This window comes from Cannabis sativa, chromosome 1 (genome assembly GCF_029168945.1).
Source record: "Cannabis sativa cultivar Pink pepper isolate KNU-18-1 chromosome 1, ASM2916894v1, whole genome shotgun sequence".
Taxonomy (NCBI): domain Eukaryota; kingdom Viridiplantae; phylum Streptophyta; class Magnoliopsida; order Rosales; family Cannabaceae; genus Cannabis; species Cannabis sativa.
In genome coordinates this window covers 41,992,462-42,062,852 of record NC_083601.1, presented here as the reverse complement: position 1 = coordinate 42,062,852, position 70,391 = coordinate 41,992,462, and the positions used below count along the sequence as shown (strand labels likewise).

Below are 70,391 nucleotides of genomic sequence, written 5' to 3'. Positions count from 1 at the left end.
AAGCATAAAATGGATCATTATGATCATTTATAGGACTAAGTTTCATTGCATAAAAAGCTTTTCAATGCATTTTTCATTTATCTATTTGCTTATATTTAGCTGAGAAAGGGATTTAAAAAATGGCACTTGTTTGATTGAAGTGCTAATTTGGTGTTCAAGGGATTAATTGTAATGCAAATCATTATAATAAACTAATGTTGTTCTTATTGTTTAGAAAAGAAAAACTGCGAAAGTTTTCAATGGTTGCCATGCTCTTTATTTCTTTGTTACCTGCAATTTATAAAGCAATCTTAGTTGCCACTTGATGCTAGGCGAAGTGGTTGGGTAAGAATGTGAGGGATCATGGGTTCGATCCCCAGCTGGGATTGAGGGCGAACTCTTTTTTCTTCATCTCTTTGAAAGAAAAACGAGTTGCTTTTACAAAAGAATGTATTTTCTTTTTTGTCATCCAATGGCATAATTAATGTTGAAATGGCATTAGGTTCACAATTCCCAGGTTGTGGGGTTGGCTCCCGCCCGAGTGCCTTTGCCTCTTGATCTTACAGAGGATGAGCCGCCCATTTATGTCAATGCAAAACAATACCGTGCAATTTTAAGGAGGAGAAAGTTTCGAGCCAAGCTTGAAGCTCAGAACAAATTTCTCAAAGTTCGAAAGGTGTGTGCATACATTTGTTTTGCACCCTTTTAAGTGTTCTATCTTTTATGACATTACATTTTTTAAAAAAGGGAATTCTATGCACTTCCAAAGGGAATTCACACTATTTTTTTATTGTTTAAAACATATGCAGCCGTATCTTCACGAATCTAGGCACCTTCATGCACTGAAGAGAGCTAGAGGATCTGGCGGACGCTTTCTGAACTCAAAGGATGTCCAAGAATCAAATCATGCCACTACAGGACATGATCTTCATTCTTCCAGCTCTGCTCGAAGTCATATGAATAAAGAAATGATGGAATCCGAAGCTCAACAACTGGAGAACTACAAAGATGGTTCTTCTACCACCTCTTGCTCTGAAGTCACTAGTGCCTCTAACAGTGACGACATCTTTCAGCAGCAGGAGTTTCGGTTCTCTGGCTACCCTATGCATGGTCACGATGTTGATTCACGCAGGGGTGTGAACCAACATCACAACTCTACCTGTCGGTAAGAGATCTTGCCTTCAACCGTTAACATTAGCAATCCGTGTTTGGTGTTCGAATTGAATACAGGTGCTGGTGTTCCAATGGGAAGTCATCCTTGGCTCGTTACAGTTTGCTTAATTTAGCGTTTATTTCCATGTGATCTTAGCTTGTTGAACTCGAAAGACATTTTTTACGTTTCACTAATGTATCGCTTAAGACTTTCTATGACTTGGCGAAACGTACTCGCTTTGTTTGTGAAAACTATGGATTATGATCACCAGGAAAAAGAACTGCTGTGTGATAAAAAATAATGTTACTTGATGTGTTTTGGGTTGATTATGATCATCCTTAAAATAATTTATCAATCTAGCTAAATCTTTTTTAGAAAGGAAGATATACGGTCATTATTTACACCCACTGAGTTATTTTTCTTGCTCATAATCATTATCATTGATTAATTCAAATGATTCTCTTATATTCTTTTTATTGCATCAGTTGATAAGAAATAACAAACTCTATTACTTAATACTTTCTACAATTTAGTGTGATACATGTGTAAATCTTTGCAAATATTCTTATCCTGTTATAATGGTTCTTTGAAATTAGAATCTTTGTCGAGGAGAGTGATTATGATTTCTTTGAACAAATAAAAGCGATGTAAATGTTGTGTCATAATCACTTGCAACAAAGTTTTCACAAAAATACAGTATGTGAGTACTTACCACTGCTCAAGAAAAGAATGAATGACACTGAATAATAATGATTGATTTATATTTGTGATCACATTTTTTTTGTCGTATTATTTTATAATTTCAATAAAATGAAACTTTGTTTTTCTCAAAAAGATAAACTACAAAAAATAAATTTGGGTAAGTTTACATTACTCTAGATGTTTCAACTTATGTCTGTTTGGGTATCTTGAATAGTTGAAGAATTTTTTAGTTTAATTTTTTTTATAATTTTACATGTCCTATAACTTGCATATTTTTAAAAATATTTAGAAAAATAAATTTTTTATATTTTATTGTGAGTACAATTATTTTTTTCTGTATAAATTTTATTTTTGATATTATAAATTATTTAAAATTTTTTAAAAATTTATTAAAAATCTTTTTCTGGCTACGGAGATAGGTATGAAGTCTATCAATAAATTTTTATAATTCAATAAAATTTTGGTTTAAAATATATTTTTTTTTAATTTTTATTTTTTTTAATTTTAGGTTTATTTCATAGATAATTTTATTTGTTGAAAAAAAGTGTTATATAAGAATGTAAATGTTTTTTTTTTTTTTTTTAAAAAAAAAGCATAATGTAAATATTATGAATGATGTAAAAAAAATCAGAAGTTCAGAAATTCAAATACTATTTTCTAATGCTGAAAAAAGGAAAGGAAAAAACAAAGAAAAAGAAAAAAGAACTATTAACTGAAAAATTGATATATGTATACTTATGAAAGGATCTAAAAAAAAATTATATTCAAATACTGTGAAAATAACTGTAAACACAAATAAAATTAAATAAGATTAGGAACTCATTATTTTTATCTTTGAAAGAAAGTTAAGTAATTTATGTATATTTTTTAACAAAAACTTAATTTTAAATTCAATCCAAGAGTACATTTGTTCCTCATTAATTTTTCCATCTTCAATGAAAGTGATAAGCATTTATATTATATTTTCATTGATTTAATTTTTTACCCTAAAAAACTTGATTATATCCACAAACGATGCAAGTTAACGTTTTTATTTTTTTTTATTTTTTTCATTGGACTTGTGACGGTTTTATGAAGGGTTATTTGCGGTAAAACCCCCTAAAGTAGGGAGGTTTTTGCAACTAACCCCCAATTCTAAAATTTTTGCGGTAAAACTCTCTAAACTCAAGTTCTGTTAGCACTTACCCTTTCCGTCCAATTTTGACTGTTAACTGCCATGGTGGAATGTCCACGTGTACACAATGTACACGTGGCACAATTTTATTGGTCCACGTAAATAAATAATTAAAAAAATAAAAAAATTAATTATTTTAAAAATAAAAAATTAAAAATTAAAAAAATCCTAATTTCCTAATAAATAAACTAATTTACTAAAAATATATTTTTTTTTTTCTTCTTTTTCCTTCCTTCCTCGTTCTTTTTTTCTTTCTTTTGGAAACTCCAGTCTCCAACCTCCATTGTTGCTCTCTGCAACAAACAACAACAACAATGACAAACTTCACCAAACATGCCCTTAATCCCACCAAAACTCAACAAAAGCCTTCTCCACAAACACCTACTCTACGCCCCAACCCAATCTAACCTCTCTCTCCAAATCAAAGAAAAATTATTCTGTCTCGAAATCATGGGGCAGATCTGAAAAAAAAAAAAAAAAAAAAGAGCTTGGCAGAGATGGTTCGTGCGCAAGCAGGAGAACGAGTTTCCAAAAAAAAAAGAAAAAAAGAAAGAGGAAGGAAGGTGTTTCTTTTGTGGTTGTCTCGTTATATATGGTGGTTTGGGAGTTTCTGCACTTTGTCTTCGACATCAATGGCATCTCTCTCTGTTCTCATCAGCGTTGGAGCCTTGATCTCGCTGGCTTCGTGGGAAGAGTTTTGGTTCTAGATCTGGCTGCTTTGATTTGCACATGACATTTTCTAGCATGGGTATGGCGTCCACCGGTGTTGAGATTTTTGTTTGGGGTTGTTTCTCTGTTATGTGGGTTGGTCTGTCGTGGTTCAGGTTCAGATTTGTCAGGTTGAGATTGTGGTGGATGGTGATGGTGGCTTCAGGGAATTAGGGTGAGAGAGAGGACGAGAAGAAGAGAAAGAATGTTAAGGGAAATAGGATTTTTTTTTTAATTTTTATTTTTTTAAAATTGTTTTTTTAATTTAAAAAAAAAGAAAATTTTTAATTTTTTTATATTAAAATAATTAATTTATTTATTTTTTTAAATATTTATTTACGTGGACTAGTAAAATTGTGCCACGTGTATACTGTGTACAAGTAGACATTCCACCATGGCAATTAACGGCTTAAAATGGATGGAAATGTTAAACTGCTAACAGAACATGAGTTTAGGGAGTTTTACCGCTAAAATTTTAGAATTGGGGGTTAGTTGTAAAAACCTCCCTACTTTAAGGGGTTTTACCGCAAATAACCCTTTTATGAAATACAGTTAAACTAAACCCGTCCAGTCCCAGACTCCACCCACACCCAGATTCAGATCCGTTAACTCTTCTTCCTTCTTCTTAAAGTACGTGCACTAATTACCCAAAATACCCTCTCAAAACACCATAATAACATTTTAGTCCCCTCACTAAATGTAAAAAATTGCAAAGATTGGGGTTTCTCTGCAAATAGTATTAAATGTGTTACCAGCATGTAAAATTCCTTTCCTCTTCACTCTCCTTGCCATTCTAAATTTTTTGTATGCTTTTTGACTTTGTACTTGGTTTTCCCAGAGAGAGAGAGAGAATGGAGGGAGTTGGAGGAGGAGCGCACTACAATCCTCGCACAGTCGAAGAGGTTTTCAGGGATTTCAAAGGCCGTAGAGCTGGAATGATCAAAGCCCTCACCACAGGTTTTTTACTTTCGCTCTGTTTTTTTTTTTCTCCCTCTCTTTTTTTGCTGTGTTGTTTTGTTTCATAATTTGGTTTCTGAGAAAACCCAGCAAGGAAATTCTTTGAAGATTTTGAAGTTTTGCGGTTTGACTCGTTATGGGTCTCGAAAATATGGTCAAGTTCTTCTATGCTGGTGTTGCTTTATGTCGTTGCCTTGCCTGGTTCTCACCATACCACGGGTTTGAACTGGATGCTGTAATTTTTCTTTCTTTCTTTCTCTCGTTTCAATTATCGCTTTCTCACCGATTTTTAAGCGTTCAGATATGGTTTACTTGAAGGAAACCGTGAAGCGAAATGGGTATAAAGTTCGTGAAATTAAGAGTTTTCTGTTTTTGTTATGATTCGATACCAGTATTACATGTTTCCTCTCAAGTATAGGAATTTTGTTTTAGACGTTTGGTTCGCCTCGGTCAATTGGTTACCCTTGTTTACGGTGAAAGAAAATTAATGGCAGGAATGCAGTAAAAGATTCCTGAATTTGATTTGGTGTTTATTATAATTCTAAAAATGTTTTTGATTTGAACTTAAATATTTTATTTTGAAAATTATTTATGTTGTGCTTTACATCTTCCTGGTTCTGTTAATGCAGATGTTGAAGAATTCTATCAGCAATGCGACCCGGGTAACATTTTTTTCTTCTTCTTCTTATTGAAATGATATTACTGTACTTATATTACGTAATACGTATTACAAAATACAAAGTTTACTATAGTTTTAGACATGTGCATTAGTAAGATATTATATTTCATTATTTTACGTTCTCTTGGTTCTGTACATTTATTAATATTGGTTGGTAGCTTTTATTGCGGTGCAAATTTGTCAATTTGTTTGGAGGTAGTCTGCTAGAGTAGAGAGTTTTCTGTCCTTATTAGCTGATATTTGTTTTTTTTAATTTTTTCTTGGGATAGTTCACATGAGCCTTAGCAAGGGCATTAATTCACATTTTTATGTTTCTGGGACGAAATTGACTAAGCATACGAGTTATTTGCAGTTGTTTTGTTTTTTGTTTGTGCATTTACTTCTCACTGATTGATCACAGATTTTCTTTAGCAATCTCTTCCAGCTGGTAATTATGGGTAAGTTTGTGTTTGCAGAGAAGGAGAATTTGTGTCTCTATGGATTTCCGAGTGAGCAGTGGGAAGTTAACTTACCTGCTGAAGAGGTGCCACCGGAGCTACCAGAGCCTGCACTTGGTATCAACTTTGCAAGAGATGGCATGCAAGAAAAGGATTGGTTATCTTTAGTTGCTGTCCACAGTGATGCATGGCTACTTTCTGTCGCCTTTTATTTTGGCGCAAGATTTGGATTTGATAAAGCTGACAGGTGTTAGAACACTTATTTTACAGTTTTTTGTTTCTTCTTTGTTTCAAATTATTGGACTTGACAAACTCACCTGGGTGAAAGGAATGTGTATTTTTAATGCAGGAAGAAACTTCATAATATGATAAATGATCTTCCAACAATATATGAAGTTGTGACAGGTGCTGCAAAGAAACATTTAAAGGAAAAGCCATCAGGAAATCATGGCAGCAGCAACAGGTCCAAGTCAAACTCTAGGATGGTAAGTTTGTTTTTTCACCGTTTTCCTTTTGAGAATTTGTTAATTATTTTCATCTTTACTATCGTTTGTAACTTTTTCATTTTTTATAGAAGAAAAAAGAAAGAAAAGATTATTGCATATTGTATAATTTGTAAGGTACGTGTTAAGAACAATTTTACTAATGTTCCTGCATAACGATTGCTGTAGTTTCTGAGTCCCTACAAGGTGGGGAGCCTAAATCAGAGAAAGGAAAAAAAATTGTGACCGTATCTATATGGCTTTTAGCTTGTAAAATACTTGATTTCTTCAACTAGCCTTGTATATATTAGTACTCTTTTCAGATTATCTCAAATCTGATTCTCATTTCCTGGCTTAAATATAAGCAGCGGGGACCAGAAACTCAGGTAAAACAGCCAAAATCATTGGAGCCAAAAGATGAAGACGATGACTTAGATGAAGAAGATGAAGACGAGCACGGGGAAACATTATGTGGGGCATGTGGTGAAAACTATGCATCAGATGAATTTTGGATTTGTTGTGACATCTGCGAGAAGTGGTTCCATGGAAAGTGTGTGAAGATAACCCCGGCAAGAGCCGAACATATTAAGCAGTACAAATGCCCATCGTGCAGCAACAAGAGATCTCGCCCTTGAAATGCTCAATGAATCTGATGCAGACTTCTAGCTTTACGCTTGTTTGAATGAAATCTGCTAACTGCTTTGCATAGTAGTCGTTCTTTCTTAGTTCTAGAATTCGTGCAAACTTGTGAATCTGTGTACCTTGTTTCAGGGGGAATCTCAGTGTAAGTTTAGTACCATTAATGTTTGGATGCCCCGCTCATAATTAAGTACATTTTAATTTTAGTTTCTCTAATGGTTAAATAGATAGTCTTACAAAATTTTATGCTACAACATGTCAACGTGAACTGCCTTTGAATTTTTAGCTCACCTTGGACCATTTACTTTACATGGTATCCTTTATTCACAATAATGACTCAGAACTTTTAAAAATTTATATTTGTGGAATTTGGAAAAAGATTAGGAGATAGGACTGCCAAGGGACGTTTCTTTAAGGTCATATTCAACATGTCTTTTTCTGAATCAAGACTTGTAAATTTGGTCACTTTCGAAAAGAGTGTTATTTTCAGGACTTTTAGCACAATTAGTCCGTCCATTTCTTCTACGTCACCATTTTATTATTATTGCAATATTTTATTTCTTGGTGCTGTATGAATGTTTAAACCATATGATATAAATCCTGCATTTCAGCATTTCCTTTCTTTCTTTGGTGAATTGCAATAATATTATCTTTAAATTTTCTCTAGGACTTTGTACTTTTCATTGTTAAATGCATGCATGCATGGTAATTGGCCTTCGGTGTGTAACAGAGGGTAACGTGAACACACCTATCTTAAATGTATAGACTATAGAGCAAATTAAAAAAATTGATTTAACTTACAATACTGAAAAACAATATTATAGAATACCAAAAAAGGTTCTCATTGTTACTGTTTCTGATTGGGGAAGTTAGAAATAACAAGTTATAAATGACCCGAAAATTACCATAAACTAAGCTCTCAATCACTGAAAATGCAAGCCTTCATATTCTAGATTGGTTGAACTTGAGATGGTAAATCAAGGTCAAATTAAGCAATAATAATAATAAATTTTAAGAAACCGCTCTTTATATATGTGAAGGAGACCTACAATGGTTTGCATTGATCACCGGTGGAGACGGTCGACAAAAACAAAAGAAAGCCAAAGGGAGAAATATTTCAGAGAATATAACTCACAACAGGATTAATACAAAAGATAATACATATTAGGGGACAAGGAAAAGGAAAACACAAAACTCTGTTTTTCAATTCTTTTCACTGACCGGATTGTGAGTATTTACTTTGTTCAGAGTGTCAAAACCTCTTGAGTCTTAGTGGAAAGCCGTTTCAGAAACTCGTAAGTGGTGATCATTGTTGTTGCAGACATCGACATTGAAGCCCACCGAGGCCCCAAACCTCTGTAACAAGCCGTCCACCCACCTTCTTTTACCAAATTCCTGACTGTTTGTCCTACAGTTGTCGGCCCACGGCGACCATTTTCATCCCCATCCAAAACCTGCAGCCTCGTCTTAATGGTATCAAGAGGCATTGTTATCAAAGCTGAAACCCCACCAGCCATGGCTGCACTGACTCCTTGAACTGCCATTACTGTTTTTGAATTTGGTGTAAATGTGCTAACCCCATTTTTATTGTTAATCTGATCGTCTTTCTTGGTATTGTAACATCCAACTCCACCCCAAACCAGCCTTTGAGCAATCGAGTAAGAAGCCCACCAAACTGCATTAGACGGTGCATATGTCAAAATCGATATCCCAAAACCCCTATACAATCCTCTAGGACCATCAGTTCTGAGAATCTTCCTAAATGCATCGACCCCGTTAAGATATTTACACGCCGAAGCATTAGGAAGTTTCGAATTCCTACAACCTTGTACCATCAGTCTCTGACTCACAACATCAACTGGAGTCCACACAAGCTGGGCAGCCATGGCAGCACTTAACCCTGCAGCTGCATTAGCAAGGGTGGCCGCAGTTGCCTCCGAAAGTCCAAGCCTCACAGTGGCGGTTCCCACATTACTCTTGGTGACCTCAAGTGCTGTCATGTAAAGCGCCCGAGCAGGGATTGTACCCGTTAAAGAAGTTCCAAATCCTCTATAAAGAGCTCTAAAACCCTCATGCCTAACCATTGAAAACGCTGTCTTCATACAAGAAATCTGAGACTGAGCTACTTGTTGCCTGGTTTTCAACACCACAGCAGGGTAGAGACTCGCCGAAACACCCGAAAATAAGGCGGCGCCGAGGAAGAAAAACTTCGATTTATCAAGCATTTGCCAATCTATTTCTGCCGGTAAATGAATCTCTTGCGCCGACTCTTCCTCCGCCACACTCAAATTCATTTTCGCCACTTTTGCTAAAATACCCAGTTACTCTTTCAACTAACTTGATCCCAACCAAAACCAGAACCGGAACCTAAAATTCCTAGTTAAATTTCCCTATCAGTTATCACCAACCTTAATCCACCACTTCATAAACAGCCAAACTGTACAAAAAGTTCACCAACCGAACTAGAAACCCTAGATGTACGGACTATACAATTAATTAAAGAGAAAAATACAAAAGAAATAAGTAACATGTATAAATTTCACATAAACATAAGGATTATCCAACAAGAAATATATCCGATGGATTAACGCTTTTTCCTCCTGTGAAACCAGGATTTGGATCGAGGATGAGCTACGACGAACCAATCTAACATTTCTTTTTTTTTTTTTTGTAAGAATGCAGAACCAAATATGATCAACCTAAACTTTTCTTACCGGAAAAAAAGGAGCATGATCATTGTCTTCAGCCGGAGTATTCAGATTTTGCCGGAGAAAACTAAGATTACGATGTGTAACAAATTAAAGAAAAGAAAAACAACTATATATCTACTAACAGTAGAGAGGGAATTGAAAGCTTGAAAATAAAGTTAAAGGAAACAAAAAGATTGGTAAGAGAGAAAGAGAAGTGTATATATATGTATATGACCGGAGATGGGAGGTGTATTGTGAAGGCAAAAAAAGAGCTAACCTGAGGTAGGAGGTGGGGAACTGACACGTGTCAGTTATAGATTAGGGTGTTTTTCTTACAGTTTGTTGTCGTTGGTACAAATCCACAGTACGTGTGAGAATGTGACGTGTGAATCCTATCCATACGCGAGACTTACGGGCACCGCTTGTGATTGTCTACAGACGGTCTCACCTTTTTTGTTATATATCTCCCACTTGTACTAATTTCTGTCCTTTACCTTATTAAAAGAACTTCTCTTAATTAAATTAACTATATAATCTTTTGATTAAAAATTCATGAATATCTTAATTTCTTTATGTAGAAAATGAAGAAAATATAATATTGGTTGGTGAATTATTATTAGGTATTATTTAAGATTTTTACGATTTATATAATAATCCCTTAACTATTTATATTGTTATTAATTGACTCTTTTGTTAAATTTTTACACTGATAAATAAAATGAAAAAAATTCTACAGTGTATTTGTTAAAAGAGATATACTAAAATGAGAAAAATTTTACAGTGTATTTATTAAAAGAGATATACTGATACATCTTTATTTGCTTTAGTATTCGAAATAATTTTTTAATTAAATGTTTAAAATAAAAAAAGAGATGATTGAAATGAAGCAGAAGTACTAGTAGATTAATAGATTAGTAAATTTAATTGTTTGTATTTTGGGTATTGTGTTGATTAGGCAAAGTTTAATTAGAGAACAATTAAAAAAGGTATGTAGATAGCCTTGGATTGGATATTGGATGAGGTGGACCATCTTATTAGTACACGTCACACACTTGAGAGAGCGTCCGACCAAAGTCATGATCTAAACATACACGTTATCCCCAATTTATTATTATTAATTATATTTAATAAATATTTAAGGACTTTTCTTTCATCAAATATTTCTCTCCATTTCCATAAATATTTTATTATTTATATAGAGAGAATTATATATTTATCTGCAATTCAGTAATCTTACACACACAGTCAGTATGCATTTTTCATATATATTGAATTTTTATCATAAATAATAATTATGTATAAAAATAATATTATGGACTGAATGGATTATTAAATAATTAAAAGTTCGTTTCTGTCATTTCTCATGCATGCTTTGTTTGTGTACAGATCATGTTTCTTTTACCTCCAAACTATTACGTACATTACATATACATGTAAAATCTTTGTTCTCTAATAAATTTTTTCTTCAGGCAATACTGATTATTTGTCTCATAATTAGACACCATATTTTTGGGGAAAAACCATTATAAATAATAATTATATATAAAAAAACCTATTCAATCTTGGTACGTATATACATTTATACGTTTAAAATTAATTGGGAAAATAAAATGCCCAAGCGTAATTACATGTGAATAAGGACGTTTAAGTGTTATTTTCTTGCGTACTATAAGTTTAATTATTTGGCAACTTAATTATAGTATCTCGGAAAGGCTAAAGATTTTATGTGGAGGACGTTATCAAAGTGTCTTCCTTCACGTCAAAGTTTGACAAATAAACATGTGAATATGGAGCAAAATTGTGCCCTATGTGGAGCGCTTTTCATTGGTTTCATGCCTATATGCTTGGTATGGGAGTATTGCGAGTTTTCTGGTTTTGCAGCAGTAGGGCGTGATTTGGGCATTATTATGGACTAGTTTCAGAACGTTATGAGGAGGGTGGACGTCGCAGATGGTTTATATGTACTGGTGATTTGCTATGGAAAGCTCTAAGTATGGCATGAAGCCGGGGCTCACGGGCTAGCTCCGTACTTAGAGCCCACACTATTTTGGAGTCCAAAATAAAAAATTAAGAGTCCCATTAAACATTTAAGTAAAATTATGTTGAAATGCTAAAAATTAAGCACCTAGCACTTTCAGATGTGTCAATATCGCTATTGGACTAACTAAATATCGGGTCCCATATAATTTAATATAATAGTTTTTAGGAAGTATGACTAGCCAATTGTAACGCAACATGTCGAGAAGGTGCTAGGCTGGTGCCTAATAGCAATGTTCATATAGCAATAAAATGTGCAACTCGATTTGCAAAGGACTGAGTCTTCAACCACTGAGAAAACGCTGGACCTAACCTTCCAAGCATCCCAAACCACGAAACCAAACCATACTACCCTCACCTTCGAACAAGGCGCCTCTCTATAGACCACATCTCTTTGCCAGCACACATTGGCCTCAACAGAGGTATGTTATCTCTTCTTTAAGCTTTCAACCGTTAGTTAAGAATCTTCTCTGTAAAGGCCTAATGAGACGTTTAATTTTTTGTTTTGGGCTCCCAAATATCTATTGTTTACTATTGGTGATCAAGAGTCTTCTTGCAAACGTCTTATAACCAATCAAGTTGTCAATATTTATTGCTCACCAGTGTGCCCCTTCTCAATTTGTTGTTTTAATTTCAATATAGTTCCACTGATTTGGGTTTATAGTTCCAATTTAGATGTGGAGGTTGGTAGCAGTACTATCTATTTTGTAATAATATAGTGGTGTGATTCTTTGTCACAATTAATTCATTGACCCTTTCGGTATTAATTTGAAACATTTTACATCTGCAAATTAAACGACAACGTAATACTTACCATGCACGCGTACGTAATTAGTTCCTTAATTAACACTACAATTTATTCATTCTTTCAAATAGAAACAAAAATCAAGCTAACAAATATTCTCAATTATTTATGAGGCTCCCCACCGAATTATTTAATTCTGCCATTAATATTGCAGCAGCTGCGCTTGTGCAACCAATTTCGTAGCTTAATGACAAGGTAAGCAAGGTGCCAAGCCCCCATAACCACAAACATCCCCTCCCACACATAAATGGAGCATTTGTATACCGTATCAAGGCTTTCATAATAATCACCATGATCTGGAGTCACTAAGATATTGGCATGTAAGAAAGACTCACCCACGCAAAACAGAGTGACAAACAACACCAAATCAAATAGCCAAATCCAAAACTTATTGTTCATAGGTACTCCCCCAATAATCAAAATTATTATACTAAGAGAACCCAGAAAAGCAATGCTGTTGAACCAAACAAAGAAGGCATAATTGTCGTTGTCAATATGAGCCATGACCGAAGTTCCTGCAATACATGTTTGGTTGCTGCAATCAGAAATGTCGTTGCTTGCTTGGGTTGTGTTGTTTGTTTGTTGCCAGACACCGCCGGGAGGGTTAACTGCGGCCTGAAATGTGGTGGACACAATGAGAGTGGCCACCACCATGATTGATCCTTCTACGTTTTTCAACCATTGCCTCCTTTGTTTCCTTAGGTGTATACTAATCCATTGCTTGCTTAAAAGTGATTTATTATTATTATTATTATGACACGTAGTCGACATTGGCTGCTGTTTCATGTTCATCATCATCACACGTTGGAGTCTGAAGGTGTTGAAGTCTTGTGGTTGGTCGTTAAGGAGATCAGAGGCCTTATGATCTTTCCAGTTCAAGATGTCCTTGTCCATCTCTTTCATAGAAACCAAGTACTCTACAGTCTAAGTGGGTATATATAAAAGCAGTTAATTTAGGGAGTAGATTGTGTATGTCTTTATTATAATATTTCAAAAGATCACCAAAAAATATGTGTAGTTTTTCTTTTTGCAAAAAAAAAAAAAAAAAAAAAAAAGCCTAATATACATAATTTTTATAGCCAAATTATTACAATATAATATTATTCTTTACGTATTAGTTTGCATTGTATTGTATTATATTGAATTGGATTATATATCATATTTTTGTATAATACTATGTTAAACTTTAATTTATACTAAAATATTATATATTTAGGTGTACATAAAAGTTAATATCACATATAGTTTTACATAAAAATATTGCATAAAATACAATTCAATATAATACAATACAATACGACCTAATACGGCGTTCCAAACGAGCCCATATTTTTTAAAATAGTACTAAACTAATTTTTTTATTCAAAATAAAATTTAATAATAAGTCGATCTAAATATATTATTACAAAATTGGTTACGTTAATCCGTTCGTTTTAGAAATTATCTTTAAGTTGTTATTAAAAAAAATTAACTAAAATTGAGCTCATAGTGCTATTACCATTTATTAAATAAAATATATGGTTTATTTTATTATTTAACAAAACAACAAACTCAATCAAAATTACATAGTACAAAATAGTCCTAATATATTTTATTTTTTTTATCCAAATAGATTTGAAAAATTGTAGCAGCTAAGAAAAAAACTGCTTACCTCAACCTGCCTCTGGATGACTGCTAGATGCAAAATGGTGTTACCACTTTCAACCACTCTTGCATTGAGAACTTCTGTGCTATTATTAAGACTCAGTGACAATACTGCTGATTCTACCAACAATTTCAGAGCCTCTAAATGGTTATGTTGAACACAAAGATGTAGTGCTGTTTCCCCACTTGGAAGCTTTTGACAAACTGATTCCACTCCTGCGCTAATAAGGAGTAGATGAATCAAGTCGACACAACCATTCATGGCAGCATAGTGGAGAGGTATTCTCCCATCATTGTCTTCAACCATGCATACATCTTTATTTGTGTGTAACAAGGCTCGGGCTATCTCCACGTGTCCTTCTGAGGCAGCCAAGTGAAGAGGTGAGCGTTTGTGGTGGTCTAGCTTAGATGCCAGTTTTGGTTTGTGGTTAAGAAGTTGTTTAGTGAAATCAACATGGCCATGTAGTGATGAGATGTGTAAAGGTGTTTCAACAAAACGAGTGAGTGAAATCTTACTTAGAAGGAGTTTATCTTCTTCAAGCAATGAATTCAGTGTCTCTACACATCCTTTCACTGCAGCCTCATAAAGCTTGATCATCATAGTTGTATAATCATCATAGTGATCTCTCTGACTCCCAGTTTCGATTTCTGTTAATGTCGTCATGATGAACTTGAGAGGGCTCAGCAGCTGATGAACTTGATATTTTTTATTTCCTAGGGGTTTTCATCTTAGATAAGATATATATAATCAATTGGTGGTAGTAGTACTACTAGATACCATTAATACCTAATAACAGTGTTCTTTTATTTTGAGCGAGATAGAATGGCCAAAAGTAGGTGATAAGGGGAGAATAGAGTTCTGTCGAAGCTCTATGATGTATATTACTCTTTCATAGGTATAAAAGCTCCATTAGAGACGATTCTGGTTAAATGATACTGACAACTCACTTGGAAGAATTTTCTTTTTGAAGCAACTTGGAAGAATTACTTTAAATGTACACAGCTAACATGAAAGCACAAAACTTTAGCAATTAATATTCTCCACTCATAAATTTATTTCTATCCATAAAAATCAAAAGGTTATTTTTCATAAAGTGTCAAATTATTCGTTAGATGGATGTATATATGATAAATTTTGGGAAGAAAATAAATAAAATTGTATAATTTGGAGAAGTAAATGCTTTGGATCCTAATCTTAATTTTCACATCAATATATACTTAACGTAGAAATCCCAAGAAAATTGATACTTGGGTTATGGTCGGGGTGGGGAGTAGGGCTCAAGGTCTACTGGGGTCCGAGGTCTGGGGTTGGGGTCCTGACCAAATTCGAGTCTGAGGTCAAAGCCGGGGTCAAGACTGGAGTCCAAGCAAGGTTGAGTCCAGTGTCTCGGTCCACTGGCTAAGTTATTCAAGGTCGAGTCAAAATATATATAAAAATAAAAATACAAAATATCAGGTCAATACAAAATTTTGGTTATCTGATTCTCCTCAAAATTGAATAATAATTCAAGTGATCATCTCTAAACTTATTCAAGTGTGACATTAAAAATGAGTTTTCTTCTAAAACCCAAAGTGACTAAAAGTCTATAAACTAATTGCGCTGTGTTCAGTCAATTAATTTATACCCAAAATTTCCAAAATATTCAAATATATCTCATACAAGTGGCTTGACCATTATTAAGTTCACACTTCTAAAAAATTATCACAAATATTTAATATCACCATAAATTAAAATGAAAATATATTACTTTAATTAAACATAAGTATTGCATTTTATATATGTTTCACATAATTATTAATTTTAATATTCATAATGTAAATTTTTTTTGCTTTAACAGTTTTGAAAAGAAATTAAACGAAAAGAGAAATTTTTTAAGTAAAACATTTTATATATATTTATATATATATATATAAATTGTGGGGCATTAATATTTTAGGAGAATTTACATATACTATAAAATTGTGAAAAGTGAGGCACAATAGGAGAACGACTGTGAGGGAGAATGACTGTGGTGCCTTTTTAGCATTTCTAATTAGTTTATTATATAGTTGATGATTTTTTTTTCTTTTTTTCGGAAAAAGTCTCAACTGCACCATTTAATTATGAATACAATTTGGATAATTCCACCATCAAAAGAATTACTACAAGATGTAGTTGAAGTGTATTTAGTTAAGCTCTATGACTAGAACATTAAAATATTTTGAACAAATGCAAAAAACAAATATCTTTAAAATTATTATAAAGACTACCAATTTCATTTAATACAATACAAAAATGTTCACCTATGATTGAATTGTGTTAATTTACTCATTCCACGTACACATATATATTTTTATATGTATATATATATCACTTCATACGAAATTTAAAAATGACACTAATTTTTAGGTGATAATTAAAATAATATAACTTAATTTGATGAACACAACTAAACATGACTAATCTTTGTATTTATTTATTTTTGAAAAGGAATGAACATGCACTATACGATGAAGAGTGATAATTTTCTCTTTAAAAAGGTGATCATCAATTAGAAATGATCGTGGAAAAAGTCAGCATGCATGTATATAAGAAAGGAAAGTTAAATGCTAAAGGATTTTATAATTATATAAATAGATATCTAGGACATGTATATATATATATATATATATATATATATATATATATTATAGATTGCAGATACAATAGATTAATCACCCAGCCCCTTTATTATCAAGCAAACTTTTACATATATATATATAATAGGAAGGAAAACACGCTCAAAATATAACTGATTATTACACATGGTAAAGCATATATAACGTAGTACACACATATATTATATATTAGCTAGGTTGGGGTAGGTAGAACGTACGTACGAACTTAGTATTATTTTTGTTTATTAGGCCATTACTAAAGCAACCGAATCATTATCATCATTACGGCCAGAAGAAGTAGTGTCGTGATCATGTACTGAGGCAGTCCTCCGCAACTTAATATTATTGGAAGTTTCATAATTTGTATGATAGATGAAGAGAGAAATGAGAAAGATTATAGTATGGACCACACCGATGATAGCGAGCAACCCAATCCACATCTTAAACGACGTGTCGTAGATCCTATTTATGGTATGTGCAATATGATAAGGAGTCACTATGTACATACCCTTGAGAAAAGTAAGAGCCATAAACGTCAAAGTGGCACACATGGCCATAGTTAAGAGCCAAACGCAAGTCTTGCTCTTTAGAGGGAGTCCTCCAATTAACAAAAGTATAACGCTTAGCGAAGCTATAAAAGCCGAGCTGTTATATCTAATGAATTGGAGATAGTGAGATTCCCAGGCATGAGCCAGCACCGACGTTCCAGCTATACATATATTTACGTCGCAGTCAAAGTAAACATACCCATCGAACGCCACGTGGCTGTTTGAGGTCTCTTGCCAGACGCCACCTGGTGGGTTGGTGGCCGTTTGAAACGTCATCGTTGCTATAACGGTGGCCACCACCATGATTGATCCCCTCATCTCTTTTAGCCATTCTCCTTTGTAGTCGTCCAGGCGCTCAAGAATCCATCGATACGTAAATCGCTTACTTTTCGTAATACCCATTGCCTTTTCGATTTTCTTTCTATTCTCGGTCATTGGAAGGCGATTTACAAGATCCCACGCTCTCTCATTTTTGCGATTTAACGTACCTTTCTCTACTCCCCCAAGCGAAATTAAGTATTCTACTGTCTGCATACATGTGCATGAATAATTAATAATATATTAACTCATATTAATTATATTATTTGATGGCTAGCTCCGTTATCCTTTAATTTTTTTCTCTCTTGCAAAGTGATGTGGCCCGCCAAATTATGAAATTCTAATTCATTATGAATAATGATTAATATATGTCGTACTAATTAAATTGTGCACTAATGATATTAACTAATCTAAACTACATAATATTATAAGTAATTATGTGATCCTATATATTCATCTATAGTTATTAGGGGTGTTCATCCGATCCAATCCGCACTTTTTTTGTCAAACAACATCCAATCCGCACTAAGTGCGGATTTCATATTTTGGATCCAATCCGATCCGCATAAGAGTTTAAATCCAATCCAATCCAATCCGCAATAGTGCGGATTGGATCGGTTATTTTGGATCAGTTACTTTTTTAATAATAAATTATTTAATATTTCATAGAAAAAAAAATTAAAAAAAGACTATTGTTTCTTAATCTCCAATACTAATCTATTTCCATCTCTATTTATATACAAATTAAACCAATATACATATATATTAATATATATATATACTTATCTTAATCAAAAAAATATATATATATATATACTTATTTTTAGATTTACACTAAAATATATATGTATCTAATTATTAAAATAAATAAGCTAGTATATATATATTTAAACTTTATGTGTATGTGTCAATGCGGATAAGAATTATTTTTCTTGTGTTTTTTATTACAAAATAAATAAAATGCACCAACTCAATATATTACTAAAAAAATTAAGAAATTAGAAGTTTGTGTCTTTTTTTAATTAATATATATTACATATTATAATTTTTTAAAAATATATATAATTAAGTGCGGATTGGATTGGATCGGTTATTTTTTGAGGTCAAACAACATCCAATCCGCACAAGTGCGGATTTTAGATTTTTCAATCCAATCCAATCCGCACAAGTGCGGATATCCGCATTTTGCGGATTGGATTAGATTGGATCGTACGGATTGGATTGGATCGGATACTTTGTGAGCACCCCTAATAGTTATGCCCTTCCTCCCCTCTTCTCAGCATCACATTATTTAGAATTGTCAATAATACACCAAAAAGAGAAGATTGCCCTTCAGAGTACAAACCAAGTCTCAAGTATCCTATCTAAACCTCCTATTCGGCTCACCATATAAGCCTGTTAACCTCCATGTCACTAAACCTCCAAACCGAGATAGCCATATCATTAATGTGGTTTTTAGAAAAACCAAGTAACTTAGTTTCTTCAGTAACTTTCCAAAACATTTCAATGCGCCACTATGACCTTGTGTTTCAACAAAAAAATACCCTTCATAACCCATACGAACCTCTCCACAATTCCCTGACAACAAATAGTTTCACAATAAAAAAATTGAATTTCTTCTGGATAACAAGATCCATAAGGAATTGGACCGCTCGCGAGTTCTCAAGCCCATGAGAATTCTAAATTAACATATGTGTTTGGCGGGTCTGTTCTAAAAAGTATGTTAAATTTGATAAATACTAAAAAATATACTAAATTTGGCACATGCTAAAATTTATTATACCAAATTTAGCACAATTAATATCATTACTTTTTTTATTAATTATAATGTCATTAATATTATATTGATTTTTACTAAATTTTATATTATTTTTTTATTTACCATATTATTATTATTTAAATAATAAAAAAAATAATTTTATATATTTTTTCAATAAAATATTAACTAACTATTAATATAATAAGAATTGTAAATAATAGAGTAAATATAACACATACTTATTTTTTTAGGCCAAATTTAACATAAAATTTCATTTATCTGAATAAAAAGTCAACAAAGTAATTTAATTTATTTATTTTTAAAAGGACACAATCGGAAAAAGTCTTTCGGGATATATATCTTCCATGGGTGCTTAGGATTTTGGAAGACACAGTTTTTTTTTTTTTTTTTTTGGTTGTTGTGAAAAAGTCTATACATGATTATAATTAGTAATTAATTTACCGACAGTACTAGTGTCGACAAGTACGAGAATACCAAAATAATAAATTGGATATTATATTGGGGTAAGTTGAAAAATGCCTCTTTTATTCATCAATTAATCAAATTTACCTCTAATTTTATATTTATTTGAGATATACATCTTTTTTTATGTATTGTACCCAAAATACCCTTACATAAGAGAATTACATAGAGAGTATCTTGAAGTGACAGGGGCAAAATTGGTACAATATTTAAAAAAAAAGGTAAAAATAATAAATTTTAAAAAAGAAGGTAAAAATAAAAGAAGACAATATAGAAAAGGTATAGAGTGTAATTTCCTCTATTATATTTGGGTAAGATATATATATTTAGCAGGATGTGAAAGGCTAACTACTATTTGAAGTTTTCAATGATTCAGTCAATACTCGCTTAAGTTTTTTTCAAAAACAAGTTGCATACAACTCGATGTATTGATAAGTTGAAGTTTTCTTCACATCAATTTGCACATTTAATTATTTAATGAAGAGAAAATTAACTTTGGTTGTTGAGCTTGAGCAAAGTTTAATTTATTTACCCCCTTTTTTTTTTTTTTTTTTTCTTTTTGAAGAAAAATGGTAACTTTATTAATAAGAAGATTCAACCATTACAATAGAAAGAAAATCAGCAGGAACATTATCCTCGCTAAAAATACGATCTGAATACAAACAAGAGCTACGAGCAAGACAATGTGCAACTTTGTTTACAGAACGTTTAACAAAATTAATTGTGACTAACGGCAAATCGGCCATAAGAGAACGATAAACCGCCACTTGAAGACCAAAAGGAGAAGGAATGTTCATCATACTTTAGATTGCCTGAACAACAACCAAGGAATCGGTTTCAAGCACAACCGATCCCCATTGTTTCCTCTTTATCCAACTCAAAGCCTCCTTAACTCCTACCAATTCGGCCATAGCCGAATCCACACACCCCTCACGCAAAACCGTGAAGCCTTCAATGAATCGACCCTGATGATCCCGGGCCACCCCTGCCGCTCCAAATCGACTATCACTTGCAAAGATTGCACCATCGACATTAACCTTAATCTTTCCTATAACCGGTTTCACCCAATGCTCTAAGTCCATTCTTGAACCCGTAGGAACAAATAAAGACCCCATTCTCCTTTGTTGAGCACTTCTCCATTGATTAAGGACTACTCTTGCCAATAGAATAACCTCCGCTGACATTGATTTGTCCCTCCAAACCACCTATTTATTTACCCTCTTAATTATTACTATGTGGGTTGGGTTGGATGTTATAAGCCTCAAACCACATTATTACTTAATTTATAGGGAAATTTACATGGTATACTAATTTTTGTTATTTTTTTACAATACTGTCAGGTGGTATTTTTTATTTTTTTACTGTGTTTTTTTATAAGTTTCATACTGCAGTATACTGTATTAAGTTTTCACTAGTGTTCTACTGGTATTTTTTAGTTGTTCTACTGTTGTTTTGGGTTGTTCTGTTTAGTGTTTTACTAGTGTTTTATAAAAATACAGTATTTTTGAAAACTTTTCCGTATGACAATATTTTTATAAAAGTTAACCCAAAGAGAAATTTGATTTTTTATCCTTACATTAAGGGAATTTTTTTTCCTTAAACCTAAAATACCTTATATTAGTAAAATAGGACACTATTTATTTAATTCTCACATTACTCCCTCATTCAAATCTGACTCAACACTTGACTATGAACCCAGCCCCCCCCCCCCCCATCGGACCCAGCCCATCGGACACATTCCCCCCATCGGACCCAGCCCCATCGGACCCAGCACAGCCCCCATCGGACCAAACCCAGCCCTCATCGGACCCAGCCCAGCCCATCGGACACATCGGGTCTTCGTCTTCCCCAACCATTCACGCCTGAATCGGACCTGCGCGTGTGGGTTTTAGTTTTGGTCGGTTTTCGTGGTGGTCATGGTGTCCAGCAGTGCGGTGGTTGCGGCGGTCGAGCGGTGCGGTGGAGGAGGTGGATCGGCGTGGATTTTGTGCGGTGGAGGAGGTGGCTCGGCATGGAGGTGCGGTGGAGGAGGTGGCTCGGCATGGAGGTGCGTGGGTTTTGGGTTTGATTTGAGAGAGAAAGGAGGAAGAGAGAGAGAGGTTGAAAAATATGGGAGGGGTATTTTAGGGTTTAGGGAAAAGTATACCCATTTTTTCAATAGCTATAACTATTAGTTTGGGAAACAAATTTAGGTATAAAAAATGCATAGAAAATCAAATTTTCCAACCCAAATTCCAATATTTTTGTAATTTTTCCTAATTTATATTAGGAAAAAAAAAGAGGTTTTACATCAACCACCATTTGGTGGATCTAATTTTCAAAAATACCGTGACCCATTTGTGTTAGCCCGTTTTTTATTGTACCATAGCACATTTGCTTTTAGAGGATTTATATGAAGAGTAATTTGCGGCAAAAATACTTAAGTTTTCTCCTGAGTAGCAGATAAATACCTAAGTCGTATTTTTGGCGGTAAAAATACCTCCGTCACACTTCTTGAACTTCCGTAGGTACCTCTCCGTTATGTGCCAAGTTAGTATCCACGTGTCCCTCATTCATTGGTCCATGTCATTAACTTTTTTTATTTTTTATTTAAAAAATCTAAAAATTCATTTAAAATCTAATAAAATAAAAAAAAATATCTAGAAATTCATATTTTAACTAATTAAAATTAAAAATCATTAATTATATTTTTAAATTTCTAATTAACCCCTGATTAAACATATTAGATTAACAATGTCTATGAACAATGAACTGATTAAACATAAACGTACAATTAATAAAATCCCACAAAAATATGGGTATGAACAATGAACAAGAACATAGAACAAACCCATCAAAAAAATATGAATAACACAGATTAAAATTCATATTCATCTTCAAACTCTAACAATCACATACATAATTAATAGTTTATTTGTAGTTTTTCAAAAATCTCAAAAAATGATATATTTTCCCAGAAATCTCTCTCTCTCTCTCTCTCTCTCTCTCTCTCTCTCTCTCTCTCTCTCTCTCTCTCTCTCTCTCTCTCTCTCTCTCTTATCTGAATCTCAAGAACCCCAAAACAAGGCAGCAACAACAACAAAAACTTTTCAAAACCAAAAGAGAACCCAGAAAAAAACTAGGACATACAAATCTAGAAATCTCAAAAAATAATTTTTTTGCTTCTTCTTTTTCCTGCATTTTTCCAACACCCAAACATATTTACAAGATGAAAATAAATTGTTAGGAGAGATTTCTACTGGCCTCGATTTGCTTTCATCAGATCTCGTCCTCCGTCGTCGGTGCTCCGCCGATCTCTTGAAGTCCTCCATCTTCTTCAACCCTTCGACAGTGGCCAAACCTTGATCCCAACTCTTTCAAGTCTGTCGTTTATGGCTAGAACATGTCATCTTCCTCGCTGGATCAAATCTAAGGCCTCCTTCATCTTTCCCTTTCTTTCTTTTACTCGATCTCTCTCTCTCCTCTCAATCTCAGATCTGTTTCAATCTCTTACCCTCTCTCTCCTCTCAATCTCAGATCTGTTTTGATCTCTCTCTCTCTGTATTTTCTCGATCTCCCTCTCTCTCTCCTCTCAATCTCAGTCGTTCTTGGTTTGGTCACACACTCTCTCTCTTTTCTCGATCTCTCTCTCCTCTCAATCTCTCAATCGTATTCTTTTTATTTTTTAAAAAAACCAATCCTATATTCAATCGTATTCTTTTTAGTTTTTTAAAAAAATTTAATTTAATAAAAATACTTAAGTTTTATGTGTATTTTAATTTTGTAATTTTTTAATTTAAAAAATAAGTTTTATTTTTATTTTTTTAAAACATTTTAAATATATATTTTTTATTTTTAAATGATTTTTAAATAATTTTTAATAAATTTTAAAATGAAAAATAAAAATTAATGATGTGGACTAATGAAAGGATGACACGTGGACACTTACCTAAAAGAAAACGGAGAGGTACCTACGGAAGTTCCAGAAGTGTGACAGAAGGTATTTTTACCGCCAAAAATATGACTTAGGTATTTATCAGCTATTCGGGATAAAACTTAGGTATTTTTGCCGCAAATTACTCTTATATGAATAGGTTGAGAAGTTATTTTTTTTTTGATAAGACGTTAACTAAATATAATTGTGAAATAATTTTAATTAATAAATACTCTCTTTTATAATTAAAGTACTAAATATAACCTTACATAATTTATCAAAATTTATCATTAACGCACATAATGAGATATAACCTATAAAACTAGATATAAATTAAATAATAATAAAGAAAAATAAAAATTAAAATAAGAAATGAAAAGTAGGTATACATAAATTTACGATGTAAATATTTGTAATCAACGCAAGACTTTTTTTGAACTAGGATAGTTCATCGTCTAACCGAAAAATATGCTTTGTCAAATCATGGACTGCTAAATAGTTAATGTGAACCACATGGGAGAAAACTACTCCCGAAAATTTAGATAATATAGCTATAACGTCTTCAAATAACATACTCATCACACTGAAATACCCTTCCCTTTATTAATAGTTGCCGCCAAAGCTAGCAAAAATCTAAAAAAAAAATAAAACATCGCTATACCAAAACCAAAAAATAAAATCATATTAGAATGACAGTCTTCAAAATAAAATTAATATAGAAACTTAAAGTTTAACACACAATTCAAAATTATTACCATTTGGTTAGTAACAACTTATTAGCACCTCACTAATTCAAAACCTCAGAAAATCAATATCCAACAAACAATATTTAAAATTAAACTTATCAACAAAATCTGAGTAATCTGGTGGGGCAACACTTTGTGAGAAATACAAGCAAGAAAGGTCTTTTAAAAACCCTGAAATTCACCTCAACAATTAGCTTGGAAAGCTTCGATTTTGCAATAAAATTCATTTTTGACTTGAGTTTTAAAGTTGAGAAAAGTTGGTAAAAGTTCTAACTTACATTTTAGCAGAAAAACCCAAGTATGTTTAGAAAATGCATTTATAAAGTGCGTAGTATTTATAGCCACTGATGAGAGAGTAGGGGAAGGACCCCAAACATCGAAATGAATTAATTGAAGAGGCCTATCATATAAAGTGTGAGAAGTGGGAAAAGGAAATATATGAATTTTTTCTTGACAACATGCATTGCAGAAATCAAACATTGTTGTATTAGTAAATAGAATTTTACAATGAGAATATGCAGTATTAACAGTACCTGGAGTCTCATACAGCTCAATGAGAAATCGTCTCAGCGGCCAAATTGTGGAGGAGATGAAATTGGAGAGATCGTGACCTCGAATCGCAGTACACGCCAAAGTAAGAAGTTGTTGTGATCTAGTTAAATAGAAAGTTTGTGAGAAAAAACCACTAAATTTGGACAATGATCCACAATGAAAAGTCGAAATATTGAAACCTTCAAAGAATCAGGGAGAATGACAAAGATTCTTCAAAAAAAATTAAAAATAAACGAAATGCTCTGATACTATATTGAGAAACGATTTGAGTTAGAGAAAAAAATTATTCTCATTAATCAATTATTAGTTTACAATAGCTATATAGCTAAATTACAATGGTTAGTTAGAGTCCTAACTAACACTTAAAATAAAGTTAACTAACATATTAACACTAACCTAACTTGCATTAACACGTACACTAATACACTAATACCATTACACTACATTTTTTTTAATAAAAAATAAGCTAACAAAATATCAATTAATTATAAGGCACCTTAGACTATTGTCTCACCTGAAAGTAGGACCTATCCTAAACTATTTGGAGTTTAAGTCTAAATAAATTTTTTGAGTTGGTCATAATATTAAATAAGGTTGTTTGGTATAGTAGTAAATATTTTTTAAAAGTTTAAGGACATCACAAGTTTAATACTTCACTTTTACATTATTTTTTTAAAAAAGAACTAAAATATTATTCTTGAGATTTGAACCATCCTGCAACTATTTGTAAGGTAAAAATATAAAATACCATTACATAAAAGTTATTTTAACATAATAACTATGTGTTCTTTTACATTTTATTATATTTAATTCTAAAACTTTTTTATTAAGATTTTGAAATTCTTTTCTTAGTTCAATTTTATTTCTCTTGGTTGTGCTTGTGCTTGTGCTTGGGCAACCATTTTTGAAGCTTAATAACAAGGTAAGCAACATGCCAAGCTCCCATGAGCACAAACATCCCCTCCCACACATAAATGGAGCAATTGTACACCGTATTAAGGCTTTCATAATAATCACCATAATCGGGAGTCACTAAGATATTGGCATATAAGAAAGACTGACCCACGCAAAATAGAGTGGCAAACAATACCAAATCAAAGAGCCAAATGCAAAACTTATTGTTGATAGGTACTCCCCCAATAATCAAAATTATGATACTTAGAGAAGCCAAGAAAGCTATGCTGTTGAACCATACAAATAAGGCATAATGGTAGTCATCGATTTGAGCCATTATCGAAGTTCCTGCATAACATATCTTTCTTTCAGTGCAAGTACCATTTTTGTGTCCACATGTTTCGATGCTGCAATCAGTTGAGTCTTCAATTGCTTTGGTGGTGTTGTATGTTTGCTGCCAGACACCGCCGGGAGGGTTAACTGCCGCCTGAAATGTGGTGGCCACAATGAGAGTTGCCACCACCATGATTGATCCTTCTACATTTTTCAACCATTCCCTCCTATGTTTCCTTAGGTGCATACTAATCCATTGCTTTCTCAATAATGATTTATTGTTATTCTTACTATTTGTAATGTTATGACATGTAGACGTTGGTTGCTTCACATTCATCACACATTGGAGTTGGTAGGTGTTGAAGTCATTTGGTTGGTCGTCAAGGAGATCAGAGGCCTTATAACCTTTCCTATTCAAGATGTCCTTCTCCATCTCGGCAATAGAAAGTAAGTACTCTACAGTCTGGATATATATTTATATATGTATATGCAGTTAACAATCATGAGATTTTGTGCCTCTTAGAAAAAAAAAAATAATAAATAAAGCCCTTTATCAAAAGAAACATGTAGTATTTTTAAAATGGCTAAATTTAGGATTTACTCCACGAACTTAGACATGTACCAAATCATGTTTTTCGAACTTTTATAAAAGTTCTTCTTGAACTGTTAGGATTTGTGATAAAGTGAATGATATTGCATCTCAAAACCAATTGGCAATGGGAGGAGTAGCCCATTCATCTTATATATATTCTACTATCTTTCCACACATTAGCAATGTGAAACTCTCTAACATGAACTATTGAGATTGTTGAATCAAAAACTTTTGTTCAATTTTACTAACAGAAGTATAACATGGAAGAAAGCTTAGGAGGTTCACAATTTAATATATCAAAGTTCGGGAGCACGATTTAAAACAAGGACAATCATTACGTTAGTAAAATTGAATGAAATAAGATAGATTTGGATATCATTAAAATCAAATTATTTTATAAAAAAAAAATTAATAAAAATTGTAGAAGCTAATAAAAAAGCTGCTTACCTCAACCTGCCTCTGGATGACTGCTAGATGCAAAATGGTGTTACCACTTTCAACCACTTTTGCATTGAGTACTTCTGTGCTATTATTAAGACTCAGTGAGAGTACTGTTGATTCTACTAACAATTTCAGAGCCTCCAAATGGTTATGTTGAACACAAAGATGCAGTGCTGTTTCCCCACTTGGAAGCTTTTGACAAACTGATTCCACTCCTGCGCTAATAAGGAGTAGATGAATCAAGTCGACACAACCATTCATGGCAGCATAGTGGAGAGGTATTCTCCCATCATTGTCTTCAACCATGCATACATCTTTATTTGTGTGTAACAAGGCTCGGGCTATCTCCACGTGTCCTTCTGAGGCAGCCAAGTGAAGCGGTGAGCGTTTGTGGTGGTCTAGCTTAGATGCCAGTTTTGGTTTGTGGTTAAGAAGTTGTTTAGTGAAATCAACATGGCCATGTAGTGATGAGATGTGTAAAGGTGTTTCAACGAAACGAGTGAATGAAATCTTACTTAGAAGGAGTCTATCTTCTTCAAGCAATGAGTTCAGTGTCTCTACACATCCTTTCACTGCAGCCTCATAAAGCTTGATCATCATAGTTTTATAATCATCATAGTGATCTCTCTGACTCCCAGTTTCGATTTCTGTTAATGTCGTCATGATGAAACTGTTGTTGCAATAATTGAGAGATCTAATAGGAGAGAGGGCTCAGCTGATGAAATAGATATTTTTGTTTTCCTAGGGGTTTTCATCTTAGATAAGATATATATAATCAATTCGTGTTAGTACTACTAGATAGCAATAGCTAATAACAGTGTTCTTTTATTTTGAGCGAGATAGAATGGCCAAAAGTGGGTGATAAGGGGAGAATAGAGTTCTGTCGAAGCTCTATGATGTATATCACTTTTTCATAGGTAAAAGCTCCATTAGAGACGATTATGGTTAAATGATACTGACAACTCACTTGGAAGAATTTTCTTTTTTTAAAGCAACTTGGAAGAATTACTTTAAATGAACACAGCTACCATGAAAGAACAAAACTTTAGTAATTAATATTCTCCACTCATAAATTTATTTCTATCCATAATAATCAAAAGGTTATTTTTCATAAAGTGTCAAATTATTCGTTAGATGGGTATATATGATAAATTTTCCAAAAATAAAATAAAATTGTATAATCTGGAGAAGAAAATGCTTTGGATCCTAATCTTAATTTTCACATCAATACTTAACGTAAAAATCCCAAGAAAATAATACTCGGGTTAGGGTCGGGGTGTGGGGCTCAAGGTCTGGACTGAGGTCCGAGGTCTGGGGTTGGAGTCCAAACCAAGTTGGAGTCTGGGCCGGCCCAAGCATTTTGGGGGCCTTGTGCGAAATTTTAAAATTTTAAAATTAAACCCTTTAGAAAAAAAAAAAAAAAAAAAAAAAAAAAAAACCATGTACATTAAAACTACAATTCTATTAGTAGCTTTTTTTAAAAAAAAAAAAAAAATTACTTCATAAATTTTCAATTAAATTTTTTTTATTTATGTATAAATAATAGTAAAAAAAAATAGGCCTTTTTTTTTAAAAAAAAAAAAAAATTAAAAAAAAAAAATTGGCCTTAAAAAAATAGGGGCCTTGTGCAATGGCCCAAGCTGCCCAATGCTTGGGCCGGCCCTCTGAGGTCAAGGCCAAGGCTGGAGTCCAAGCAAGATCGAGTCCGTGTCTCGGTCAAGGATCCTGGCTGAGTCAAGGTTACATGTCTGATCTGGCTCCAATAAAGGTTCAAGTCCTAGGTCCAAATCTAAAATCATATTATTATTATTATTTTAGTTAAAGAAAAATCTAAAATCAGATTAAAAAACATTAGTCAAAGCGTCTTATATTTTGAGTCTATAAACTGAAAACAATGCCAAACACTCCACTCCCTACTTTTCTTTAATTTGAGAGGCATGACATCACCCTTCTATAAATTAGCCATACACAACATTAAAGAGTGTCGTCGTCCTCTTATAAATTAGCCATATATGACAAAATCATACAAAAATACAAAATGAGACGAATTCTATTTTTTCAGCAACTTTAACACACACAAAATATACATTACATGTTTACAAATTTAATAAAATTCAATAATTCAATAGTATAATTATATTTACTTACTTTAAATATAAACTGCGACTCTTTTTAATATAATTTTTCCTTGAAAAGAAATACCGACATGTGATGTTATTAATGAGATGATAGATTATCAAAAGGTGCATTTACTATATTTATATGTATCAAAATTCTGGACATGTTATCATGAGATTGCCAACGGGCCTCGAGAAATTAAATATGTAATATTTCAACAAAATTGGGTATGAGATATATACAATGAATAAATAATATACATGATAACTTGAAAAGAATGATAATAATCAGGCTAAGTCAAAAATGAAGAACCTACAGCATGTGTAGACAAGCTATCATGAGGCCGACTCTTACCAACATAGGGTAAGAGATGCAATCTCACCACGCACCAATTGAACATTTTTAGCCGAACTGAGTGAGTTTACTCCTTCGAATACTGCATTAACTCAAACCACTGCAACCATCGACCACAAAAACATTTCAGACTATATACCCCAAAAATTTGGAACAAAATCAAATGTAACTAAATTGAGAAATATATTACCTGTCTTAATAAGTCAGCAAGTGTTCTGGGGAGTGCCTCAATATTTCTTAGAACAATATAGTAAGGGAAAGGAAAAGAATCCATGTACTTGGGATAAGGCGGTCCATCTTTCCAAGATATTATTTCCTGAAATCCCAGAAAACAAACTTTAATAATAGAATCCCTTTTGCATTAATATAATTTTTTTTAAGAAAAAATAGGAAAATTCTTTAGAAATACATGTATATGAAGCACGTATCTTATTTAGTCTATTCATCACTAATATAATTCTCAAGTCTTTGACTAATGGTTAACTAGGAGCAAAGGTAATTACCGGGATATCCATAATAGAGTCTTGTGGACTATCGAGTATCAAAAATGCAACCATACGCTTCCTACTCAAAAAATGCCTGACCTGGCGCCGCAGTTTCTCCTACAGATATTAATTTGATAAACAATCAGACAAAGCAACAAACAAAAAGATTTGAACAGTTGGAGAAGGAAAGCATCAGTAAAGCAAAATACCTTCTCAGTTAACCGTCCATCTGCAATAATTAAAACAAGCTGCTGTAGTGGATTCTGACCAGATGGGAGTCTTGCTTTAACAACTGCTGAATCCAGTTTTTTATGTAAATACGTCAACAGATCAAGCACTGGCTGATCAGCAATTGTATTTTCTTGCTTGAATGTGAAATTGGAGACAATCTGAGATATACAACAAAGACGACGATAAAATAACATACACACCTTTGAAAACCAGAAAGCAGTAAAAATTGGTAAAAAGCAAATGGAAATTTTGAGTTTAAAGCAATTTATGCTCACCTTGACCCCAGCCTCTCCAGTAAAGGGCTGACCGAAATCATGAAGTAACCTGATATTACCCTTCTTTCCGAAACTTGCTACAGCTAGATCCCCCATTTCCAGTTGAGACATGGCACGGCATACTGCAACCAAAGCTTCAAGGGCAACATTCCCACAACAATTCTCAGACATGCTACGGGAATCATCTACTGCAATGACAACTTGATAGTCACGCTTGTTTGGCCGAGTCCTTCTGAGCCATATTTTATCCCTCCGAAAATGACTTGCTATATATGGAATAACCTGCTCATAAAAAAGCATTAAATATTTAATAACTAGGGCATAGCAAAAAAAAGGTACAAAAGTCTGTAAAGTTCAGTTTGTTTACCTTCTTCATGTTTATCCGTTTGCCAGTCTTGTAATCACCTTGGAGCTTACTAGCCAGTGTTGGCTCCATAACAAGTCGCAACTGCTCAGCTAGCTCCTGAGACAACCTTGTTGTGAGCAACTCATATCTTCTCCATAGAGCAGTAGAGTTAGCTACAGAATCAATAGAAGTATCCTCAGGATCTTGGGCTTTTCCCAACTCCTCATCATTTATTGAGAGCTTATTGAGCTGATCTACCCCGTCATTGAAGAAAGCCTTTCTGACAGACACCAAACCATCAGATAAGCCTGCTAAGGCATTATCATCATAAGCTTGAACTTCATCAGATTCTACCATAGGAGTCACCTCCATTTCTGAGGGAGTCATTTTATCCTCAATCTTACTTTTAGAAAAAGAAGAACCATTCTTCACAGGGTGAGGTTCAGAATTCTCCTCCTCAATTTCCATTTCTGTTGTGTCATCTTTATTTGCGGTTGGTTCATTTTCATTGGTTTTGTTGCTATTGACATTAGTGTCTATCTGCTCTGTTGTTGCAAGACCTAATGCTTGGGATGTTCCCATTTCAGACTCAGGGACATATCCAAACTCATCTGCATTATCATCGTGGATTTCATCCAGAGCTTCAGTTTCATCTGCCACGAGATCAACAAATACTTTCACTCTTTCTTTCCACTCCTTGTATGGATCACCACGACTGCGATTAGGATTTGGTTGGCTTTTCTGCACTGAGGACGTCTCATTGGAAGGTAATTGGGTCTGTGGTTGATCTCCAGTCTCTCGCTTACTGTTTGATAACTCAGAATCCATTTTATCCAGCTCAGAGGTATTGCTGGATGGTAAACCTCTGGAAGGAGCAAGTCCGCTATGAGTGTCATTGCTGTTTGACCAGTTTGATTCTGGTACCATATTATTTGAATCTGACTCTTGCAAATCCCCATTGGGTTGAGATTGTGATTCTGAGTTGGGGACATTGTTACCAAGATTGTCCGAAATCCCCAGTCCAGACATTTCACTCTTGGATCCAGATGTATTCGTCTCAGCATTCTGTTCCTGATCCTTATCTAGTTCCTCCATTTCAGAACTCATATCCAGGTCTCCCGTTTCTGCATCTTCCATTGCTTCATCATCTGGACAAGGATTCTCTTCCTCACAGTTTCCAGTATCAGTAAGTTCCTCCTGCTCTTCAGGACCTGCATCTTCTACAGAATCTACGACATCCTCTTTATCCAAGTCCATTTCTTCTTCCAAACTCTGCTCCAAGTCATCAGGCTTCAAACCTGTAGAATCTGCAAATGCTTCTTCTTTGTCCAAGTTGGCATCATCTATGTCATCCCCATCATCATCACAAAGATCGTCCTCTTTTCCAGTCTCACCATCTAGTTTATCAGCATCTTCAGGATTGAGCTCCCCATCTTCGTCCGCTGTCGGAGAAGAATCATCCTTGGCTCTAAGCTCACGGGAGCTTTTATCAGCATCTTTAACTGAAGGCCCTGATTCATATTTCTCAGTTGAATTATTTGGATTTTCATCCTCCTCCTTATTCCACAGTTTCTCATCAACTACTTCACTATCAACTCCAGTTTCTCCCATTGTAGATTCTAGTTGCTCCTCCTCTCCATCGTCATCCATATCTTCTTCAGAATCCTCACTGACATCAGATAATTTACCATCAAAATCTTGCTCCATTTCAATACCTTTATCATTCTTATTGGGGACTTCACCAGAAGCATCTTGTTCTTCATTTTGCTACAAAAACACAAAAGGAAAGTTGAAAAACATTTTAGCACCATGTTAGATAAATAATTAGAACATAAAAAATTTAGAGCATATATATTTTCCAACTTGATTATACCTTATCAGATGCCCCAAGAAGCTGATCTTCATCAGTTATCTGATCACTGACATCATTCTTCCCTTCACCCTCTCCCATTCCTGTTCCACTTGCATCTTGAAATGAATCACATGAAGCATCATCGACTTGATCTTCATTGCAGATGCCAAAGCCTTTTGAATACAAAGAAGCCAGAACATCTGCAAGCACACAAATCACAGCAGAAACCTACCACACAAGTACAAGATGATGTTAAAAACATGCAGCGAAGTACAAATTTCAATGGTCACATAAATAATGTTCAAGAGTGGGAGGTAGGAATAGACTAACTGTTTTATGCATGTCTAGCTGTTCTTGCAACAGACCATCACCGAAATTTGACATAAGATCCAAAAACAAGTGCAGGTGCTCAAGTTGAGCATAAACATTGTAACACTTATCCCCGAACTGATTCAGCAGTTTTTTCTGAGCAAAGAAGATCAGATCCATTATCAGGTATTTAGAAAGATAATTAGTGTATATATATATTTATTGCAGAGGACAAGCCAGTTAAACTTACAGCACAAGATATGACCCGTAGAAGCTGGCTACATAAATGTTCGAAGCTCAAATTCATAGCTAATGACTCGAATAGAAATCTCCAAGAGGTGATACTCCCAAGTGACTCATCTGCTACGCTATAATTTTCCATTGCCTCCTTAATATGCTCAAATGCACTTTTAATAGCAAGAAGAAATTCAGCTTCAAGTTCAGAAAAGATTCTGTCGGATGTGTACTCTTCGTGTATCTCACTTGAAGCATTTTCAATTTTCTCTTTTGTTGCCAATTTGAATTCCTCTTCCACTATTTTTCCCTACAAAATTTCATAATTCAAAAGTAAATTTAATCTCAATGGACCCCAAATCAAATCTGCAAGTTATTGTCAACTTTACACTGAAGCACTCAACAAAATCCAAGCGTAAGAAACATGCAAAATACCTTCTTTAGCACTTCCTGAAAATGCCCGAGCAAAGTTGTTTTAACAGAGCTTCTATTTGCATCCTCCCTATGCATGGCGAGATGATTTTCAAAATCCATAAGTAAACGAAAGTTATTCGCTACCACTTCTTCCGTATCTTTTGAAATAACTAAAAGATCAGGAGAAGCAGGCAGTTTAGTAATATCTCTATCTTGGCCAAGAAGAGTATTATCCAGCAATTCCTGTCCAAAAAATAAAATGAAATCAATAAAGAGCAAGGACTATGTGTATAAGTGATCTGAAATGATGGATGAGAAAAGTACACCTTTGAATTCTTAAAACGAGGAAAGAATTTCTCAACCAAAGCAAGCATTCCTTGTGACGCAGCTTTCACCGTGTCACATGTTTCCAAATGTGTGTTGTCAAATGTTCTCAGCAACAACAACTCATCATATGATATAGAACACAAACAATCAAATATTTTCTGCAATATTAAGAAAGTATTATTATCTTACAAAAGAAAAAAAGAACCAAAACATAAATCAATTGGATCAAGGTAGGAACATACTTTCTGCTGCCACATGCACCTGAAGATGACATCTTGGTTTTGGACAATACAAAACATGGTGCGAGTTCCACCATCAGTAGTGGTGCAGTTCGAAAACAAGTTTTTCAGAATAGAAATGCAATCTTTAAAACGCTTCAAATTCTTAGCGAAAACAACAGCAGCATTATGCTGCTTTTGTTGTATTTCAATAAGCTGGTGGAGAAAAGAGCCTGACCTATCAACCTATAATAAAAATTAAAACCTTAATACAACTTAGCTAATTTTTCCTTGAACGAAATATATACAGTATTTGCAATTACAATGGGGAACACACCTGGTCACGAGTGATATCTTTGTGGCAGTTGAGGCAAATCTGCTGTAGGAGCAGCACAGATGCTACACTCTTAAAGTAATTTTCAGTAGTTGCAGCCCATTCAGCAACAAACTTATTTTTAGCAGAAGCAGCATTAGAGGCTTCATGCGTCAGTCCATTTTGTCCCGGCAACAAATGCAAAAATTCATGCAAAGGCTCGAGGAACCACCAAGATTTAGCTTGATCCTACATAGATGCAAGCATGAGAGAGAGAGAGAGAGAGAGAGAGAGAGAGAGAGAGAGAGAGAGAGAGAGAGGGAGAGAGCAGTATCATGAACAGAAATAAGCAACTTATAAAAAGTACCCAAATCTTAGATTTACCTCTGTAAACACAGGTTTATGTCTAGACAGTCCAGTGCTTTCTAAAAGCTTCAGAAGTTCAGACAAAGCTCTTCTTTTCTGTTGACCCTTGTTTGCTTCGTTCCAGAGTTCATCACAATCAACAGCAATTCTAGAAATTCTGTTCAGCTTGCACAATACAGCACTCCAAGCATCCTTGTATGAAAGACTAGTGGCAAGGGAAGTCGAGCATCGTCTAATTATACCTGCAACCATTTCAATATAGTTTAGGCTATGCAAAAATTTATGATTACATCAGATAAAAAAAAATCTAACAGAAACAGTAAAGTCTGCTAGTAAAAAGAATTAGAAAAAGCCGTTACCTTTAAGTGGTAAATCAGTCTTCGGACTTTTTGAAGCACCATTTGATTTCTCACCTTCAGATAGTAACTCAAGCTTCAAACTTTTAGAAGCACCATCTGCTTTCTTTCTCCAATCATCATACCATATAAACCTTATAAAATAATCATCGTGTAAGAATTCTGATCCCAACTAAAAAGAATAGAACATAACAAACCAATAAAGCAGAAACACAAACCTGTCATCATCATCGGGCAGGATCGCATCAGAAGCACAACTACTGACCAACTTTTCACTATGTGCTGCTTGAAATTTTCCTTTTTTCTGCTCTGCATCCTTGTTAATAAAAAGCATCACAGGCTGTTGCAGAAAATCCTGCAATAACAAATTAAGGTCACAATTACAAACTCTACATATTTTAATTAAGCTGGTAATTACAGGTACCTGCACAATAATCTAAAACTAGTTTTTCATTTGGTTTCTTCAACAAAGAGTTCAGAGATTTCCGTTCATTTTATTCTAGCTAGGAGGGGCATCCCAGTCCTCAATCTATAGTTCTCTGTGTCGTTCTTAGTTTCTTATAAAATATATTTACAAATGTTAGGCAGCATCGTCATCTAGACCTTCATAGCTTAGAAAAATTAAGAATCTGATCCTTTGAGAATTTGCAATAAACTCTACCAAAATTTGAAATTGTATTACTCACATCATACTTCTGTATGAGCTTCTTAAATCTCTGCCTCGTCTTCTTTGAGTTATTAATGCCCCATGAACATAGTTTCGGAAGTTGCTTCAGCTCCTCCTTTATACCTTTTCTGGTATGTTCTATGTGCTCAGAAACTCTGAAGGGAAAAATAATATCACCAATTTATATATACTGTCATGGAGAAATATAAAGAACTATAAAGAAGAGACTCACCGTGGTAAAAATTGCACATAAAAGCCAAAAACGTTGTATAGAATCTTCAGATTTTCCATCACAAACGAGCTGCAAGATTTGTTAACAATTAATATAACTCTTCACGAAAATTCATCAGTCGAAATATTTAACAAATAAGCATAGCAAAGATGACTTTCAAATGATTATTTACTATACTTTGACGCAACAATAATTAGATAAAGCAGAGATCCCACCTTGAATAAAAGTTTACACATGAACCCATATGTGTCTGACCAAGGAAAGCAAAGAGAAGCTGAAGGCGTCTTCTAAATTCACCAATGCTGGATGTTTGGATTAAATCCTCCAAGCTGAACATTATGTAGTGGTCAACAGCAACTCAAGAAAGCGATTAAATAAAATCATTTGAAAGACAAACCTTACAATCACAGTCAAGTTCTGAACATACCTTAGGATATTATTATTCATACCAGAACTGCTCTGCTTCAAAAGAATTGGATAAAGAGGAAACCACAACTGAATTTAAGAGAGAAAAATTAGAAACCAGATTAATATAGTATAAATAAATAAAAATGTCACAGTATCTCTAGAATTTTCAGAGATCTAAAGTTAAAAAGTGAACATAAAGAAAAAGAAGGTCAACATAAGTGACTCATGATTCAGATAGTCTTATAGTAAGTTCGATCAATAACACAGTCGCCAAGCAGAGTACCAGGTATGAGAAAGACAATGAAAGTCCATATAAACTTCTAGTCCTTTCAAGAATAATCATTGCAGAAGTTTTAACCAAAAATTTGAATAAAAAATCCAAGGAAGAAAAAGATATACACACCAAATCTCAAATAGAGAATCACTGATAAACATCGTCAATATATGGCTTAAGGGGAAAGAAAATTAAAAAATAATAAATAAATAAATAAATAAACTAAGAGAATGAAGCCTTAATCAAACTGGCCCATTGATAAACGTCCCTAAATTCCTAACCATGACTTTCCTAAATCTACCTTAAACATTTTATTAGGAAAGTACACAATAGACTATGTTAACATAGCTACCATCCTCCCAAGAAAATCAAGCTTCTCAAATCAATGTTGTCTTCAAGCTTCTCAAATCAATGTTGTCTTCAAGCTCACAAAAATAAAACAGTGATTTACCTTTCCTGCGTTGAGATCATATTGATGCAACACCTCATCAAGCAAAACTGGCCACGACCCAAACTCCAACTTTTGCCATGACTCCACCAGAATACGAATATCCTCCAGTTGATCTAAAGGAACCAATAAATAAATAAATAAATAAATAAACAGGCACCAAATCCTACCACCTTCCCAATTAAGAACATCACGATTTATTTAGTTAGTCACACCATTCTTACCAAAGATTGGAAATTTTGAACCATTTTCTTGAAGTAACTGAAGACTATTAACTAGAAGCTGCAATCCTGTCAGCACCTTCACAAAAGAAAAAGAGAGAATCAATTTATTTTGATAAGCAAAAGCTCCAACATCAAGTATTCATATGGAACTGCTTCTGTAGTCTGACACAGATAGAAACATACTGTAAAAGCTTTTAAATTAGTACACTTCAATGTCCTAGCAAAAACTATAATTCCCAATACGCATTTAAATATATGTATATAAAAAAAAAAAAATACCTTAGCCAGTGGTGTGGTCACTGGAATATTCAAGAACTATGATTCCCAATATGCAGTAAAAATTTAAAAAATAAAAAAAATACCTTAGCCAGTGGTGTGGTCACTGGAATATTCAAGAGCGCCAAAATCACATTTAAGATCTTCCGAAGTTCATGATGATCTTCCCATTCTTTTAAAAGAGAATAAAGTCGCTCTTGTAAAAGCTGGAGTAATTTCACCATTTTCGACATCTCCAAAGCATTTGAATCCTACTCCCCAAAAAACGAAAAATTAAAGTTAACTCAAACAGAACAAATGTATTTCATAAACAATAAAAAATAAAAAACCAGCAGTTGCTAAACCTTATAGAAGTTATATCTGCAGGCAGCCTTGTGAGATGGAACAAACTTCTGCTTGTGCTCCAAACAAAGACGTAGTAAATGCTCTGGAGCTAAACGGGCATCCAAATTGCACAACAATGAACCTTCTAAGCCTGAAAATACAAAGTTGTGAGTAAACAGTAATAAGGACAAGAAAAAGAAAAAAATACATGGGATACATTAAAAAAAAATCACCTCTAACAATCCTTGTCCCAATGGTGTACGAGTCAATGAAAGAAAGAAATCGATCTTCGTCAGAGATTTGATAAGCACCCGACTGGAAAGAAGAAAAATATGTAAATAGCAAATAATCATCATGATCATCATAGACAAAATCAAACATCAATGAAATCTATGTATCCATATAATGGACATTGTACCATCAACATTATCATATTTCTACATATAATTAGATAAACAGAAATTTTGAACTAAAGAAATTGAAAATCCCACTTAAAATTTATCATAACAAGTTCAGTACATGAGCCTCATTTTTATAAGAGACATAGCAAATACAGTATAATAACAGGCATTAGACAAATGCTCATATTATCATCAAAATTTAAATACATATTCAGCTATATTTCCGAGAGCTCACATTTATGATAAGGCTATTTATCCCAAAAAGCTGGTTGTGAATATGGACTACATTGTTCAAAACGGATTCCTCCAAGGGATTACATTCTTCATCTGAATTATCTTGTTCATTAGAAGCATCCTCCTGCTAAATATAAGTTTATTTAGCATATAAGAGAAAATTCTCATGACTAAATAGATGAAAAAGAAAGAAAGATGTAAGCAGCAACTACATAAAAATTCTCATTACCTTTTCAACATGTTGATCATCAGACACAGATTCCTTCCATTCGGAAAAGAATTCCTTCATCTCGGAAGAACTCCCACCTTCAAAAGACTTCTCAAGATTCGATATATCAAGTTCGAAAATACTAGCAATCTTAAATGCACGAGTCCTGAACTTGTACTGCTGAGATTGTTCTTCTCTAGTTTTAGCTTGTTGAAATTTCATGGACGTCCAAAAATCTGTGAGCTTTCCAAAAGAACTATCCAAGATCTGATTTATAATGCAATCAAATTATCAACACAACTGAATTGTGAGATACCAGCCCAACAGTAATTTAAATGGTGAAGTAAAATATACCATAAAGGATGCAGAGTCAATCATCTGTGTACAAGATACAAAGTGTGCTGTCCGGAAAAGAATATTCTGATACAGAGAAGCCTCCAGGTGTGTACGAGAGATCTGTCACATGTATATAGGATTTAATCAATGAAACTTGTAATTAATGAGATTTGTACTTAGCTTAACTAAGTTATATAATAAAATAAAAATTACCGTTTCATTAGTAGTAACAGCATCACATGAAAAAGAAACTAGCTCTTTTAGTACGTCCATATCAGCAGCACAGAAATCTGCTGAGACTTCTACTTTGTAAGGTGGAAACTCAGGCAGCTCTCTATTCAGATTGATAGATACAGTTTGTGGAGAAGAAGCCAAAGGAAATCTCATAAATGTATAAATCGAATCCTGCCAGGTCCCCAAAGTCAGTTACTGAGATAACAAGAAAGAAGAAATTACTTTAGCAAAACAACAATATTCTGGTACATACCGTAACCACATTTATTTTGCATGGATTAACTCTACTTGAGCTACTTTTTTCTTTTATGGTAGTCAAAGCTTTTTTCTGCATGAGACTAGAAACAACTAAGGAGAAACCCAACTTCATTTCATATACTGCAACTTGGACAGGTTGTACAAAATCAATGTATTCTGGGTAGTCGTCTGATAACTTTTCAATGAAAGCAGTCGCTGTATTCTGGAAGATGGGATTAAAAAAATAAGATAAGATACATTAACGTACGGAATAAAGTACAAATATAAAAATATAAGCATCAGCCTAAGTTAATGAAGCTTAAATACTTCACAATATTCAATATACAGTTAATTAGAAAATCAAGGAAAATTACCTGCCAGTTATACCCTTTGTCAGGAATCTGCTCTAAGCTCATGGTGTCAATATCACTCCATAAAAACTCTGATGATTTGGATAAGGCATGCGCAAGAAACTCATTGCACCGATGTTTTAAGTTTTTAAACTTTCTATAGTCGGAGCGAAACACAATCTAAAGCCCAAATAAAAGCATAGTGGTCATTTATCATTAGATTAAAAAGATGAGACAAAAGACAAAATATGAGATTCATACAAATAGTCTATATTTTTTCAACATCTATCTTACATCAAATATGCAAGTGGAAATAATGCCATATAATATTAAGCCAATCAATATATTAAGGAAATCATTAAGGAGTTACTAGCATCTGTACCACGTGGACTAACTAACATATGATCGTCTCTGGTCATGCAGCATGCAAAAGAAGGAAAGCATGATTCTTACAGAAGCAATCATCTAATAACAAAAAAAAATTAGAACATTTTTATAGAACCTTTCTTTGCAGTCTTCTCTTTTCCTTTTCAAGGTTTCCCAAAGTTTGCACTTGTTTTTTATCAGCTTCTCTTGTTGAAAGCCATCCAGCTAAAGAGTTGCATTCCCGTCGCACCTGTTTTTGGAGAAAAAAGGAAGAGGAATCATTGAAACATCTTAACTCATACGAAGACTAGTTGGTGATGGCAAAGGGAAAGCTAAACTTTTAGTAACAGTTTGTGTAGGAAATGTTGGTAGATCCAATCAGATAATAACTAAGATTATCTTGGTGAATCTGGTCACTATGATCGAAATTTTTGAGACATTAGTTGTGTATGATGTACACTATTTAGTATCTATTGTGAAAATAATTGTTATTATAAGAAACTGAACTTGTATTATGGAGGTTATTACATGAGCAAAGTCAGATAAAGTACAATAAACCAGATGAAAACAGTAACTTGCATATATGTGTGTGTGTTAAAAAGAATTAGAAAAAAAAACCCAAGATTACAGGAGGAGAACAAAAGATACCTGAATTTCAAGATTACAGGAGGATATCTTGTCAGACAGCTGTGAATCCTTATAATGGTATTTCATAGCTGGATCCAAATCATCACAGCAAAGCAATAGATTCAAACGTAAAACCCCAAGGCGTAGCCAAGCAGGGCCAGCATTAGAGATGCAGTCTGTAAATGTAAGCACAATCAATATGAAGCATTAAAATAAGAGGAGAAATTGAAGATGAATCTTATCTAGAAAATATCCTAGGTTCAAAAGAAGATTCATGTCTATATGGAACTTGTAAGATCTTTTTTTAAAATAAAAAAGGATTAAGCACTCATTTTTCAACAAGGCAAATAGAAAATACTATGACAACCATAAAGCCACAATTTCAAACTGTAAAGATAATAAAAATATAATCACCAGTGGATAAGCAATCACGATATAGCTCCATGAGCAGTGGTGCAATAAACTTCTCCAATGACATTTTCAGCCCATTATGGCTTGAAGACAGAATAAGGGATCTGAGGGACTGGAGCTTTTCAAGCTTCAGACTTCCATTCTATCACACCAGAGAAAAGTACAGTGTATAGAAGTAAATAAGTAGACCAGATATCAATAAATCAAAAAGGCAATAAATTCTTCAGAGTACAATGAAATGCATATATCATTAACCAAGACATAAGTACTTTAGCAGCAACCCCTTAATATGTAAGGAAGAATAAGAAATAAATTAAGAGAGCAGGAGAATGATACTAGTTCCTGGTGGTGACTAATTTATTTAAGTAACTAAAGAATAATTAGAACCAAAATGACCAGCAAAGTGAAACATCAAAAGCTACTCTCACACCTACAACACTGAAAAGAAAGAAGTACAAAACTATGGACAGAAAATTACATCGGGGACTTCCAATATTCAAAAAAAGAAAAAAATAGAACGGAAAAATGCAGTGACAACATTAACAATCTTTAGCCAAAACACAGCCAACAACTTGATTATTTTCCACCCAAAACACAAAAACAAATAAAATGAAACAAATAATAAACATAAAAACTATAATTGGTCTATCTCTAGTTTAAAAAACTACTTTGCACGTTCAGTTTTAGATGATAAAAATAAATCTACTTGCGACCAGGTGTCAATAATGAAATGAACGCCACATCTCAAGGCATCAAACAACTCAATCTACTCCTCGTGGATAATTATTAGTATGACTTCACGCCCATTATTACTTATTTATACCCCTTTCAATCAAAGCAAAATTAGCTACCATGCCTAGATTACACTAGATTAAAAAGAATCAAAATAGCTTCCATTACACAACTTCAAACTGCATGGCATTATCCACAAGAATGAAATCCACATGTTTGAATCCTTACCTCAATCATACTTGTTCGGAGATCACAGAGATTAGACTTTATTTGTTCGAAAACAACAGCATCAAAAGCTTTCTGGTGTGCAACTATAATCTATACAAAAGAAAAAATAAATAAATAAATAACACACAACAAAACTTAAAAAAATAAGAGTAAGGAACAGTAAATCTATTTTAAACACAAAAGCATAACAACCTGCTCAAAAAGATCTCGAACAGCAGATAAAAGAAAAGTAGGCAAGTCCGATCCAGGTAAAAGGCTTCGCCAGAGATTACATGATGCAACTTTGAGCTTTAAAGAGCCCGAAAAATAATCTTTGATAGCCGTGGTACTTTGCCTGAACCAAAAGAGAATATCGAATAAAATATCAACATTTATATTTAAGAAACCAAATAAGAACATATATATAGTAACTAACAGCATAAAGTTCATACAGATGCTATACTTCTCACAAAAACATGACAGTGCTTGTAATGACATTGCATAGAGGTTCTTTTCTTCATCTTAACTTTTTATTGTTATTTTCTAAACTAGATCATTGCCTAACCCAACAATATATTTTCTTCATCCAACATCTAAACTTGACTAGAGAGCATTTTTACATTAAGAAAATATCTTACAATATTTGGAAAACTGTATTCATCATTACAGGCTGAAACAGCATCTCAGGCAACGAAATACATTTTTTCTGGGAAGCATCGGGTATTGGAATATCTTCTGTTTGGAAAGAATCGGGAACTGGAATTCCTTGAGATGAAAACTCCTGCATCACAACAACAAACCATAATACACAAATTATTAACTCATTCCCATCCCCTTAATGAGATAAGGAAAATAAAATTCCTATAGGAGACACAGAATACATCTAGCTACTCATACCTTGATAGAAATCGGGCAATAAATCCATAAAAACTGATGCCACCTAAACCACATCTCAAGCACAAAGGTCGCAACCTTTGCATTAACTGCAAATCAATTTCAGGTGTTAGAACATAAAGATGGATATAGGAAAACTTAGAATAGAAATGCATTGACCTGCATCAACTGAGGTCCATGTATCAAGTATTGATAACATTTTTTGATGTGGCAAAAACATTTGCGGGGGCCTTGATGAGAAGACTAACGAAAAGTTCAAGGTAGCCTTCAGGCGATTAGATACGCTAGTCCAATCCTGACAAAAAAAAACAACATTTAAAAAATGAAATACAAACACCATTGCTTAAAGAGCTGCTGCAGGTAACAATAAACTGAAATCAACATTACAAGAATTAACATTTTGAGCAACCTACTACAAGATTCAAAAATGGTAAAACATATTTCATCTTAAGATCAAATAGTACAATATGTTCTAGAGTTAACAGGGGGTGAATGCAAGCATAAAGCTCCTGCCCACCATCTTCCACTTAACACAACTACCACACTTGGGAACTATCTAATAACTGTTAGATTTATAAACTGACAGATGGCTAACACAGACTGAAAAGATAGCTAAAATGACAGATAAATTAGTTTATATCTTTCAGCAACATGCAGATAATTTTCCAACAGAATTGTAATGTACTCTATTCTGATACTAAGTCAGCGTGTCACTTGGAACTAAATCAAGTTGTGATGAAATGCATAAAATAGTTGGAAATACTCATAATACCACATATTATAAATGATAAATTTAACATGGAGAAATACGAGTACAAGAGACAATATTACTCAGTTAAAATTAGGAATAAATTTCACCAGGAAAAAATCATTATGAATCAACATGAAATGATAAAATATCAGAAAAAAATATCAAAGATGTCTCGTAGCTTTCAAATAATTAAGGATCACAAGAACCCATTACTCCACCTAGGTATAACTAATAAAATAATTTTTTTAATCAATACAGCAGGACTTGTATTATTAATAAGAGAAATAAAACAAAAGATATGGGAGTATGAGAAACTTACTACCCATATGATAAACAATGAAACAGAAAATAAAAAATAAACATTAAGTAGACCTTTACCAGCTGTAACTCCCTTGAATCAGCCAAATGGGCGGATGATAGCTCCTGAAGCAGCTCCATATCCAAGTAGAAGCTTGTAGTGTCAACAAAAGGAAGAGTGCACCGCCAGCTATCAAAACCGGATTTTTGACACAATATCTCATTGGAGAATGAACAAAAAGTAGATGAATTTGCTCCAGAAACATCAAGCTTGTTATGCTGCAAGTGCTTCTCTAAATTTGATTTTGCTTGTTCAAACCATTTCCCAAGCTTTTGCATAAACTAAGTATACATTGCACCTATATGTGTTAGTTAAAAGAAGAAAGAAACCCTTTTTTTTTCAAATGCGAAACTTGCAGCAAAAGAAGCTGCACAGCTTTTACTGCTACGAAATGAAGGGAACTCACCTCAGACATTTCATCCAGATGCATGACAACATGGAGCTCCTCCTCATAACAGTACAACATGGAAACACCTAGAAATTAAAATGTTACAAATAAAATAATAATAATTATTACAATGTGCTGTAAAAGATAAGAAACATTCACCCATAAAAAGATTGAGAACATTAAACACCAAACTAAAAGGCCAAAAAAAAAATTGGTAAAAAAAAAACAAAATCTACCTTCCATTACAAGGAAACGAAGTGTGGAATTCGATGATGCAACAGTTTCAATCCAACGATGATCCACTGAAAAATAACCATCAACCCAGAAAACTTTGAAGCATATTATTTATTTTAGATAGTAAGAAAAGTAAACATAACTTAAAATATAGCTTACCTGGTTTTAATGATCTTTCCCTTAACGACCTTGTCTCTGTTGGCCAGCATGACTCGCAAAATTTCAGAAGCTCTTGCTGCTTCGCAAATAAAAGAGCAGATGACGGCAAATTTGGATGACCACCATAAACCCACAATAAGGATTTCTCTGAATGAAATCGCCAAGAATAAACCTTTTCCAGCTTCTTACTCTCGTCCTACGGAAAAGAAAATAAACTGATCAAGCTCTCATTCCATTACAGGAAGAGAAAGAGAAGAAAAACACAACTTACCAGCAACCGATTAAATGCTTCTGAACAAATTCCTTTCAATTTTGCAGCATTTCTCAGCAACAAACGCCAAGAAATTAGCAGCTTTCCCATGTCTTCTTCAGTGTTCTTTGACCTTTCTCCATTACTTGAATATTTTTCAATATTATTCCAGAAATCTATGTGGTTCTCCAGAACATTAGAAAACATTTGAATAAGAATATCAAATGATGGAGACTCAACAAGCATGAAAGATGGATCAACAAGCTTCTTGAGGAAGTCCTCCTCAAAACTCCGCAGTAATTCCAGTAATGGCTTGAAGCCACGAATTACCTTGTTGTCAAAGTTTTTGCACTCATCACCTAGCTGTCTATAGGTAAGCTTCAAAGGACCCACACATTTAATAGCATTACACAGGAACTTTGTGTTTTCACTACTCGGCAAGACCTCATCAACCAACTCAGTTGATAGAATTGGTGTTGGAAACTTTTCAACATCATCTATTAGATATGGAGTACACTTAAGGTAGCAGTCGACCATATACTTCCAAATAGGATGCTTCATAACCCCTTCAACTAAATTAGAGAACTCAGATAAGACATGGCACCGAGAGCTAAACGTTCTAAACCATAGAAGATACAACCTTAGATCATCCTCATTGGACTGTTCTATTACCCATTCGGCAGCAAACAACAACTTTGATTTGGCCAATTCAACATCAGAACTGCTAGAGCTTGAAGTAGTCAAATTTGGATCACAAGGTAACATAATTTGATGTAGCTTCTTCACATCCATCAGGACAGGTTCTCCATAGTCACTAGCAGTTGAATCCTGGTACAAAGCACAGCCTTCCTCTCTTACTTTGCATGACAAATACTGAGCTGCCAAGAAGGAAAGATACATGCAATTTTGCTTTACGGTACTTTCTCTTGGGTACAAAACAAAATCTCTCAACTTCAGAGGCATTGGCCATCCTCCAGGCACACACAGAGGTGAATCCAACAAGGAAGAGTCGGAAAATCCAGTAATAGATAAGTAAGTATGTTTTGCATGACAAACAATATTGGCATTAGCCTCACCAAGTGATGATATATAAACATACTCCCAACTCAACTGAAGGCTCCAGATAGGCTGATTACCATCCATTAAAAGTTGCTGAAACAACTGGACCCAACGGGAAAGCTCAAGATATGTTATTGAAATATTGAAGCGTAAGCCTTCCTTTCTAGCATAAAGGTGTGATTTGGCCATTACTTGCACCAAACTTTCAGTGGGAATACCAGACAAGGAAAGGAATCTGTGTACATCTTTTAGTTCAAATTCATCACAACCAAAACCAATGGATTGATCAGGTAGCCAACAAGGCTGCATCAAAAATATTTCAATTCCTCTGTTTCGCATAGCTCGAGAAACTTCACCGTAAGTTGGATTAACCGTGAGGAACATACGAAAGTTAGGGTGGGGATGGAGAATAACTGGTTTGCCATCAACAATACCACACTCATTGATTGTAATCGATCCCAATGGCTCAACCAAGGAGTTTATCCTATCAAGAACCTATACAGAAAATTCCATGGAAAGAAAAAGATGACTTAGTAAGTTATTATAGTTATGTACAGAAAAACATTTCATAATGCAATATATATTACAGATGAATGTAAGAAAAAAGAAGTACCGTTGGATTACAACAATTCGCATTCTCAAGTACAATCCATTCTCCACGGTCTATCGCCTTCACTAGCTGCCCAGAAACCCATTCAAATTTTGCTGAAAACAACCTTTTCTGAAGACACTCTCGTAACTTGGAAACTATCCTTGTGGCTCTGTCAAGTTCTCTGCTAGACCAGGATAGTGATAGAGCGCTTTCTTCCATAACCAATTTGAGTTGTTCTATAATCTCATCCAGCAGAGTAAGAGAATTGACAAGCCTTTTCCTATCTTCCTCAATACTAGAAGTAAAGCATGACAAAACGTCATGATTTATACTGGCTAAGAAAAAAAACCATTTGGAGATAAACCCTCCTTCACTTATTAAAGTATTCTGCAAGTACTCCAAGCTTGAACCGCAATATTCATTCATATAGCACTCTACTAGACTAACAACAAAGCGAAAATTCCGGATGGCATTATATTGCTCAAAACATCCAAGTATTTCAGAGATATCCGTACCAGATGATAGATGTAATTCATTTAGTACATTGCCAGTGAGCTCTGCTAGTAACCTAATCAAGGAGGTCTTACCGGATGACGTTGGTCCAACTAAAATACACAGCCATTGATGCTTCATACATTGTGCCACAGCTTCCAAACTTTGACGAACTGCTGGCAAAACTTTTAGTGAATCACTAGAAACTTTAGATGACTGAACACCCTTCCTTTCAATGGAAGTATTGCCAACTATCAAGTATTGTGAATTGAGTTGGACTCGTGGCGAAGGATTTATATATGGCTTTACTTTGAAAATCTCCTCGTATAGATGTAGCACTTGTCTGCGGTCGTCTTCTGTGCGCATTCTTTGAAGGTAAACAGTGTTAAGGAAGCAATACTCTTTTGACTTGTCCGGTGCACCTAATTGGAAAAAGGAAAATGAGAATCAAGAATCTTAGAACAAAGATTATTGTCTAGAAACAAATAACTTATCCCAAAAAAAATAATAGGGGGAGGGCATTCAAACCATATATAATTTCACATGATCGGAACACATCTCGTAGATTGAACTCCCAAGGAGAACCTTCCTGAGCAAATTTATGATGCAACATGGTGTCCTCATACAACCGTTTATTAAATAAAATCAAATTTTTAAGCAGTGAACTAGGTATATTTGGAAAACGTAAACTACAGATTGAATCGTAGTCTTCTTCAACCAACTCATCAACATAAACCTGAAACAAGAGACAGATCATTTATAACCAGTGAATTGCTAAGCATGCGCTTAATGACAACTTAAATTCAACGCTAAGCTAATAAAAGGTACCTTAGTAAAACGGTTGAGAAAAGATTTAGGAAGGCCCTTTCTGCCACACCCTTGATAAGAAGGATTTTGACAAGCAAAGATTCTAAAGGATGATGGACACTTGAATGTAAGACCAAGCTCTGGGATAAACACCTCCGCTCGATGATCCAAAATAGCATTCAGACCCTGATAAAAATACACCTTGTAAATCCACAAAAAAAAAAACAGAAAAAAAAAACCTGGGGCAATGTTCTTACTAGAGAAAAATTCAGAAGGCTTCAGCCGTACCTCTAATACAGATTGCGGAGCAAGATTAAGCTCATCAAGCAATACCCAGCAACCTTCCTTTAAAGCCTGCAATATTAGCATGCAAGAAAGAAGACAATATTATATCATGCCCAGAGTAAACTAAGTCAATTGATCTTTCAAGAGATAAGGCCATTTTACTTGTAACAAGATTCCATCTGACCAAGCAAACTTCATTCCATCATCACTCTCAACAGGTAAGTCTGACCCCAACAAGTCCATTAAATCAGTCTACACATAAGCATAATAAACTGTATTAATTGCACAGATGAGGATTTAAAACAACCATAAAAAAGCATCAACACAGATTACTAAAAAATTAAAAAGACCATAGGATGATTGAAGATTACAGACCTGCTCAGAAAAGTTTATCCGTACAACTTTGTGCCCATGAAGTTTGCCCAAGGCAACAATTAAACTAGTCTTCCCAACACCTGGACTACCTTCCAGGAGAACTGGAGTGCATATGTCAAACAATATTGTTCTTTATTAATATTTTGTTTATTAATGCACCAAGACACAAAATAACAACTTAGATTAAAGCAACCATACGTAAGCACCAAAAATGAAGGAATACCAGGTTTTGAGAGCTGCATAGCACGCATTACACGCAACGCATTTCTGCAAGTGGTTGGTGCCGAAAACTTAAATTCATTATCTTCACAGCATTCAGAACCTATAGCCATAGCATTTCTGTCAGAGGATACCATAGCTAATTGACTATGCATAAGACTTGCAAAAATAGTATAAGATTCATCATAAGAAAGATGTGAAGTCTGTGTACTATAAACATCTAAATGAACACTTAATGGAAGAAAATGATTACACTAAAAACATGACAATATCATGGAGAGCAACAAATTACCTTCTTGAATATAAAAAGAATCAGCTCCAAACATATTGTCACATAGGGAAACATCACCAATTGTATTAAGTTCTCCCCAGCCATAATTTTGCATTCTTGAAAGTTTTGAGTACATTGAATTAGCCTTGTCCACCTATAAGCAACATCAAAAGAAAAAAGGTAGATCGCTTTAATGAATCCAGAGTTCATAATTGCAGAATGAGTGTAACCTATTGAGTATTATGCATGCCTATATATATTTCTTATATACTAGCAGTTCGAATTTCCTTCAAGTAGCATCCCAAAGATTCAAGAATGAAAAGACAAAAGAATATTTTTATAAAACATGGGAGAAAAAGGGCAAGGTGTTAGAAGTATAAATGGTCATGAATGTAGATACAACAGATACTACCATCGAGGAAAAGATATCACATTCAAATATTAATGATAAAAAAAAAACCTTCATTTGTTCCAAAAGGAAAGACAAACATTGCTTCCTCAACTCTCCAGCATCTGTTTTGGCTATTCCACTCCCTGCGCAAAATAAATAAATAAATTATCAAACAACAAAAAAATTATATTGAAAATAAAAAAGAGATATTAATTGCAACAATTACCAGGCCTTGAAATTATAACTTAACAGGACTTTTGTTTTTATTTAATGAATTAGCTTTAAAATTAAAATATACTAGGGCGGAGCACACCACGGACTAAGCACAATTATTTGACAAAAATATGGAATTGAGTGAAGCTAAACAAAGAAGGCACCTAAGCTTAATCCGTCAAGCAAAACAAGGAACACTCCATGAATGCATGCATACTCAGCTCCTAATCTGCTTCCTGTCACATTAACAAATTCAACCCAGGAAAGCAAATCTCTGATAGTGAGCATTCTCCCAATCTGTAAATGGCTGAACCACTGCAAACCAAAAAAATATAGCAAACCACAGGTCAACAAAATCAGTAGACTGGCAGACAATAATGCAATTAAAACATTGAATGTCAGAAAACACAGTAACTAGCAAAGACAAGCTTACATAGGAAGAACTGAAGAACATGATGTATGAACACACAAATACTCTAAAAGACTTTACCCACTTAAAAAAGTATATATTAAATTGGACGCAGAAAACAAATCTTCATCAGTTTTCAATATTTGTCAAAATGAAAATAGTATTTCAATGTACTTTTATTTCTATTTTATATAAGAAACTGAGAATATTATCATCCAAGATTACACCCACAACAAGATCTAGCTTCTAAGAAAATCAAAAAATTCACAATGAAATACTTGGTTCAAAAGATCAAAACAGCCACTGAAAATTTAATACTCTCCCAAAGATGGTCTTCAATTGACTTTTTATGACATTCATTAATACAAGTAAGACAAATATAAGAAAACAGAAAATAGCAGTAAAATTATGGCACCTTGGAGAAATAGACGTCATCAAAAAATTACTTCTCTAAACAGTTGAAAGCAAAAAGAAATATATTATATTAACTACATTCTACTTGCATAAGCTTTTAGACCAAAATTACTTGTCAAACAAATATGTGCAATATTGATAAAAATCACAAATCAATTTAAGAAAAAGAAAATGAGATCTCTACAATTAAAACTTGTGTATAAATGCACAGTACAAGTGATGATTTCGCACATATCATGTTCATGAGAAAACCTAGAAGGGAAAAAAAACACAGATTATCACTTCATCTAAGACTAAAAAAATAGTAATAATAAGAATAAATAAGCAAAACCAATGTAGACATAAATCAACAAAGTCTAATTAGCTGGTCGATAAAACTTCTGTGAAATTCAAAAACAAAGAAGCATAAATGAAGATTCAGAAGAAAACATACTTCCCAAAAGATCAACATGGGATCCACAATGCATGAGAAATTCGGTAACACCCTACAAGATCAAACCGATATTAAAAACAAAAAATAATATTCATTTGAAAAAATAAAAAAGCAACAAGCAACCTCAACATCTCAGAAAAATAACCTAGTATCGCATACCTTTGCAAAGCAATAGTTCTAAGCTCATTTATGTCATAAACAGGTGGAACCCATATCTCAGTAAAACGATTACGAAGAGCTGGAGACAGTTCCTTCTTGCCAAAATCACCACCAGGATTCATAGTTGCAAGTAGTAAGAATTTATCATCAGCAACAATCTTCTCCAGATCTGATCCCCCTTTTTCTGCCAAAGACTGCAAATAGCAGTAAAATGATAAAAATTCAGAGAGAATGCTAACAGTTCACAAACATATGAAAGTATTACATGTCAGCAAATACAAAATTGTTACACAAAACTAAAAAATGCATAAGAGAGTAACTGAGTGTGTGCCACTAATTTGATAAGTCCCTTTAATTGTTTGAATAAATAAATTCCAGTTTTGTAACATATACCAGAAATAGAATATAAAAAAAACTCACCAATGTTCTTTCTGGCTCCAAGACACTATTTAATCTTTCAAGTACACTATCATCAGCCAAGCAAATCTCATCTACTAGAAATAGATCACCCCCTTTCATTGCATGAACAAGAGGCCCATCTTGCCACATGAAAATTGTTTGCCACTTCTGATGCAGCTCAGAGAGTTCTATCAACATTACTTCCAGAGTCTCCATCATATGTTGATCAGTGACACTGGGACATGAAATTGAACCTTGTTTGTACTTTTCTATCATCGCTTGCAACAGGGACAGAGTTGCAGAGGCCTCACTTATGTCTGAAGAAATAATCTATTGCAAAAAAGAGACAAAAGAATAAATCATTTGATTAATATATAATGAAAGAAGAAATTGTTCAAGAGAATGGGAAGAAGGAAAAAATAACATACAGGAACTTGGTCGCAACAGCTAAAAGCATCAGGTATGACCAATTCTTCAACTATCTTCTTATATTCAGACATCAATTTTGATCTCTCTCGAATAGGGTAAAACCCCTGAAAAAGTGTATAAATTAAAATTCCAAATAACAGATAATAACAGAAAGAAAAAAAATTGAAAATACAACAAAACCAACCCCAAGAAAATCAGAGGTTTCTGTATACTGATGGCAGTTCAATATATGCAATTTTAATCCCAAACGATTACTCAGCAATTGACAGACAGTTGTCTTCCCTCCCCCAGTTTCGCCAATGAGAAGTACAGGCTCCTTCATTTTGTAGCAACGCTCCACAAGAAAGTACAGTCTCTCCATACTTTTACTCCAACTAACACTGGATTGAATAGGATCAGAATGGTGAAGAACAAATTAGAAAAACAAATAGCAACCAGAATAAAAGATTATTTCTGAAGCAATAATTATTAAACCCATACCATTGAACATTGTTCACGACTCCAACTCCATTAGAAACACCAGGAACCTGAATTGGAAATTTTATACAAGTTATTTGTGATCCAACATATTACTTCAATGCATTTATTATCAGTCTTTAGTGAAAATATACAAAAACAGCAAGTTTTATTTTGTTATTAAGTCCATAACAAACTTCAACATAGAATAAGAAAAAAGATACACACTCAAAACAAACTCAACAAAAAGTCAACAGCATTCCAGTGTCGCACTCAATGTAACTCAAGTTCTACTATTAAATGAAAGGTCAAAAAGAATTCTCAGTCATGGAGAGGAGAAACTAAAGAGTTATTCTATAATTCAAAACTTATTATTATTCAGCAGACGAAATTACAAAGGCAAGAAATCTTAAGCTCCTTTCTTTACTTTTTTACTTTTTGGCGGTGTGATTAGGGCAATGATAGCTGCAATGAAAGCCAAGGGAGATAATAACAACCAATAGAGTACCTTATACAAGTCGATTTCAACTAGTTTAACACGTAGATGTTTCTCCAAAACTTCACGGATAACAGATTTCTCTCCTTCTTCACGTAGCCTCTCTGCCAAAAGATAATAGCCATCTCTTGCCAGATCATCATAAGAACAACCCTGACCTATTCTAAAACGATCAGCCCAGCGAAACAAGTCACGTGGAGTTATGTAACCATGTTTTCCAGCAAACACCTTGCTTCTCTGCCTATTCAATTGCAACTCCTTCATGACATCAACCATTTTCTTAGCATAACTTTCTGGAATCTTACACCTTCCTGTTATTATGGTGCTTAACTCATTTTCTGGAATTTCATCCACATGGATCTCCACAAAACGATTCCTAAATGCTCGGGAAAGCATTTTTCGGCCACCATAGACAGTAGGTGGATTCTGAGTAGCAAAAAGCATAAAATCTGGATGTGCTCTAATAGTTTCTTGCAATTCAGGCACAAAAAGTTCTCTGTTGTCATCTAACAATCGATTCAATGCCTCAAGCACATCAGATGGAGCCAAGTTTAGCTCATCCAGAACAATCCAACAACCATTTCTTACAGCCCTAACCAATACACCTTCATGAAATACAAGTTTCCCCCCAGCATCAGTTATATAAGTACCTAGATACTCCTGCAAATCAGTGTGTTCATGATTATTAATTCGAACAAACTCGTGACCAGTTATAGCTGCAAGATACCGAACAAGGCTAGTTTTCCCACTAGATGTGGGTCCCTGCAGGAGTACAGGATATCTTTTTACCAAAATAGCACGGGCCACAATACTTAGATTTTCCCTGACACTCTTAGTTAAGATATAATTCTCTGTAAAGCTATCAGCTTTATCAACTTTAGATACCAAATAATCATCAAAAGGTACATGTGGAATCTTTTTTCCTGCCATCAATTTAGACAATATCTTCTTATCCATCAGCATGGCACTAGGTCTATCCAACAAAGTCTGGAAAAACATACAAAATCCATCGTACAAAGCTTTCTGAAACCCAAAAGTTTTTTTGGCCTTCCTTGTATATTCTAGAGCACGGTACAATGACCTTAAACTATATTGTGGCTTTTGATTAGCTCCATCCTGCAGTCTTTCTTCAGCGTCTACTTTTGCTTCCTTATAAAAAGACACAATATTTTTCACCAATTCTGGATTTGATACGCTGTCACCCAAAAATTTATTGACAAAGAGAGTGAGATCTTCATCATCTGAGACGTCATCAACAAAATATTCAGTAAATCTGCTCCGTAAAGAGAACGGAAGATCCCTCTTCCCAGCATCAGTTGCAGGATTCATACAAGCAAACAAACGAAAATTAGGATGTCGACGTACACAGCTAATATCCCCTCTTTCAGTTAAACAAAGTGAACCACTGTCTCCATCAAGAACACCAACAACTCTCTGCAGAGTCTCGGGAGGAGCCAAATTCACCTCATCAAGCAAAATCCATTCACCACTTTTCAACGCATTTACAAAAGCCCCCTCTACAAATGAAAATATAATTCCAGATGAACCATCTAATTGATCCTCGACCATTTCAAGCTTTCCAGATAAATTCTCTAATCGAAGTTCATCCTCTTCTGTCTTCTGTCGCTTTCTTCCACTTTTAGTTGATCTGTCATCTTGGAGAAATTTAACACCGTGTCGAAGCCCTTTTATAACCGATATCCATTTTTTTTTGGCGAGATTCTTTTGCAAAAGGGCAAAAAATGCATGATTTGCCTGAAATGGCACACAAATTATCAGCATAACAGTAAAACAAATATATACATATATGCAAGAGTGACGTCGAAAGTCGAATACCTTGATAGATTTTTTCTCCACGAAGAGGTCTAAAAACTCCTTATACAGGGGAAAGCATATAAACTGAGCATCCATAGGTTTAAATCCACCTAATAAATCAGCAACATCACTTTGCTGACTCAAATTCTGAACCAAACAAATATATTAGTTAAAGTTAGGAAGCTTTGTAAGTATATATCTAATCATCAAAAATATAAATTGCAAAGACGCGAGCGAGAGAATGGAATCCATAAGAAACATTACCAGAACTGTTAGTTTCTGACCAAGCCTCAGGGCAAGATCCTGTACTAGTGTAGTCTTTCCCGTGCCAGTTTCACCAACCATGAGGACAGGCTCATTAAATTTAACTGACGCAGCTAGTCTCTCAAGCAAAGTAAGAGAACTTCGGATCTCAACAAAAGATTTTCTTTTTGCACGCATCTGTAAAAGTATGTGTAAGTGTCAAAATGTAAAATATATTAGGTAATAGATCGCAGGATGCTGAAATAAAGAAAAAATCTCCACTAACAGAAGTTTGAGTGCGTTGGAGAGAAACTCGGCCAATTTTTATATCAGTAAGTGAATCCTGCAACATTTTTTAAAATATTAGAAATGGATGGTGCCACCCAAAAAAAAAAGGAAAAGGAAGTTGCAATGGCTACATATTTTAATTATGGAGACCTGAATTATAGGTTTATCAGCAGAATACAAGGTATCTCCAGCAGTACTTGGCGGCACTTGCCACATCCGGGCAATATCCTTCCTTATAGTCAAGCGATGTTCAACTGAAGTTGACGAGGCAGCAAATATTTCAACAGCCTGAAACACCCAAACAAGGGATTAAAAACTATGACAGCAAAGAGAAATCATTCACCTTACACAATGGACAACAAAGATAAAAGCCTGCAAACTAAGTTAAACCTCTTGATAGATGCAGTGACACTCGTGAGCTGACAGTGATGCACAATTCATATCAAAGCTAAAGCCTAGCCCTGCTATGCGCTTGCACCATTTAAGTAGATCCCTGTCATCAAGATCCAGATATTTGAATTTTAAAAAATGCATAAAAACTCTGCTGCAAACCTTAAAACAATGAAATATTCACTTACCTTAACGAAAACCTGCTTAGGTATCCAGCAGAATCCGAATTCTCGTACTGAACTCCCTCAAGTTGATCATATGGAGAAGATTTCACCCTATCAAATGTTTCTGGCAGAAATGATACTGTTAGGCATTGGTCAAATGTATTAATCTGAAAAGGTTTGTAAGATAGTGTAACTGACCTACAAGCTTCTCAGCAATAGGTTCCAGATTTGGGTAACTTTCCTTTACTATTTTTTTCAGGTCCTCAACTTTTGGTGGTCCAAGCATTGCTGTCCTCCAAAATACAGAAATCGAATTTCCCCCTATCCCAAACACTCACACATTTAATGACAATGTAGACACATTCAAGTACAAGATGGATAGCGAAGTGTTTGTCATTCTATGCAAACTTAAGAAAGAACTACTTGTCCCATGCTTTCTCAATCAAAGTGGACATAAAATTTTAGAAAGATCATTATAGAGTAAACAACTTTTTCTAAAACGCTTTTACAAATTAATTCAATCCACCATTCGGAAATGCACCTCTTGGCCACGAACCATCACCAACAGCATTCAAATATTATGAAACATTGAATGTATTAAGTAGCAGTAATCAATTATGGACTCTGCAATATGATAGGAAAAGACCAACAACACCCCAAGCACAAAACCCAATAAAAGAGATGGTGGGTGGATAGTGATTGTACCTTTAATAATACTAGATACTTCAAGTTTTGATGTTGAAATGGTCGAAAATAATCGAAAATTTTCTGCAACCCGTATCTCCTACAAACATCCCCCAACACTTTAGTACCAAACTAGTAAGCAAATGGATAAAACTAAGTGTTAAAACTTAAGGGGGGAAAACATAAAAAGTCCTAAAGAATTTAAGACCCAAGTGCCAATTAATATTTAAGATGCACAGAAAGTTCTTGAATTACCTCTCCATGCCCAGTTATATATGAGTTTGTGCCCTCCAATAGAGGTAATAAGATAGCATGCACATCAGAGGGTGCTTTGTCAATATCCTCAAAAACAACCCAGTATCCATTTACAATGGCCTGTGAAGAGAAAAATAAATCAATAAAACATACTCAGAGTGCATCAGAATATAAGGGCAACAGGAAACAAACCTGGCTAAGAGTCCCTGGTTGCCATCTAAATTCACCAGGTCGTTCTGTGCAAACGTAACTTCCAAGTAATGTTTTTCCATCAATCTGATCATCCATAGGTATAGATACAACTGCACAAATGAATAAATCAATACTACTCACAGTTGCAAATCTAACAATAGATATACATGGCATCAAAAGCAAATGTGTGTCTATACAAATTATATAATCTAATGATATACATGGCATCAAAAGCATATGAGTGTCTATGCAAATTATATAATGTAATGATCTGGTAGCTAAACACGACAGTTTAAAGCATGGAAGTAGGAACTGCCTGTAATATTTACAAGTGCTAAATGAAACTTAATATCGTGATTTGTCTTCTTTTGTATTGTTTTCTCATACCAGTAAATATATAATAGCATGTTTCTTCTGTAATGAAATATATGTGTCTGTGTGTGTTGGTGTTGCATTATTCTCATAAAAGATATCACATTTTCCGTTGTAAAACAATAAATTTCTGAGAGATAGAAGACAAAGATGTAGTCAATACAGTTAAGCAACAAGAATTACCTTGTCTTTCACTGTTCAGGTGGGCCAACTTGCTAATAAGAGAGGTTTTTCCGCTACCACTAGGACCATACAAGAGCACTGGCCACTTTTGACTTACTGCCAATGATACTGTTTCAAAAGTTTTCTGCACCGCTGATGTTAAAACAAATGGGTTTCCAGAAGATGATGCATGATCCCTTAAAATATATATATAAATACAAACAGAAGAAATCAGACATTGAAATGGTGAGTTGAATGACAAAACAATAGACAAAGCACATAGACACATTAAAAATGGAGGGGGTACAGTCAAGAGTTGACCTCACTCTCATTCCCAATTAAGTAGAAACCAAATACATAGTCTAACTGCAGATGTATAAAAGGTGTGTCCAGACAAATAAAAAGGATTTAATTTACTATATAGTTCAACCTACCAAGCTAGCCGTTGAATCCTAATTGGTGGCTCTTTAAACGAAACTTGTGAGGAACAAATAGGCTCAGGATCCAATCCAAAAACCTTCACACTGCTTTTCAGACAAAAATCAGACCTCTCCAACGTATTTGGTCTAGATGATCCACTAATGTACCAGCCAGCCTTCTCCAATGAGACATCCTGGCAGAATTTCTCCCATCTAAATATGGCATAAACAAGATATAACATCACAGAATTGCAGCATATAATTTTTCACAGGTTGAAAAGTACACTTCTAAAATTAAATATTGAAAACAAATAATAATTGGTCACAGTTTGTAAGTACACTTCTAAATTTAGATATTGAAGACAAACCTCAAGTAACAAAAAAAAGATTCTTCTTTTCCAATTCCTAGCTTTTCTGTCGCTCTATCACTTAATTTGAGAACAAATGACAGTATCTTTATTGCACACCATTTTATATCTGTAACAATCTCCACTCGTTCAGTGCATCTGCAAAGATCGCAGACCACTTCCACGTTTTCATTACAGCTGCACATATCCGAGAGAATCTCTACACTTTCAGCACAGCTGCTCATTTCAGGATTTGTTAATTGTTTAACAAGGTCCAAAAAACAGGACCAATCCCAAAGTTTAGAAAAATCATCGAAGTTCATTAAGAGGAGTCGATAAGATGCCCTGACAGCCAGTAGCACATGACTTCCAGCCTAATAAAGAGTAGATTGCATAATTGAACCAAAATTTGAAAGAAAAAAAATTATAAATGACACGCAAATATATCACGAGCAAATTAATCAATGTCCAGCAACAGCTTAATTTAAAAAAAAAAAAAAAGTTTATTACATATTTCTCAGGGAGGCGTCAAAAAAACTAACTAGTTAAGAAAAAATTATATATTTTGAAAGTATTGTACACAGATGCAAGCTAACATTGAAGTATCATACACAGATGCAAAAATGCCATTACTTGAGCACTCACTAACTATAAATTTATAAGAAAAATAACAAGTGTAAAATTCTCCCATGAGCATGTGAATGTTTTTTTTCTGAAAAAGAGAAAGAGGCCAATGTCTAAGATTGACCCCTCCCCCGACATATATAGAAAGCCTCACTTGTGGCGGAGGAATACCATGATTACAAGTGTTCTATCACAAACATATAAAACATTTAAAACAAATCATGTACTGTTATACCACATTACACAGCAATCTCCAGTCGCTACTCAAATCTAAGAACGAAAACTGCTCAAAACTTTTAGTTTTATAAACCCAAACAGCTGTCCAAAATCTGACTTTTTCCCACAAGTTCAAATCCTAATACGTGTGCATAATTGTTTTTTATATCTGGCTACTTCTAACCAATCAAGAAAAACAATGGTGGTCTCCTTTAAATAAATAATTGCATAGGGAATATTGTAATACTGTCACAATTGCCAAGTATATCGTTCAATCAACTTTAAGATAGCATCGAAGAAAGCTATCGAAACTTCAATCTTACGTTATAAAGGATATAACTTAAGGATTGCTAAAGAACAAAAATAAATAAAATCACTATTCTGGCAGACAGATTTTCTGTATATGCAAAAGACCAGTTTTTGATGCACATGAAAGTAGACTTCTGAGCCTCTCCATAATCACCAGCTAAAAGTTCTGACGGCAAGCCTATTGATGCTTTTAGAGTTGAAAGGTAGTTTGATGTTTCCATGTTTAATATATTATTATATGAACTTTTGGTTAAAGATGGCCTTTCCTATGCTTACATAATTTTCTTCTGTCTTTATTCTTTGATGGTGTCTAATCCTATTTTTCTCCCAATAAAATAGCACATATTTCATTTAAAAACATGAGCTTGCAATGTAATTTAAACTGAAAGTACACCAAATAACATTCTTCAGGTACATAACATACCTTAACACAGAGCTCAGAGATTGGCTGTCCCACCAAAATGCGTTGAAATGGAGGAGGAGCAAATTCAAAATAACTTAATACGGACCTGCAAAAAAGAAACCGAACTTGTTTTACATCTATTCCTACAAGAGAATTCTCTCCCTCTCAGCACTCTGACCCAAGAAATACAAACATGCATGCATCTACTTTCTTGTAGATTCAAAGAAAAGTACTCAGCTACATGTGCATAGATAAATATAAGGAACACATCTACATGAATAACATGTAATGTCACTAATGTATGCCTGCGTATCATATATCTTACCCTGATAAAGAAGGATCCAAATCAAGAGCACGACAGAAGGCGAGGCAAGCAAGCTCGTGGAGATCCAAACCCTTCCCAATACTATTATAGAACTCAATAACGGAATGTTCTATTAATATTCTGTCTATGTCAAAATTTACAGCCTCTTCATTAGAATTAGACCTTAAATTGGGGACAAGCCGGATCAACCATACAGCTTTGTCCACAATTATTCTCACTATTGGGCGGAAACAACCCATCAGCAGAATTGTGTAATTTGGCAGCAGGAACACCTCTGCCAACAGTCTCACCACCTCATCTTCTGTCACTTTATATCCCTGCAAAAATAAAATATAATAAATAGACGGACCATTGATTCCCTAGCTAATATCCAAACCATACTATATTACCAGTTCTTCCAACCACTTATGTTAGTTAAGAAACTAAATTTTTAACTGCCAATTTCCTTTTTAATAAAGACAACCATTGAAAAGAACTGCATACCTCTTTAGCATACTTAGCAAACCGTTGAACAGATAGAAGCTTTGGGCAGCGGGCAAGAAACCTTTCCAACGCAGATTCTAGACTGAAACTCTTATCCATAGCCATTCTAAAACTCAAAATATATTGTTAACTAACTGTAACAATATCTTACCTATTAATTTTACATATATAAGGCTATATAACGTTATTTGTTCCGGAAACAATCCTCATTAGCGCGTACCTGTGAATGAAGTAATTGTTTTTCCGACGTACCTGAAGTAATTGTTTTTCCGGCGTACCTGTGAATGAAGTGATTGTTTTTTTCCGGCGTACCTGTGAGTGAAGTAATTGTTTTAATGAACCCGAGTCCGCCAACGGAAATCCTCCTCTCCGGTCAGTCGATCAGTCAGCGAAGGAGGTTGATGATCTTTCTAGGGTACCGCTTATGAGTTAGTGAGAGAAGTAATGAGTTTGGTTGGGCTTCTGATATTAGAACAGAACCCAGACTTTGCTGAGTAGGGTTTAGGGTTTTAAGACCTCTTTCCGTTTTTGCTTTTATACTTTAGCGAAACCATCACCCCCCCTTTTTAGTTTTTACAGCTGCCCATTGCCGCCTAAAAATATTTACGCTAAATTACGTTTTCTCTTTTTATTTTTTTTCTTTTTCATTTAATAAATACTACATTTTCTCTTGTAAAATAGTATTCAAAATCTAATAAATTAATAAAAAAATAATAATAAGAATCAAAATTTATAATATATTATTTACTAAAGTTTTTTAAAAATAAAATAATAATAATTTATTTTATTTACTTCGTCAGAAAACATAATCGAAATGTTTAAATTAACTAAATTGTTCTTTTAAGTTAAACTATAATATATAATAATTATTTTGTAAAATATATTTTAAAAGATAAAATTATCATCATGTATATTAAAAAATAAAATAAAAATAAATAAAGTTCATTACCTTTAATAGTATTACTTACAAAATTAGTAGAAAAATATTTCTTTTCTTTCATCTCTTATTTAATCAGGCTCTTTCTTTTGTAATAATGTAAGTATTATTGATTTCTATTAGGGTTCGTTTGGAACGCTGTATTAGGTCGTATTGTATTGTATTGTATTATATTGAATTGTATTTTATACAATATTTTTATGTAAAACTATATATGGTATTAACTTTTATGGACACCTAAATATATAATATTTTAGTATAAATTAAAGTTTAACATAGTATTATATAAAAATATTATACATAATCCAATTCAATATAATACAATACAATACAATACGACCTAATACGGCGTTCCAAACGAGCCCTTACACATTACATTAGTAAACATAATAAGCAAAAAAAAAAAAAAGACATTTACATTTTTTTTCTCGACGAATATTTTCTGATTCTCCTCCAATTCCATCAATCATCATAAGAATAGACATATTTATTTAGACAGAAAAATACAGAAACATAAATGTGATATTTAGTAACACTTTTTTAATACGTTTTTTAATTAGAAAAGTGAATATATTTTTTGAAAACAAATTCTTTAAAATTGTTTTCACTTTCTTTATTTTTTAATCGATAATCAAAATTTTAAAAATTTTAAAAATAAAAAAATCACTTTCAAAAAAAAAAATAATAAAGAGTTTTTTTTTTCTTAATAAATATTTTAGACTCCAATTAAGCCCATAGCCAAGCTTAAACCTGGACCTCGCTCGGACGCGAACCCCGACCCCAGACTCGAACCCCAAATGGCCGCGAACCACGACCCATACTCAGATCTCAGACCCTGACCTCGGACACGAACCCAGACATAAACTCGAACCTAAACCCCAAACTTGGACTGAGACCCAGACCCGAACCTTGACCCCAAACCCAGACCCAACCTTGGACCCCATACCCAACCTCGGACTCAGCCCCAGAGTCGGACACCAACCCTATACCCAGACCCGACCCTAAACCCCAAACCCAACCCAGCCCAGCCACAGCCCTGGACCCGGCCCCGAACCCGAACCCTAACTCAGGCCCGGACCTAGACCCAAATCCGATCCCGTATTCGACTTAAATAAAACCAAAAAATGAAAACAAACTTTACAAAACTTATTTTTGTTTTTTGTTTATAAAATTTTAAAAATAAAAATAGCTATAGAACACATTTTTATTTTTCAAAAACAAAATTTTAAAAAACATATACTCTATTTTCATTTTTGTGATTAAAAAATTAAAAAAAACAAATGTATTTCCAAATGCTACCAAAATAAATAAAAACACTCTTTCAAACCATCTTTTGCTAAAAAAAAAGTCAATTTATTTTCTTCTCATTCTCTCTAAGTAATAATTTCACTAATAATCAAAATACTTAACTAATTTATTATCTACAAAATGATTTAAAATAATGAAGTAGTGAAAGAAAACACCTTTATAGTAGAAAATTTTCAATAACCATGCTTAAAAAGACATCTAAATAACTAATAAATTTATGTATTACATTATACCATTTAATGCCAATATTATTAACCCTATACCAAAAGTACCCCTACCCTTAGAAATCTCTCAAACTCTCGTTTCTCTCTATTGTATCTCTCTCCTCTGCTGTCGAAGAGACGACCCACACCGGAAAGACCACGACGATCACAAATGTCGTAGGACCACACGACCATCTCACGAACACTGAGCCTGCTGCTCCACCGTCATGGACGGCATGAAGATGATATTTCAAAAATTATATAGTTCATTTTTAGTAGATCTGTATGGTTGTTATTTGTATTAGTTTCTACTATTTTTTTAAATAGTGAAATCTCATTTTATGGTGTAATATGGGTATTTTATTTAAATTTTGATGCATTTTTTATACGGTATTGATGGTTTCTCAATATATAGCGTACTAAGGTCAATAATGGCCATTTTCGACACTTTCTCGATTATTTTTAGATAGGTTTTTGATGGTCTGCTTATTTTTCTAAATATTTTTACTTGATTTTCGATTGTAATTTTTTGTAATATTTTCGATGGTTTCTCGATAGTTAACTAAAAATTGTGTTGTGAAAGATTTTTGATAAGTTCTTGATAGTTTCTAGAAAATTGTGTTGCAATAGAATTTTGATAGGTTCTCGATAGTTTTTCAATAGATTCTCGATGGGTGGGTCTTCTCTGGATCGTCTTCTTGGTGGACGACGCAAGTAGGGGCTTCTCGTTTAGGCTCTGATAGATTTTTGCTCGTCAAGCTTCTATGACTGAGCAAAAATTGATTTTGTGGGTTGGATGGTGAGGACATTGGGGTTCGTGGTTGACTTAGGTTTAGGTTTAGTTTGAGGTAGATGCTGATCTGGGTCATTGGGCATAGACGTCGACTCAGGTTTAGTTTGGGGTTAGAGCACATATGTGGGTTTCTTTAGGAGTTACGGAGAGAATGAGGAAATTAGAGATTTCAAAAATATTAAAATGCTTTTGGTTTATTGTTTTGTTCCTTCCAAATAAATCGAGTTATAAAAAAGAATAGCTTAAATCTTGCTTTTGATAGTAATCCAAATGCTTTTAAAATCACCAGTTGAAATGAAACACTGAACAATATATTTTGTAAAGAGTCAAATTTTAATAATTGTCAAACCTTTCGTTACTCCTCACACCAAAAAAGTGTGTGTCTATTCGAATCATCTGACTAACTATATAAGGGGCAATTTGAAAAAGCAATAACTTTTCTTTTATATAATTCAGTCAAAGTAGGCAAAGCATCATGAAATAATTTCCAAGCAAACTGTAACACTTTAACATTTAAATGTAGAGCAATTTGCGGCGAAACCCCCTTATGTTTTGATTTTTATACACTTAACCCCTTTATCTTTATTTTTGGTGGCAAAACCCCCTTATGTTTTAATTTTTATACACTTAACCCCCTTATCTTTTTTTTTGGTGGCAAAACCCCCTTATGTTTTAATTTTATACACTTAACCCCTCTATCTTTTGTTTTGGTGGCAAAACCCTTCAGTTTACTTTTCTTTGCAAATTTAAAGTTTTAGTTAAATATTACCGTTAAATACTAACCGGATTACTACTGTATCGACTTCGAGGTTTTACCGTTACATATACAAAGGTGTATACAGTGGTCATCCAGTTGATATTTAACGGTAATATTTAACTGGCGTGTCAAATTTGCAAAGAAAAATAAACATAAGAGGGTTTTGCCACCAAAAAAAAGATAAGGGGGTTAATTGTATAAAAATTAAAACATAAGGGGGTTTTGCCACAAAAAAAAAGATAAGGGGGTTAAGTGTATAAAAATTAAAACATAAAGGGGTTTTGCCACCAAAAATAAAAATAAGGGGGTTAAGTGTATAAAAATCAAAACATAAGGGGGTTTCGCCGCAAATTGCTCTTATTTTTATATAATTTTTTAATAATTTTTCACATCAAATTATAATAAAAATTCATTAAACTATTAAATTTAAATATTTAATAGTAAATATTCAAATTAGTATTGTTACAATTATGAGATATAAGATTTTTAACATGTCACCCTTTTAGAATAGATTATTCATGCTTATATGTCATGCATTTTGAGCTTGTCATGTCGTTCGTGCTTAAGCTTATATTGTTCTTGCTATGTTTTGCCAATTTGTAAAATTGTGCCTAAGTCCATATTTTTTCATGCCTAATCATACTCGCCAAATAAACCTCTCGTGACGTTTGGTCTTGTCTTCAACAAAATTTCTCTCAACAATCGCTTGCTAATGCTACGCTTCCAACTTATCTCCAGAAATCCATCTATTTCTCAATCTCTTCAACATGCCAAAAATCTTGCAGATTCGTTGGCTGCTAAAGTACAACTCATTACAATACTAATTGAAAAAGGTGTCTGGGAGATATCAAGCGATCTGGTTTCTGACCACATTGTTTCTATTTTATGATTTAAAGGAATATATATTATGATTTAATTATTTTTTTAATTCAGTTTAACAAAGGAAATATATTTTAAATTAGTATTATCAGGTTAAAATGAAAAAAAATGAAAAAAAATATGAAAGAATTTGAATTGTACACGTGTCCAATGCACTAACAAAAATTAGTAGGTATTAGCAGAAGTTTGGAAAAAATCAAATTTTGGGTATTAGTGTCGTTATTTTAAAAATTTAGGTACTTATTCACAACAAAACAAACAATATGAATATTTATACCACAAATTTCTCTAAATATTATATTACATCACAAGACAAAAATAGTTCAAATCCCACTACATATTAAAGAAATACTAAAAGGTACTAATTAGGAGTGACAATTCGTGTTCGCGGTTCGTGTCGAGACTCATATATAACATGTACATGCTCGACCTGAACACGACTCGTTTAATAATCGTGTCAAAAAATGAAACCTGAAGACGACCCATTTATAAACGGATTGACACGACAAGACACGTGTAACCCGTTTATAAGCATATTTTGTTTAAACATGTCAATCAATAACACGTCTACTAAGTATTCAACACGTTTATAATTCATTTATGACATATTAAAGTACTAAAATAACTTCAAATAAGTTATTAACAGGTCAATTTTGTGTTAGTCGTGTCAACCCGAACACGACCCGTTTATTAAACAAATTAGACGAGTCAACCCGAACCCATTTAAGGCATACCCAAACCCGCTAACTCTCGTGCAGATTTCAAATCGTGTAATCGTGTCTGACTTGCTTAGCCAGCTCTAATACTAATAATATCTAACACCATATATGATATCATATTATTATTGAAGTAAATATCAACTCCACATATTTTAATTTAGCAACTATTAGTTATGTAATATTACTAACTATTTACATTTAGATGAAGCTAGATGCTAGACACCACTATAGCAATGCTCTACATATTAACAAAAGATGGCATGGAGAGAAATGACTATTTTAAGTTCAAAAACTTAATGGTAAAAATAATACTAGTAAAAAAGATATTTCATTAGCCATTTGCCAACATGGATGTATCAAATCAAGTTTCTACATCATAAAATGTATCTCTAAAAGGCATAAAGAAGCCTAAGCCTACATTCACAGAGATACATTTGATACAACAGTAGACCATAGCCAATAAAATGCGGCTATCTGCCTAAAACCGGCTGTAGTTTTTTGATACAAACCAAAAGTAAAAATGATATCACAAGGAGCACAAGTGAGGCTCTGTATGTTCGAATTGTGACACTGTATAATGACAAATGCTAATGAAACCAAATGTTTTAGTAGTAACACTAATGTTCTGGGATTGAAACTGGAAACATTCAATCACCCGAACGTTGTAGCAGAAAAGCGAATTCTGAGTTATATCGAAGCAAAGGTGGAGGCTCAAAATCAGCTACTTCAATTTCACCCGCGCCCATGGACTTGGAAATGTCTTCCACAGTAAAAGGAATTCTGCAAAATTATAATTATTATGAGATAGTTCGAGTGCAGCCATATGAAAGTATAAGTTATATCGTCATGTAATGATCAGTAAGCAAAATCCGCAAAAGGGATTACCTCGAGTTATCGTCCAATAAGAAAGAATGCCTGCGCGGGTTGCCATTGTCGTCATTCATCATAGCTCTCATACGTGAGATTACCTGTAGCAAGAAAAGATTATGGGGTGAGACTATACAAGAAAACAAAGAAAAAGAAAGAGAAACTGTAACACCCACAGCATCAGAAGTATGTTAAAATGGATATTTCTCAAGGGGAAAGAAAGTAAAGACTGACAGATCAATCAAATGATATTAGTAAAGAGCTTTGACTTACGCTAGAAGACACGCTATGTGTACCGTATTTGTCGTCCCAGTACATTGTGCTGATTCTATACAACTGCTGAATGCTGAGAGCCTGAAACAAGCAGCAAAGAAATAGTGAGTTCAAGTACTACGGATGGAGTAAGTAGAACAGAGAAGTCACTCACAGGACAAAGATCATTTGAGATATCTGTCAATGATTTATTGGGCTTCTGATGTATGACCTGATTCGGCATTAGAGAAAAGGTATCTAAGTAACAATGAAATGTCTAGAATAATAATAAGCATATATAAAGGAACGACAAAGATAAATGATATCTAACCAGGAAACCAACTGCCTGTCTGAGTTGTTTCAGTTCATCTGAAGCAAACCCTGTGAACTGAATGAAAACCAGCCACATGTTAAACTAATTTTTCAGTTGAGGAAAAAGAAAACAGGTGCGGAAGAGGTGAATGAGCCAGACCTCCTCGGTTGCACCATGACACCACTGTTCCAACTCACTCAACCCTGCTTTGACATACTCCCCATGACTAAATGAGCAACATTCACGTCGCAAGAGAAGGCTGCATGAAATAAAAAATTAAAAAAAACAATAAAGAAACGGTGCTGATGTATTGTTTTGCTGAATCAAGTAGAACATCCAAAACGTTAGGTTATTTTACCTGTTAAACAACTGAACATTGATAAATGAAAATATCTGAGCGAACAATTCGCGGATCAGCAATGGAGGTACCTGAAAGACCACCATGATATTGGAGAGGATTATCATGTATATGGCAAGAAGGATAACCATTTTATAGCACATAGTTTAGAGTTATATGCTCACAAAATTGGCTTTCATGATCATCAAGTAGTTATTTAAGGTATTCACAATGCTCTGCCAGTGAGCATTTACAGCTTGTTGCGCTTCAGAATTAGCTTGTGAATGCCCCTGCAACACACCAGCCCGAGTTGTTCCATACCTCGGTGCCTTTTATTTAGGAGCCAAAGAAGTATAGAGCACAAAAGTTCTAATTAGTAATATATTCTCGCATACAGAGAATGAATAACATAAATAAAAATTATAAAAAATATGTCATTTTGCAAAGTGACTTTAAAAAGAGTCTCGTTTCACCAATTACTTAGTTTTATTTATTTTTATTCATAAGATACAAAAATGACCACTCACACGCAAAAACACATCTATTATCCATTTGAGTATACAATGTATATTTCAAATTGTGATTTGTCAAGAATAAAACATTATGGTAACAAAGCTATTGGTTGATAGGTAGAGAACAAAGAACACAAGTACTAAAGATATGAGAAAGCATTGCAAATACCTGGATGCACAACCCAATAAACGGGGTGATGTCGTTTTTCAAATTGTCTCTCAGTTTTCCATATATATTCTCAAGAACAGCTATAAGTTGCTGCTTGAAAAGCAAAGTTGGATATCTGGGTTCGACATGCCGAACTTCTTCCACTCCACCAAGTACCCGATTACTGAAGAAGGAGAAACCAGCACTCTGTGGAGATGCACGAAGGCCCTAGAAATTTGGATCAATGAAAACAGAACTTTACTAGAACAGCACAAACTAGGAACATTTTCAAATGTTTGGAAAATCAGAAAGACCTCTCTTACTTGAGACATCCTCCCAATCAGAGAAGTTGGCATCCTTCGACGTTGTGGAGTTAAGCCGGCAACTCCAGTAGCTCGTAGTGTGCGTTGGAGGAGTAAAAGCAATGTGGATGTATTAGACAGCCAGTAAGATAGCACATCACTGTTACCACGGGCCTTCTGTGGAATTAAACTTGCATCAGTAACAAGTCATGACAATCCAGTTATAAGATCTAATAGAGTTTAACAGATCACGTTCTATGACGAGACTGTATCACGTTCATGGAGCTGACTTGTCCCCGTATTTCAAACATAAACCATAATCCATAAAACCCAGTTGAAACTAGAAAAAAACAAACAAACAAACAAACAAACAAACAATTTACCTCAACTAATGTGCCTATATTTTTAATGATACTGTCAAAAATACTGGCTCTTTCAACCTCAAATGACTTCCACTGCAGAAGGCATTTGTATATCAGACAAGCAGCAACAGGCCTACCCCCAGAGAAACCTAGATCTTGGGATATACACTTAATGAGCAGGTCATGATTCGCCTGCACCAATACATATAGTTATGTAAAGAATGAAGACAATCTAAAAATTAAAGGCCCTATCTCAGAAAAACAGTAGAGTACTGAAATCTATAAGTTCACCTGCTGCTTCTTATTTGCAGATTTCTGAGGGCTTTCTTCAGTTTCAGACTGCTGACCATTACATGTTATAAGATACTGAGCAATCAATATT

General features: G+C 34.0%; 8 protein-coding genes across 22 annotated transcripts in view; 2 read left to right on the top strand and 6 right to left on the bottom strand.

Annotated features, from left to right (window-relative positions):
- The window catches only part of LOC115707034 (nuclear transcription factor Y subunit A-3), a 4,881-nt gene extending 3,286 nt beyond the window's left edge, over window positions 1–1,595 (top strand). For 8 of the 12 annotated variants that reach the window (XM_030634850.2, XM_030634851.2, XM_030634854.2 and 5 more), the window contains exons 6-7: window positions 482–655; window positions 789–1,595. In XM_030634850.2, the coding sequence (XP_030490710.2) occupies window positions 482–655; window positions 789–1,148 (534 nt within the window). In that variant the 3' untranslated portion in view covers window positions 1,149–1,595. The remainder of the gene's footprint in view (window positions 1–481; window positions 656–788) is intronic. The other 4 variants (XM_061115953.1, XM_061115945.1, XM_030634847.2 and 1 more) reach the window with 1 other exon arrangement.
- A 2,699-nt stretch (window positions 1,596–4,294) lies between these two features.
- On the top strand, window positions 4,295–7,151 carry LOC115707037 (PHD finger protein ALFIN-LIKE 5). Its single transcript, XM_061115969.1, has 5 exons — window positions 4,295–4,673; window positions 5,303–5,335; window positions 5,808–6,036; window positions 6,139–6,274; window positions 6,640–7,151. The coding sequence occupies exons 1-5, from the start codon at window positions 4,523–4,525 to the stop codon at window positions 6,904–6,906; spliced, it is 816 nt and encodes a 271-aa protein (XP_060971952.1). The 5' UTR covers window positions 4,295–4,522; the 3' UTR covers window positions 6,907–7,151.
- A 768-nt stretch (window positions 7,152–7,919) lies between these two features.
- On the bottom strand, window positions 7,920–9,827 carry LOC115707036 (uncharacterized). The gene has a single exon (XM_030634856.2). The coding sequence runs from the start codon at window positions 9,202–9,204 to the stop codon at window positions 8,155–8,157; it is 1,050 nt and encodes a 349-aa protein (XP_030490716.2). The 5' UTR covers window positions 9,205–9,827; the 3' UTR covers window positions 7,920–8,154.
- Window positions 9,828–12,471: 2,644 nt separating this feature from the next.
- On the bottom strand, window positions 12,472–14,970 carry LOC115707154 (ankyrin repeat-containing protein BDA1-like). Its single transcript, XM_030635021.2, has 2 exons — window positions 14,094–14,970; window positions 12,472–13,366 (listed from the first exon to the last, which is right to left on the bottom strand). Exons 1-2 carry the CDS (start codon window positions 14,748–14,750, stop codon window positions 12,569–12,571), a joined length of 1,455 nt encoding a protein of 484 aa, XP_030490881.2. The 5' UTR covers window positions 14,751–14,970; the 3' UTR covers window positions 12,472–12,568.
- Window positions 14,971–16,769: 1,799 nt separating this feature from the next.
- On the bottom strand, window positions 16,770–17,805 carry LOC115704532 (uncharacterized). The gene has a single exon (XM_061109944.1). It carries the CDS (start codon window positions 17,803–17,805, stop codon window positions 16,969–16,971), a length of 837 nt encoding a protein of 278 aa, XP_060965927.1. The 3' UTR covers window positions 16,770–16,968.
- A 7,955-nt stretch (window positions 17,806–25,760) lies between these two features.
- On the bottom strand, window positions 25,761–28,593 carry LOC115707153 (ankyrin repeat-containing protein BDA1). Its single transcript, XM_030635019.2, has 2 exons — window positions 27,309–28,593; window positions 25,761–26,732 (listed from the first exon to the last, which is right to left on the bottom strand). The coding sequence occupies exons 1-2, from the start codon at window positions 27,963–27,965 to the stop codon at window positions 25,902–25,904; spliced, it is 1,488 nt and encodes a 495-aa protein (XP_030490879.2). The 5' UTR covers window positions 27,966–28,593; the 3' UTR covers window positions 25,761–25,901.
- Window positions 28,594–29,535: 942 nt separating this feature from the next.
- Window positions 29,536–61,869, bottom strand: LOC115707032 (midasin). 2 transcript variants are annotated; one of them, XM_030634841.2, is made up of 77 exons: window positions 61,321–61,869; window positions 60,838–61,154; window positions 60,534–60,618; window positions 58,982–59,334; window positions 58,629–58,826; window positions 58,216–58,391; window positions 57,661–57,770; window positions 57,469–57,588; window positions 57,235–57,313; window positions 56,728–56,850; window positions 56,554–56,653; window positions 56,366–56,468; window positions 56,126–56,263; window positions 55,974–56,030; window positions 55,709–55,885; window positions 55,466–55,591; window positions 53,642–55,384; window positions 53,158–53,204; window positions 52,862–53,057; window positions 52,677–52,781; window positions 52,270–52,578; window positions 51,850–52,043; window positions 51,691–51,742; window positions 50,599–50,749; window positions 50,291–50,364; window positions 49,852–49,984; window positions 49,564–49,662; window positions 49,341–49,441; window positions 49,128–49,217; window positions 48,969–49,034; window positions 48,702–48,866; window positions 48,402–48,609; window positions 47,403–48,295; window positions 45,752–47,284; window positions 45,481–45,676; window positions 45,324–45,389; window positions 45,106–45,173; window positions 44,720–44,980; window positions 43,750–43,885; window positions 43,594–43,679; window positions 43,335–43,477; window positions 42,910–43,051; window positions 42,718–42,807; window positions 41,761–41,899; window positions 41,368–41,522; window positions 40,856–40,969; window positions 40,378–40,533; window positions 40,020–40,226; window positions 39,746–39,937; window positions 39,551–39,652; window positions 39,218–39,463; window positions 38,990–39,115; window positions 38,587–38,668; window positions 38,374–38,504; window positions 38,116–38,280; window positions 37,754–37,829; window positions 37,533–37,645; window positions 36,827–36,894; window positions 36,615–36,728; window positions 36,400–36,468; window positions 36,187–36,322; window positions 35,719–35,855; window positions 35,504–35,634; window positions 35,163–35,386; window positions 34,803–35,027; window positions 34,490–34,711; window positions 34,247–34,405; window positions 33,942–34,163; window positions 33,523–33,816; window positions 33,294–33,428; window positions 32,985–33,191; window positions 31,133–32,878; window positions 30,766–31,047; window positions 30,469–30,648; window positions 30,278–30,376; window positions 29,965–30,090; window positions 29,536–29,874 (listed from the first exon to the last, which is right to left on the bottom strand). In XM_030634841.2, exons 1-77 carry the CDS (start codon window positions 61,423–61,425, stop codon window positions 29,842–29,844), a joined length of 16,527 nt encoding a protein of 5,508 aa, XP_030490701.2. In that variant the 5' UTR covers window positions 61,426–61,869; the 3' UTR covers window positions 29,536–29,841. The 2 variants fall into 2 exon arrangements, with proteins under 2 accessions (XP_030490701.2, XP_030490703.2); XM_030634843.2 differs by having other exon boundaries at window positions 38,990–39,112.
- Window positions 61,870–67,228: 5,359 nt separating this feature from the next.
- The window catches only part of LOC115707030 (myosin-17), a 12,355-nt gene continuing 9,192 nt past the window's right edge, over window positions 67,229–70,391 (bottom strand). Inside the window, exons 33-44 of one of the 3 annotated variants that reach the window (XM_030634837.2) lie at window positions 70,301–70,375; window positions 70,031–70,201; window positions 69,669–69,824; window positions 69,367–69,573; window positions 68,871–69,014; window positions 68,707–68,777; window positions 68,508–68,607; window positions 68,367–68,423; window positions 68,211–68,267; window positions 68,057–68,137; window positions 67,802–67,884; window positions 67,229–67,696 (exon numbers count right to left, since the gene is read on the bottom strand). In XM_030634837.2, coding sequence (XP_030490697.2) covers window positions 67,564–67,696; window positions 67,802–67,884; window positions 68,057–68,137; window positions 68,211–68,267; window positions 68,367–68,423; window positions 68,508–68,607; window positions 68,707–68,777; window positions 68,871–69,014; window positions 69,367–69,573; window positions 69,669–69,824; window positions 70,031–70,201; window positions 70,301–70,375 — 1,335 coding nt within the window. In that variant the 3' untranslated portion in view covers window positions 67,229–67,563. The remainder of the gene's footprint in view (window positions 67,697–67,801; window positions 67,885–68,056; window positions 68,138–68,210; window positions 68,268–68,366; window positions 68,424–68,507; window positions 68,608–68,706; window positions 68,778–68,870; window positions 69,015–69,366; window positions 69,574–69,668; window positions 69,825–70,030; window positions 70,202–70,300; window positions 70,376–70,391) is intronic. The other 2 variants (XM_061115925.1, XM_061115927.1) reach the window with 2 other exon arrangements.

What these genes read in the sequence shown, in the direction of transcription:
- LOC115707037 (XM_061115969.1), top strand. Translation starts at nt 4,523, where the DNA reads ATGCTTTTTGACTTTGTACTTGGTTTTCCCAGAGAGAGAGAGAGAATG. An exon ending in CTATCAGCAATGCGACCCGG is followed by an intron (nt 5,336 to 5,807) that starts GTAACATTTTTT and finishes TTGTGTTTGCAG; the next exon opens with AGAAGGAGAATTTGTGTCTC. An exon ending in CCAAGTCAAACTCTAGGATG is followed by an intron (nt 6,275 to 6,639) that starts GTAAGTTTGTTT and finishes AAATATAAGCAG; the next exon opens with CGGGGACCAGAAACTCAGGT.
- LOC115707036 (XM_030634856.2), bottom strand. Translation starts at nt 9,204, where the DNA reads ATGAATTTGAGTGTGGCGGAGGAAGAGTCGGCGCAAGAGATTCATTTA.
- LOC115707154 (XM_030635021.2), bottom strand. Translation starts at nt 14,750, where the DNA reads ATGACGACATTAACAGAAATCGAAACTGGGAGTCAGAGAGATCACTAT. An exon ending in TCATCCAGAGGCAGGTTGAG is followed by an intron (nt 13,367 to 14,093) that starts GTAAGCAGTTTT and finishes ATACCCACTTAG; the next exon opens with ACTGTAGAGTACTTGGTTTC.
- LOC115704532 (XM_061109944.1), bottom strand. Translation starts at nt 17,805, where the DNA reads ATGCAGACAGTAGAATACTTAATTTCGCTTGGGGGAGTAGAGAAAGGT.
- LOC115707153 (XM_030635019.2), bottom strand. Translation starts at nt 27,965, where the DNA reads ATGACGACATTAACAGAAATCGAAACTGGGAGTCAGAGAGATCACTAT. An exon ending in TCATCCAGAGGCAGGTTGAG is followed by an intron (nt 26,733 to 27,308) that starts GTAAGCAGCTTT and finishes ATATATATCCAG; the next exon opens with ACTGTAGAGTACTTACTTTC.
- LOC115707032 (XM_030634841.2), bottom strand. Translation starts at nt 61,425, where the DNA reads ATGGCTATGGATAAGAGTTTCAGTCTAGAATCTGCGTTGGAAAGGTTT. An exon ending in TCTCTGAGCTCTGTGTTAAG is followed by an intron (nt 59,335 to 60,533) that starts GTATGTTATGTA and finishes ACTCTTTATTAG; the next exon opens with GCTGGAAGTCATGTGCTACT. An exon ending in TCCTTTTGGAACAAATGAAG is followed by an intron (nt 49,985 to 50,290) that starts GTTTTTTTTTTA and finishes TGTTGCTTATAG; the next exon opens with GTGGACAAGGCTAATTCAAT.